This window comes from Gymnodraco acuticeps, unplaced genomic scaffold (genome assembly GCF_902827175.1).
Source record: "Gymnodraco acuticeps unplaced genomic scaffold, fGymAcu1.1, whole genome shotgun sequence".
Taxonomy (NCBI): Eukaryota; Metazoa; Chordata; class Actinopteri; order Perciformes; family Bathydraconidae; genus Gymnodraco; species Gymnodraco acuticeps.
In genome coordinates this window covers 54,821-126,909 of record NW_022990240.1, presented here as the reverse complement: position 1 = coordinate 126,909, position 72,089 = coordinate 54,821, and the positions used below count along the sequence as shown (strand labels likewise).

Here is a 72,089-nt window from a genome sequence, read left to right as displayed (position 1 = left end):
TATATCTGCATCTGTTTCTCCTGATGGAAGAGTTTTGTTGTATTGTGTTTGCACCTGTCGGCAGAGATGTTCACAAGTCTTTGGTCACGAGTCCAAGTCAAGTCTCAAGTCTCTAAAAAATAAAAGTCTCATGTCTCTTCTGGTTGTAATAAGCCTTCTATTGTCTGCTGCTATCCAGTCTGTGAAGAATACTGCACAGCTATATCTAAGACATTCAAAGCATTGACTGTATTATTATCACTCCTATATCTATGAGCATACAGTATCAGTACTGATTAGTTGTTTGTTATATGATCACTTTAAACAGGCTATTGCAATATGAGGACAAACATCACACTTTAGCTACATGCAAACAACTTATAAGCAAAACACTTCAGAATCAGAAATCAGTATCACAAATACTTTATTAATCCCCCGCAGGGAAACTGTGTTAAAAGTACTTCAAAGTAAACGTTTGTTCTGTGCCATTTGCAACTAAAAAACTATTGCTGCAATATTATCTGAAATATACTGAACTGGTGATATTAAAACATGACCTGTTCCAAAAGAGATATCTACCATTAACACCATTTACCAGCCAGATGCTGGTAAATCATGCAAGTGGCTGGTACTGTATGTTGCACGCACCAGCCACAAATAACAATGGCAATCTATTGAGTGGCTGGTAACATTTCAACATTCACTAGGCTAGCCATTTGGCCAGTTTGACCTCTGCAACCGTATTGTTTAATTACACTGGGTCTCTAATGACATCTTTTAAGTCTACTATAAATAAACATATTCCTCTATCCTCTCACTCAAACCCAGTGTAATGGTAACCTGATAAACCTGTAACATTAACGTTACGTGGTCAACAATAAACCTGTAACCTGCCTATAAACCGACAGATGTATTTATGTATGTAACTATGTAATTTTTCTACGTTTAACGTTAGCCAGTAGATGGTGGCAGCGGAACGTAATGATTAACGTTACCGACCTTTTTTTATGTCATGTCAAGAGTTGGATGTCAACGCCACTCAACGCAAACAAGTGTGACAAGCAAACATTCACTCATCTTTTCAAATATTCAGTTACAAAGCTAGTAGCAAGCTAAGTTAACATTACATAGCTGATGCTGAGCTAAACATGTTTGCTAACCGTCCATATGCGTTAATGTGACTGACCTCTCCGGGTGAGTTTTCAAGTGCCTGATGACATTTGACGTTGTTGCACCAGCTTCCTTGATTTTAATATTGCAGACTTTGCAGTGTGCGCTCCTTCTGTTGGTGCCGCCGGCGTTTTGTTCGAAGTTTTTTATAGTTGAACCTAATTACAAGCGGTACAGCTGCAGGTGTGCCGCCGGTCGCCATGGTGTTACCATGATGTTAATGTTAAAGGTGGGGTAGGTAAGTTTGAGAAACCGGCTGAGATACACTTTTTGTTATATTCCATGGAATGCTCTTAACATCCCGATAGCCGGCCCGGCTAAAGTAACTGGATGGCCTACCTGCCTGTCAGCCTCCCATCGGGGCACAAACTTATCTCGTGCCCTCATTGGTCATGTTCGTGTGTGTTGGAGGAGGGGCTCTGTGAGGAAGTGGCAGATTTTCTCCGGTTGTGTATTTTCAAATTCTAGCGCACTCGAGCCGGTTTCTCAAACTTACCTACCCCACCTTTAATACGCCAAAAATAGAAAACACAATGATTGTTCACGAGTCCCAAAACACGAGTCCAAGTCGAGTCCGAAGTCTTTTGAGCAGGAGTCCAAGTCAAGTCTGAAGTCTCTGTGTGTGCGACTTAAGTGCGACTCGAGTCCCCATCTCTGCCCGTCGGCCTCCGTACTTATTGACCCAAAGTACCTACAGCAGAATCTGAGAACCTTTTCTAAGCATGTTTCCATGAAAAGGATCCCCGATTAAATCAAAACCCCCAGGACCGAGAGCTTAGTGTGGTCACATATATGTTCAAGATACATTTCCATGACCTTTTTAGATGTTTTCATAAATAACACATTCTGTAGACGGCTGGCTCCAGGCCATGTTTGGTGTGAAGCGGGTGGTGCCAGAGGTTATTGCATCAACATCTCTCCCCGTGAACATATATGATGAACACAGAATCATAAGATGTCCCTCCCTCCCATTCCTCTCCCTGCTTTGCTCTCTGGGAAAGGTTGAACCTGTCGTGTTTTCTTGCTGGGAAATATTATACATTATTTTATAAAATATGTATAAGAGCATACCACCTTAATTAAATCTGTGATAGGGTCTCCACCTCACATTGAGATCAAGATAATAATCCACTTCTTCTCTCCCCCCCCCCCAGATAAATGTTTCTCCAACCAGGACCAGCCCCAAGTGTGTCTCCTCCTCCTCTTCCTCCTCAGAGGCGGAGCCCAACTCCTCTTCCTCCTCGTCCTCCATCCTCCCCGTCAGCCAGATGATCGACAAGGTGAAAGGTTACTGCTCCACGCGCTCCGACAACTTCTACAAGAACATCATCATGTCCGACAGCTTCGCCCACAGCACCCGCTTCTAGAGCGCCGACCCAGGGCAGGACCCTTCCTCCCTGGAACGTTCTAGAAAAGCTTGTGACACCATCCTCCCATCAGCTTCTGTTAAAGGTTCCCTCATGAAGCGCCACGGTGGAAGCTGCCGCGCGCTCTTCTGGAACCGCCCACCAGGTTATTTAAGGGTTTCACAACGTTTCGCCCAAAGACTTCTTCTTCTATTCTAGAACTCTTTTCCAGGACGCTTCAAAGACTTCTGACGGTGCGTTCACACGGGACTCGAAGCAAACGTTTTTTCCGTGTGTCGGTTGTTGCTGATTTATTTATGCTTATATGACGTAGTTTTGAGTGTCGTAGTGCTAATGTTAGCGTAGCTTAGCCGTAATGGATCTTACTCCCTCCAGAGTTCCCGCCTCCTCTCTGCCGTGTGATCGGTTAAACACAAACGACGAGGCAGTCAAACTCTCCTCTGTGACGGTGTGGAAGCAACTTAAGAGCCATTACAGAAGCTCCTTCTGACTTCGTGTTCTGGAACATTTCAGTTGTTCTGCCCACTCGGTGTCTCTTTCTCTAAAATATCTACATCATTCCCATCCTCCCCGCTTTCTCCTGGACCTTTGAATCAGAAAAGTAGCAACAACTCACCATGTTTTATTATCTTAACATAAATGTGCCTTTCCATGGAAAAGGCTCCAAACCTGAACCCGCTAAACTCCCCGAGCCGAAGTAAAGATAATCACGGATAATCACGTGATGCTTTGAAACCCCAGAGGCTCCTGGGTAATCAGAGGACGCTGATGTGATTCTACTGTATCATCGACCTGGCTGCCAGACTGTACCCGAGGAAGAGGAAGAGAGGGGAGGAAGGTAGATAAGAATCGTTCTGTTTTTAATACTGTGATGTTTGTTTGAGCTATCCGTGTGTGGGTAGCCACGTGTAAATATTGATGATTATCTATTCCATGTGCCTTAGTCTATAGTGTTACAATGGTTGCTTTTGTTCATGCCTTCACGGGGTCCTGGTGGTCTCCGCCACTGTACATACAAACCAATCCCCCCCCCCTGCTCACCTTGGTGGGAAACATATGGTGACAAAAAGGGACGAGATTATAGGATGTACCAGAACCGTTTATGAGTACTGTAGAGTAGTTCCTCTTCTGAAAGCTACACACCAATTAAACGATTATTCTGAACATATTTACAAACTGTTTTTATGTATATTATCTTTCAAAAACGCCCGAGCACATTTTGAATTAGTGTTGGAGTTATTGAGACGAATGTAGTTCACGTTATTGTTTTATTGTCTCAACGTTTAGCGAACGGAAATATCTCTCTCCAAAAGTCTCCGAATGGCAGATTGGACTCATTATGAGTGGATGGTTGGCGGTTTGAGAAAAGATAATACAAAAACACGATAATGCCAGTTGGCCGGTGAAGCTCGGGGCGTGACAGCCAAAGTTTAGCAATTAAACTCTCATTTATGGTCGCAGCATGGAGAGAAACGCAGCGAGAAGTCCTGAGGTTGGTAACAGCTCTGTGTTGATGGAAAGACTCTCCGTCAGTTCTTAGAAATCAAAGAATAATGCTCATAGTTTGGGATAAAGTCAGCAGGGTTAGGAGCACCACCACCCAAACACAATGGAGGTGGATGGGAGGGATCTTCTGGTGTTTAAATACTCTTCAACAACAATGTCCTGATCGTTTTTGAAAATCTGTATTGTTGGGAAGACGCTTCTTGGGATGAAATAGAGATCTAAACATCTCAGGACAAACAATGTCTTATTTCTTCTTTATGTGTTTTGCCCCTTTAATAAAACGTGGTGTATATAAAGTGTCTTTAGTCCGCTTGACTAAGTTTCATCCACATTTACTCCTCAAATATATTCCCAAAGATTAAAGTCTACATATCAGTTTGGAGTATGTTCCCATTATTCCTTCATTTTGTAAAAATATTGCTGCAGTTTTTACATTTGGTGTGAATCATGCAAAGCCAGACAAGTCAACAAGCAAAGAAGAGTAACTTCAATCATTTTCCATAAATGTTTGAACTTGTGAGGATAATGTTCCTCTTCTGGCGCATGTAGAGCGCGCAGTCATCAGCGAAGACACAGTCACCTGGCAGAAAGTCCTGGAGACCGTACTCAGGTCTTCTGCTGGCCTCAAAGTGGGCCATGTTGCCCATTGGCCTACTTTACATTAGAGACATTAAAAGACTAGAAATAAACAATCCAAAATGTAAACATCTCAAATAGAAATAAAATGGCATTAAAAAAAGTAGAAAATATACATGTTGAAATACAAAGTTACAGTAACAACATATAAAGCAGGATATCATATATACAGAAGTGTGTGAGGAATGGAATATTACATATTAAATTGATTATAAAAGTAACGTGTGATAGTTTGAGTCCAGTTATCCAAGAGAGGCAGAGAGTTGTCTTCCAGCCAGAGACTGAGACTGGACTCACTTCAATGGTTTCACTTTATTGCGTTGTAAGGTCGTGGTTTGTAAAAATTAGATCTTTTTATCTCTGCCTCACGGAAAACCTTTGATTCAGCCTCAATTTGGCAAATGAGATTAATTCCACAAACAGAACAAAAAACAGGCATTATCTGGAATTCATCGTACTATTAAATAAAGGGTATCTGCAGGAATCCTGAAGTCAAATTGAATACCTTTAAGACCTTTTTTAAGACCCTTTCCATACATTTTAAGACCTCATCGCAACTTTGAGTTCTAACCGGTTACCTTGGCGACACTTTACCTCACATTTACTATATTGATTGTAAGATAGGATGCTGCTTTGTTGCTTCTGTACTCTGTGCTCTTTCATTCCAGTCAAACTCCTCAGAAACCAGTAGAAACCAGGATTTGACCAATAAACAAAACTATTGACAAAACTTTGAACTATGAAATATATGAAACGTTGGTGAGCTTCAGCGGGGTAATGCCATATAGGAGCTCCCTCACAAATACCCACGGGTTCAATTGGGCTGGGGCTGTCGGGGCTAAGCCCGGCACATAGGACGATGCTCTGACGTCATCACCCTCACACATTTGTCATATGTTTACAAAAAACCATATATATGTTAAGACTTTTCTCGTTCTTAATATAGACTATATTTAGGGTCGATATGTGTTGACTTTACTTTAAAATAGCAGATCTCTGTGACCGGATATAGTTTGGCTTAGACCCCGGCCCCACGAGGACGCATACAGTCAAACGCAAACGCAAAAAAGTCTTCCGTTCACACGCATTCGATTCATTAACGCGTCCGTTCACACTAGACCGCTGGAAATGCTGGAAACGCTGTAGTACATATGCCAGGCCTGTAAGTTGCGCTGCTGCCGCCACAAAATACACCAAAAGCAGCGAAGAAGACCTCGAAGCATGGTTGTCCTTCTGTTTATTCTCCGCGGTGGACGCATGGATGTATGGACGGCGTGTTCTCCTGCTGTAGATCTCTCAGGTAGTCCACCAGCAGATAACCCCCCCCCCCCCACAGAGCGGAGCAAGGCAACGAAACTTAAAATAAGAAGCAGCATTGTATGGCACGCTATGCATGGGGCCACCTTGAGGGGGTTTCCCGACATGTTGTTTCAGTAAAATAAAGGGTGTTTCATGTTGTCGTTGCTGTGGACCTTCTTAATACCTTGGAAAATGCCGTTTAATACTTTTTAATACTTTTTAATAGCCTTAATTTTCTCTAAATTGATTTATCAACTTTTAATACTTTTTAAGACCCCGCGGACACCCTGTAAATAAAGGGCGGGAAACTAATCATACGGACAATAAACCTTAAACGACCTTTAACATGGAGGGACAGAAGCGGACTCTGCACCGCTCAGAAAATGTACATTTCTGTGCAGTTATTTTGATAAATGATCAAACTAAAGCTGCAACATGTTACCATCCGTGGGATCCTTGAGGAGCTCCCGTTCGTCCTCCTGCTGCGACCATGAAGACAATACATATGAATGGTTTCTATCCATTTAGATCCTTTTGTCCAAAATGTTTGTGAAACAATCCAGAAGTGAAGTTGAGACAGATACTCGTCACTGATGAAATGCAGCGTGGTTTTCAGATGTATTTCAGAAAGGGAAAGACAATGCATTCATTGTTTGTACAATAAAAAAAAAATATATAAATGTTGTCAGTCTTCTTCATGTTCTCTGCGTGCAATACTTTTATTTGTATTATTAATTATTTAGAAATTATCGTACAGTTCTTAGAAATTATTCGTACAGTTCTTAGCAATTGTTGATTGCAAAGTTCTTAAAGGTTATTTTACAGTTCCTGGAAACTATCGTACAGTTCTTTGAAATGATTGAACAGTTCTTATAAACTATATACATGTGTCCTCTGTTTGTTGTCAGACGCCCACAGTGTCTTCTTCCCGTTCTCTGCGTGCAATACTTTTATTTCTGTACGGATTATTAGCCTCAGTTATTCAGTCTCCTCTGAGTGACTCTCAGAGTCCAGAGCACCTCTCTGCAGCCGGCCCACGGTCCTCCCTGCCAACACCTGGAGGAGGATGCATCACATGACCTCAGGAACCTTCATCTGGCACCAGTGGCGGACTGGCCATCGGGACGTTCATCTGGCACTAAGAAACGTTTGAAGAGTGATTAGAAATATAGAAAATGTTGGTACAGTTATTCGAAATGTATTTGTATTATTAATTCTTTAGAAACTATCGTACAGTTCGTTGAAATGATTGAACAGTTTCTTAGACATTATGGGACAGTCTTTAGAAATGGGTACAGTTCTTATAAACTATCGTCAAGTCCTTAGAAATGATTGTTCAGTCGTTAGAAAATTCTTTTAAATTCTTAAGAAAGTCCTAACAAATTATCGTACAGTTCTTAGAAATTATTGACAGGTATTAGAAATTATTCGAACAGTTCTTAGCAACTGTTGATTGTGAAGTTCTTACAGTTTTAAGAAATTATTGAACGGTTCTTAGAAATGGGTACAAGCTGGTATTTCTCCATATTTCAAGGTTTTGTACAATTATTTGTGTGGTGACGTGACCGTGCTGTGGTTCCTTTATAGCCCAACATTAGCCACCTTTAGCTTAGCGGTGGTGACGTGAAGTCATGTGACCGTGCTGTAGTTCCTTTATAGCCCAACATTAGCCACCTTTAGCTTAGCGGTGGTGACGTGAAGTCATGTGACCGTGCTGTAGTTCCTTTATGGCCCAACATTAGCCTCCTTTAGCTTAGCGGTGGTGACGTGAAGTCATGTGACCGTGCTGTAGTTCCTTTATAGCCCAACATTAGCCACCTTTAGCTTAGCGGTGGTGACGTGAAGTCATGTGACCGTGCTGTAGTTCCTTTATTGCCCAACATTAGCCACCTTTAGCTTAGCGGTGGTGACGTGAAGTCATGTGACCGTGCTGTAGTTCCTTTATGGCCCAACATTAGCCACCTTTAGCTTAGCGGTGGTGACGTGAAGTCATGTGACCGTGCTGTAGTTCCTTTATAGCCCAACATTAGCCACCTTTAGCTTAGCGGTGGTGACGTGAAGTCATGTGACCGTGCTGTAGTTCCTTTATGGCCCAACATTAGCCACCTTTAGCTTAGCGGTGGTGACGTGAAGTCATGTGACCGTGCTGTAGTTCCTTTATGGCCCAACATTAGCCACCTTTAGCTTAGCGGTGGTGACGTGAAGTCATGTGACCGTGCTGTAGTTCCTTTATAGCCCAACATTAGCCTCCTTTAGCTTAGCGGTGGTGACGTGAAGTCATGTGACCGTGCTGTAGTACCTTTATAGCCCGCCATTAGCCATCTTTAGCTTAGCGGTGGTGACGTGAAGTCATGTGACCGTGCTGTAGTTCCTTTATAGCCCAACATTAGCCTCCTTTAGCTTAGCGGTGGTGACGTGAAGTCATGTGACCGTGCTGTAGTTCATTTAGAGCCCACCATTAGCCTCCTTTAGCTTAGCGGTGCTAACGTGAAGTCATGTGACCGTGCTGTAGTTCCTTTATAGCCCAACATTAGCCTCCTTTAGCTTAGCGGTGGTGACGTGAAGTCATGTGACCGTGCTGTAGTTCCTTTATGGCCCAACATTAGCCACCTTTAGCTTAGCGGTGGTGACGTGAAGTCATTCGACCGTGCTGTAGTTCCTTTATAGCCCAACATTAGCCTCCTTTAGCTTAGCGGTGGTGACGTGAAGTCATGTGACCGTGCTGTAGTTCCTTTATAGCCCAACATTAGCCTCCTTTAGCTTAGCGGTGGTGACGTGAAGTCATGTGACCGTGCTGTAGTTCATTTAGAGCCCAACATTAGCCTCCTTTAGCTTAGCGGTGGTGACGTGAAGTCATGTGACCGTGCTGTAGTTACATTACATTACATTGCATTTAGCTGACGCTTTTATCCAAAGCGACTTACAATAAGTGCGTTTGACCAACAAAATACAAACTTGAAGAAAACAGAATCATAAAGTACATCAGGCTTCATAGAGCAAAAACATTTCAAGTGCTACTCAACTGGCTTTAGATAAGCCAGCCCTTTATTAGTATATAAGTGCTTTGTTAATAGTTCTATCGCTCGAAGTGAAGTCGAAAGAGATGAGTTTTCAGTCTGCGCCGGAAGGTGTGTAAGCTTTCTGCTGTCCTGATGTCAATGGGGAGCTCATTCCACCATCTTGGAGCCAGGAGAGCAAACCCACGTGTTTCTGCTGATGGGAACTTGGGTCCCCTTCGCAGCGAGGGTGCAGCGAGCCGTTTGGTTGATGCAGAGCGGAGTGCACGTGCTGGGGTGTACAGTTTAACCATGTCCTAGATGTAGGAAGGGCCAGATCCATTCGCAGCATGGTACGCAAGTACCATTGTCTTGAAGTGGATTCTAGCAGTTACCGGAAGCCAGTGGAGCGAGCGGAGGAGCGGCGTGGTGTGGGAGAATTTAGGAAGGTTGAAGACCAGACGAGCCGCTGCATTCTGGGTGAGCTGCAGAGGTCGGATGGCACATGCAGGTAGACCAGCCAGGAGGGAGTTGCAGTAGTCTAGGCGTGAGATGACGAGAGCCTGGACCAGAACCTGCGTGGCTTTCTGGGTCAGCTGGGGACGTATCTTCCTGATGTTGTAAAGCGTGTATCTGCAGCAGCGGGTTGTAGCAGCGATGTTTGCAGTGAAGGACAGGTTGTTATCTAGGGTCACACCCAGATTCCTTGCAGTCTGAGTCGAGGAAACAACAGAGGTGCCGATGTTGATTGTCAGGTCAAGAGTGGGACAATATTTTCCAGGAAGGAAAAGCAGCTCAGTCTTGTCAAGGTTGAGCTTGAGGTGATGAGCAGACATCCACTGAGAGATGTCAGCTAGACAAGCAGAGATGCGTGCGACGACCTGGGTCTCTGAGCGGGGAAAGGACAGAATTAATTGGGTGTCGTCAGCGTAGCAGTGGTAAGAAAAACCATGCGGGCTAATGACTGATCCGAGCGAGTTTGTGTACAGGGAGAAGAGGAGGGGACCAAGAACAGAGCCCTGAGGGACCCCTGTAGTTAATTGACAAGGGTCGGACTCGGACCCTCTCCAAGTAACCCTGTAGGTGCGGTCTTTGAGGTATGAGGTGATGAGGGAAAGTGCAGAGCCTGAAACTCCAAGTTCTTGGTTAGTTCCTTTATAGCCCGATATTAGCCACCTTTAGCTTAGCGGTGGTGACGTGAAGTCATGTGACCGTGCTGTAGTTCCTTTATAGCCCAACATTAGCCACCTTTAGCTTAGCGGTGATGACGTGAAGTCATGTGACCGTGCTGTAGTTCCTTTATAGCCCAACTTTAGCCTCCTTTAGCTTAGCAGTGGTGTCGTGAAGTCATGTGACCGTGCTGTAGTTCCTTTATAGCCCAACATTAGCCTCCTTTAGCTTAGCGGTGGTGTCGTGAAGTCATGTGACCGTGCTGTAGTTCCTTTATAATTTAAATCATCGTAAACGTTTGTTTGCCACTGAGATTATTTTCTGCAATAATCCAAAATCACATGGAGGAATCCCATTGGACCAGGAGATGATGCCTTCAGGGACCAACACAGGAATACCACATCCCTGCATCTCTCTTTGAAACCTATTTATTTCCATCAGTCATCCACCAAACTGTGTTTTGACCAAAAAAGGTGGAAGAATACCAGAATTCTCTCTTTTATCACTAAACAGTTTAGTAAAGTCACAGCTCTTTCACTGTAGGACAATGCCTATAAAAAAAAGCCCTGAAATGACAGAACAGCGTGTTTGCCAGCTTCATGATTTATGGTTTTCTTCAGTGTTCGGTTTGGCCTCGATCAAATGAAACGCCCTCATTTATCATCCAATACACAAATAACAATAAAACACACCAATTATCGTGACTGATGCCTCATGTCTTCACACTTCATGCAGCTGTGGAGTATCACCCTGGATATATGTGTTCCAGACATTAATGTATGGAAGCAGTTATACACAGAAACCAGACAGAAAGTACCCAAGACCAAGTACTGCAGTAAAGTAGTGATACCACAGTGTAAAAGTACTATAGTACTACAAGTGTATTAACTGCACAAGATAACCCAAATAAATTCAAATGTGTATGAACCACGGGAATATCTCAAATATATGCATGGATGAACGGGGAGGGGGGGGGTTACCCTGAGTGTGTTTGGAGTGCACAGGTGTGTAGTGTCCACACATTATGATTGTATGTAAGTAAGTAGGTAAAACAAGTCATGAGTTCTTCAAGAGATGTGAGGGAAACCTGGAAAGAGTTTGTAATGATTCATATAATCATAAAGCCTCTAATGAGGTCAGCTGGACGTCATCTCTACATCTGCTCTCATGCTTTATGGATGGCCTGCATCCACTTTATGAAGCAAGGACAACAAACACATTGGAAGCAAATATTTCCTAGAAAATTGACACTTGTAGTTATTTTAACAAGACCCTGAAGGGCTGGCTTTACCTTCACAGCTTTATTCAATCCCCATAACGGATCATCCGCACCAAACAAAAGGGAAAGAACTAACGAACAGAAATCCCTAATTTGACGCTCTACTGCCGCCATAAAGAGTCCACTTGCTCTGCATCACAACTTGTGTGTTAAAAGGAGGTCCAAATAAATAAAAATACCACCAGGCATCAGGATGGAAGACATTTGTGAATCCATTTCATGATAATAATGTGATATGTTGAAAGTTTCAGCTACTGAAAGGGAAATATTCGTCTATAACGCGCTCCGTACGAAGGATTCTGTAATGGTGTCGCAGAGGTAACAAATAAAGAGAGAAGTAGGAACATTTCCTCATAGACTTATAAACAATCTGAGGTAATAAAGAGAGAGAGAAGTAGGAACATTTCCTCATAGACTTCTCTACAATCTGAGGTAATAAAGAGAGAGAGAAGTAGGAACATTTCCTCATAGACTTCTCTACAATCTGAGGTAATAAAGAGAGAGAGAAGTAGGAACATTTCCTCATAGACTTCTATACAATCTGAGGTAATAAAGAGAGAGAGAAGTAGGAACATTTCCTCATAGACTTCTATACAATCTGAGGTCAATCAATCAATGTTTATTTTTATAGCCCAATATCACAAATGTTACATTTGTCTCAGTGGACTTTACAGTTTGTACAAAATATCAGTATGACAATACGACACCCTCTGTCTTAGACCCTCTGTCCTTAGACCCTCTGTCCTCAGACCCTCTGTCCTTAGACCCTCTGTCCTTAGATCCTCACATCGTACAAGGAAACACTTCCGGAGAAAACCCACAGTTTAAAGGGAACATGGGAGAAACCTCAGGGAGAGCAACAGAGGAGGGATCCCTCTCCCAGGACGGACAGACGTGCAATAGATGCCGTGTGTAAATTGAAAAGATAATACATTTGCAACATAGGTAGTCCAAATGTTTGGAAATGCATGTGTGTATAATAGGAAGATGAATCCACAAGGATATCCATCCAGGACCTATGATCCAGGACCACAGCCACGACTCAAGATCCAGGGCTCGAGATCCAGGACACAGGATCATCCATGACTCCGGATCCCGGCGTATATAGACACCAAAAAGAAAGAGAGAGAGAGAAGTAGGAACATTTCCTCATAGACTTCTATACAATCTGAGGTAATAAAGAGAGAGAGAAGTAGGAACATTTCCTCATAGACTTCTAAACAATCTGAGGTAATAAAGAGAGAGAGAAGTAGGAACATTTCCTCATAGACTTCTCTACAATCTGAGGTAATAAAGAGAGAGAGAGAAGTAGGAACATTTCCTCATAGACTTCAATACAATCTGAGGTAATAAAGAGAGAGAGAAGTAGAAACATTTCCTCATAGACTTCTCTACAATCTGAGGTAATAAAGAGAGAGAGAAGTAGGAACATTTCCTCATAGACTTCTCTACAATCTGAGGTAATAAAGAGAGAGAGAAGTAGGAACATTTCCTCATAGACTTCTCTACAATCTGAGGTAATAAAGAGAGAGAGAAGTAGGAACATTTCCTCATAGACTTCTCTACAATCTGAGGTAATAAAGAGAGAGAGAGAAGTAGGAAACATTTCCTCATAGACTTCTATACAATCTGAGGTAATAAAGAGAGAGAGAAGTAGGAACATTTCCTCATAGACTTCTCTACAATTTGAGGTAATAGAGAGAGACAGAAGTAGGAACATTTCCTCATAGACTTCTATACAATCTGAGGTAATAAAGAGAGAAGTAGGAACATTTCCTCATAGGCTTCTCTACAATCTGAGGTAATAAAGAGAGAGAGAAGTAGGAACATTTCCTCATAGACTTCTCTACAATTTGAGGTAATAGAGAGAGACAGAAGTAGGAACATTTCCTCATAGGCTTCTATACAATCTGAGGTAATAAAGAGAGAGAGAAGTAGGAACATTTCCTCATAGACTTCTCTACAATCTGAGGTAATAAAGAGAGAGAGAAGTAGGAACATTTCCTCATAGACTTCTATACAATCTGAGGTAATAAAGAGAGAGAGAAGTAGGAACATTTCCTCATAGACTTCTCTACAATCTGAGGTAATAAAGAGAGAGAGAGAAGTAGAAACATTTCCTCATAGACTTCTATACAATCTGAGGTAATAAAGAGAGAGAGAAGTAGGAACATTTCCTCATAGACTTCTCTACAATCTGAGGTAATAAAGAGAGAGAGAAGTAGAAACACTTCCTCATAGACTTCTATACAATCTGAGGTAATAAAGAGAGAAGTAGGAACATTTCCTCATAGGCTTCTCTACAATCTGAGGTAATAAAGAGAGAGAGAAGTAGGAACATTTCCTCATAGACTTCTCTACAATCTGAGGTAATAGAGAGAGAGAGAGAGAAGTAGGAACATTTCCTCATAGGCTTCTCTACAATCTGAGGTAATAAAGAGAGAGAGAAGTATGAACATTTCCTCATAGACTTCTCTACAATCTGAGGTAATAAAGAGAGAGAGAAGTATGAACATTTCCTCATAGACTTCTCTACAATCTGAGGTAATAAAGAGAGAGAGAAGTAGGAACATTTCCTCATAGACTTCTCTACAATCCGAGGTAATAAAGAGAGAGAGAAGGAGGAACATTTCCTCATAGACTTCTCTACAATCTGAGGTAATAAAGAGAGAGAGAGAGAAGTAGAAACATTTCCTCATAGACTTCTCTACAATCCGAGGTAATAAAGAGAGAGAGAAGGAGGAACATTTCCTCATAGACTTCTATACAGTCTGAGGTAATAAAGAGAGAGAGAAGGAGGAACATTTCCTCATAGACTTCTCTACAATCTGAGGTAATAAAGAGAGAGAGAGAAGTAGGAACATTTCCTCATAGACTTCTCTACAATCCGAGGTAATAAAGAGAGAGAGAAGGAGGAACATTTCCTCATAGACTTCTATACAATCTGAGGTAATAAAGAGAGAGAGAAGTAGGAACATTTCCTCATAGACTTCTATACAATCTGAGGTAATAAAGAGAGAGAGAAGTAGGAACATTTCCTCATAGACTTCTATACAATCTGAGGTAATAAAGAGAGAGAGAGAAGTAGGAACATTTCCTCATAGACTTCTCTACAATCTGAGGTAATAAAGAGAGAGAGAAGTAGAAACATTTCCTCATAGACTTCTCTACAATCTGAGGTAATAGAGAGAGAGAGAAGTAGGAACATTTCCTCATAGACTTCTATATAATCTGAGGTAATAAAGAGAGAGAGAAGTAGGAACATTTCCTCATAGACTTCTCTACAATCTGAGGTAATAAAGAGAGAGAGAGAAGTAGGAACATTTCCTCATAGACTTCTCTACAATCTGAGGTAATAAAGAGAGAGAGAAGTAGAAACATTTCCTCATAGACTTCTCTACAATCTGAGGTAATAAAGAGAGAGAGAAGTAGGAACATTTCCTCATAGACTTCTCTACAATCTGAGGTAATAAAGAGAGAGAGAAGTATGAACATTTCCTCATAGACTTCTATACAATCTGAGGTAATAAAGAGAGAGAGAAGTAGGAACATTTCCTCATAGACTTCTATACAATCTGAGGTAATAAAGAGAGAGAGAAGTAGAAACATTTCCTCATAGACTTCTCTACAATCTGAGGTAATAAAGAGAGAGAGAAGTAGGAACATTTCCTCATTGACTTCTATACAATCTGAGGTAATAAAGAGAGAGAGAAGTAGGAACATTTCCTCATTGACTTCTATACAATCTGAGGTAATAAAGAGAGAGAGAAGTAGGAACATTTCCTCATAGACTTCTATACAATCTGAGGTAATAAAGAGAGAGAAGTAGGAACATTTCCTCCTGGACTTTTGAAAAGTGTCACATGTTGTGGCTTCTCCCCCTGCTGGATAATGGAGACACTGCAGCTTTTAGAGCTTCTGTGTTCAGGTTGTTTTTGAATGTGGCTTTTACCACAGGGCCAGCTTTAGTAGATGGTAACCCCGGCTCTGCGGTCGGGGCTTCGCTCCCTGAGGGGGACTTCAGTGCTGGTTGTGGTTGGGGTTTTTCGGTGGGTATTTGGCATCCAGAGGGCAGGAGATGCAGCGTCGGCTCCCAGCCTCAGACTGTCAGATGTGGCCTTTCCTCCTGCACAAATTCCACCGGCTCGCCATTGAAATGCAGCAACAACAAAGCAAAGAGAACAGGCAGCAACACTTCCTGGACCGAAGCCACCTCACTGACATTCTGAGGGGTAATTATACGAGCCAGACGACCGCAGATCTGTTTTGAACATGGTGGCGCATGTTTCTGTGAATCTGGGTTTCCAATTATTCCAAATCAGAGATGAGACCTTCATAGGGTTCAGGAGCAGAGGGAGAAGTCTGCAGATGCTCTGCAGAAATCACCGTCGTCCATCATGCAGACAGGACGTTCATCAGGGAGGAGTCACAGGATGTTATCCTCCTGATGCTCTCTGACCAGGAACATCTGCTAAAGGTTCTACCAGAAAGCCAATCACCTCTTTCTCATTTAGAAAAAGTAGAAATACTACGGCTCAGTTACAAGGAGCAGGTCATATCAACATCTCGTCTCTACTCCACAGATTTACTCTTTTTTTGTTTACATTACATGTCATTTGTTAGACGACTTAGCAATACTCTCATATTCATCTTCATAATAGTCCACTTACAGGTTAAACTCAGCTCTATTTCCTTTTTAAAAACACGTATTATAAGTCTTTATTGAACGAGGACCATGCTTACTAAATATTATTATGTAAGAAATGTTTGCCAGGTTTAGTTATTAGCAAACGTCCATCTTCCAGTAACACATATAATGATTTTTGAAAATGAACAAGAACATAGCAAAAAGGTGTGTCTTTGTTGTTCCTGGTTCCACTTCACAGTGACGGAGTAGCAAGCTGATTGGCTGATGCAGAGCGAAGTGCTGGAGTGGTTTGACCTTATCTTGGATGAGTGATGGACCAGATCCCTATCAAATCAAATCAAGTTTTATTTATAGCACATTTATAAACGGTTGTTGGTCGAGCCAAAGTGCTGAACATATAATAAAAATAGCCTACAGTAGAGACACTTTACAGCAAATACAACAACACAGATTGTTCAGAATATCAGTATGAGAAAAACGACACCCTCTGTCCTTAGACCCTCTGTCCTTAGACCCTCTGTCCTTAGACCCTCTGTCCTTTGACCCTCTGTCCTTAGACCCTCTGTCCTTAGACCCTCTGTCCTTTGACCCTCTGTCCTTAGACCCTCACATCGTACAAGGAGAAACTTCCAGAGAAAACCCACAGTTTAAAGGGAACATGGGAGAAACCTCAGGGAGAGCAACAGAGGAGGGATCCCTCTCCCAGGACGGACAGATGTGCAATAGATGCCGTGTGTAAATTGAAAAGATAATACATTTGACAGCATATAGACCGAATGTTAGGAAATGCATGTGTCTGTAATAAGAAGATGAATCCACGAGGATGTCAGCTACAATCCTGTGGAAGCCATCAGGGAAGCAGCATGGCGAGACCCAAGGCAGGACCGCAGAGACAGGTTCAGCCACGACCCGAAGTCCACGACTTAATCCAGAACTCAGGATAGAGGATCCAAGACACAGGACTACAGCAAGAGGATCAGCCTCGTCTCCGGATCCCGGCGTAGATATAGATACAAAACAAGAAGAAAGATTTGGCTGGGTTAATCGGAACAAGAGAATACACAGACACAGACAGAGAGGGGAAAGGTCATTGGATACAAGTTATTCTTGATAACCCTCTAGAAAGATCTCATGAACTTCCCCACTCAATCTATCAAGACCCGAGCAGTTCTATAGATATAGATAAGAAACAGAGAGAGGGAGCACAACAACCTATCTCTTCATCAGATGCACTCCCCCGCTTATCTAAGCGACTCTGTACCCCGTTACCCTCTACAAGGCCATAGACCAGCAGAGGGGACCGTTACCCTCTACAAGGCCATAGACCAGCAGAGGGGACCGTTACCCTCTACAAGGCCATAGACCAGCAGAGGGACCGTTACCCTCTACAAGGCCATAGACCAGCAGAGGGGACCATTACCCTTTACAAGGCCATAGACCAGCAGAGAGACCGTTACTCTCTACAAGGCCATAGACCAGCAGAGAGACCGTTACCCTCTACAAGGCCATAGACCAGCAGAGGGGACCATTACACTTTACAAGGCCATAGACCAGCAGAGAGACCGTTACCCTCTACAAGGCCATAGACCAGCAGAGGGGACCATTACCCTCTACAAGGCCATAGACCAGCAGAGGGGACCATTACCCTCTACAAGGCCATAGACCAGCAGAGGGGACCGTTACCCTCTACAAGGCCATAGACCAGCAGAGGGGACCGTTACCCTCTACAAGGCCATAGACCAGCAGAGGGGACCGTTACCCTCTACAAGGCCATAGAACAGCAGAGGGGACCGTTACCCTCTACAAGGCCATAGACCAGCAGAGGGACCGTTACCCTCTACAAGGCCATAGACCAGCAGAGGGGACCGTTACCCTCTACAAGGCCATAGACCAGCAGAGGGGACCGTTACCCTCTACAAGGCCATAGACCAGCAGAGGGGACCGTTACCCTCTACAAGGCCATAGACCAGCAGAGGGGACCGTTACCCTCTACAAGGCCATAGACCAGCAGAGGGGGCCGTTACCCTCTACAAGGCCATAGACCAGCAGAGAGGGACCGTTACCCTCTACAAGGCCATAGACCAGCAGAGGGGACCGTTACCCTCTACAAGGCCATAGACCAGCAGAGGGGACCGTTACCCTCTACAAGGCCATAGACCAGCAGAGGGGACCGTACCCTCTACAAGGCCATAGACCAGCAGAGGGGACCGTTACCCTCTACAAGGCCATAGACCAGCAGAGGGGACCGTTACCCTCTACAAGGCCATAGACCAGCAGAGGGGACCGTTACCCTCTACAAGGCCATAGACCAGCAGAGGGGACCGTTACCCTCTACAAGGCCATAGACCAGCAGAGGGGACCGTTACCCTCTACAAGGCCATAGACCAGCAGAGGGGACCGTTACCCTCTACAAGGCCATAGACCAGCAGAGGGGACCGTTACCCTCTACAAGGCCATAGACCAGCAGAGGGACCGTTACCCTCTACAAGGCCATAGACCAGCAGAGGGGACCGTTACCCTCTACAAGGCCATAGACCAGCAGAGGGGACCGTTACCCTCTACAAGGCCATAGACCAGCAGAGGGGACCGTTACCCTCTACAAGGCCATAGACCAGCAGAGGGGGCCCGTTACCCTCTACAAGGCCATAGACCAGCAGAGGGGACCGTTACCCTCTACAAGGCCATAGACCAGCAGAGGGGACCGTTACCCTCTACAAGGCCATAGACCAGCAGAGGGGACCGTTACCCTCTACAAGGCCATAGACCAGCAGAGGGGACCGTTACCCTCTACAAGGCCATAGACCAGCAGAGGGGACCGTTACCCTCTACAAGGCCATAGACCAGCAGAGGGGACCGTTACCCTCTACAAGGCCATAGACCAGCAGAGGGGACCGTTACCCTCTACAAGGCCATAGACCAGCAGAGGGGACCGTTACCCTCTACAAGGCCATAGACCAGCAGAGGGGACCGTTACCCTCTACAAGGCCATAGACCAGCAGAGGGGACCGTTACCCTCTACAAGGCCATAGACCAGCAGAGGGGACCGTTACCCTCTACAAGGCCATAGACCAGCAGAGGGGACCGTTACCCTCTACAAGGCCATAGACCAGCAGAGGGGACCGTTACCCTCTACAAGGCCATAGACCAGCAGAGGGGACCGTTACCCTCTACAAGGCCATAGACCAGCAGAGGGGACCGTTACCCTCTACAGGCCATAGACCAGCAGAGGGGACTGTTACCCTCTACAAGGCCATAGACCAGCAGAGGGGACCGTTACCCTCTACAAGGCCATAGACCAGCAGAGGGGACCATTACCCTCTACAAGGCCATAGACCAGCAGAGGGGACCGTTACCCTCTACAAGGCCATAGACCAGCAGAGGGGACCGTTACCCTCTACAAGGCCATAGACCAGCTAGAGGGAACCGTTACCCTCTACAAGGCCATAGACCAGCAGAGGGAACCGTTACCCTCTACAAGGCCATAGACCAGCAGAGGGAACCGTTACCCTCTACAAGGCCATAGACCAGCAGAGGGAACCGTTACCCTCTACAAGGCCATAGACCAGCAGAGAGACCGTTACCCTCTACAAGGCCATAGACCAGCAGAGGGGACCATTACCCTCTACAAGGCCATAGACCAGCAGAGGGACCGTTACCCTCTACAAGGCCATAGACCAGCAGAGGGGACCGTTACCCTCTACAAGGCCATAGACCAGCAGAGGGGAAATGGGGGGTGGGTAAGGGTAAGGGTCTAAAGGGAAACATATGAAATATAAGGTACTATATTTTAAGTAATCCTATCTACTATTCCTATATTCGAATAATGTATAAACTATTTTAAAAATACTTTATGAAATCCTATGTTATGTTATAAATATTAAAATAAAGAACTAAATGAATAAATAAATAACTAAATAAATGAATAAATAGATAATTAAACAAAAGCCAAAGAGAAAAAGTGAGTTTTAAGAGTAGATTTTTAAAAAACAGGGTCCGGGCCGACCTCACATGGAGGGGCAGAATGTTCCAGAGCCTAGGGCCAGCCGCTGCGAAAGCTCGATGCCCTCGGGTTTTGAGCCTGGTTTTAGGCACTATCAACAACAGCTGATCAGCCGACCTTAACTCTGCCTAGGGTGTAGCGATGGAGGAGTTCGGCTACATAGGAGGAGCCCATTTAGGGCTTTGAAAACAAATTAAAGGAGTTTAGAATCTATTCTGAACCGAACTGGAAGCCAGTGCAGTGAAGCCAGAATTGGGGTGATGTGGTCACGCTTTTTATGGCCAGTGAGAAGACGTGCAGCTGCGTTCTGAACTAGCTGCAGGTGTCTAATTGAGGCCTGGTCCATACCCACATACAGAGCGTTGCAGTAATCCAGTCTCGAGGTAACAAAGGCGTTAATAACCCTTTCTAGGTCTTTAAAAGATAAGAACGACTTGGTCTTAGCCAATAGTCGTATTTTGAAAAAGCAGGTCTTGACTACGGTGCTGACCTGCTTATCAAATTTAAAGGCGCTGTTGAAGGTCACTCCAAGGTTCATGACAGAGGGGAGGATGTTTTTATTGAGGGAGCCCAGAATATCAACCGGGGAGACTGTTGGTTGGGGTCCAAAAAAGATGACCTCGGTCTTGCTCTCATTGAGGGTAAGGACGTTTTGGCTCAGCCAGGATTTAATCTCCATTAAGCAGTCCTTCAACTGCTGTAGTGAGTTGGCATTTTGATTGAGAGGCAGGTACATCTGTACATCATCAGCGTAACAATGGAAGGGGATATTATGTTTTGTGAGAATTGAACCTAGGGGCAGTATGTACAATAGAAAAAGGATGGGGCCCAGAATCGAGCCTTGGGGAACCCCACAGGTAAGAGGGGCTTTGGCAGAGGAGAAGGCATCTAGCTGCACTGAGAAGCTACGGTCCGTCAAATAAGAACTGAACCGTGCAAGGGCAGAGCCTGTGATGCCTGCGGACTGTTCAAGCCGTGACAACAGGATACTATGGTCCACAGTGTCAAAGGCAGCTGTCAGGTCTACCAGCACCAAGACAGCTAAGCTGCCTGAATCAGCGGCTAAGAGCAGATCATTAAAAACTCTTAAAAGGGCTGTTTCAGTGCTATGCATGGGTTTAAAGCCAGACTGAAACTTTTCATGGATGCCATGCGTGGTTAAAAACGACTGCAGCTGGGCGTAGACTACTTGCTCCAAGGCTTTAGATAAAAAGGGTAGCTGGGAGATGGGCCTGAAATTTGCGAGAATGGAGGGATCGAGATTTTTCTTTTTAAGTAGTGGCTTAACCACGGCATGTTTGAAGGCAGCTGGGACACATCCTGAGCTAAGAGAGGTGTTTATAAGCAATAAAATACTTGCTTCAACTGATACGAAAACGTCTCTGAGGAAGCGAGAGGGAATGCTGTCTGAGATGCAGTTTGTCGGCCGCAGGTGCTTGACTACTTCCGAGAGAGAAGAGAGGGATACAGGCTCAAAGTGGTCGAGGACAGCAGGGCACAGAAAGGGAGCAGGGTCTGAGGTAGCACTAGTATAGGCTAGCCTTAGAGCAGATACTTTTTCAATAAAAAATGTAAGAAATGTATCGCAGAGAGTAGTTGATGGCACAATTGGAGAAGCATCACAAGGATTAATGATCGAATTGAGGACATTAAAAAGAACTTGAGGTTTATGGCTGTTTTTGGAGATGAACAGAGAAATATACTCTGTGTTGGCTTTGACTGCCGTCTGATAATCGGAGAGGCAAGCACGAAGAATCTCTAAGGAGACATGAAGTTGATCCTTTTTCCATTTTCTCTCTGCACGCCTACAAGCGCGTCTAAAAGCGTGAGTACAATCATTGAGCCACGGCTCTGAGAGAACTTTGTTGCGTCTAAGCGTCTAGGGAGCAACGGAATCCAGTATTAGTGTGCATGTCGAATCAAACAAAGAGATAAGCTCATCCGCAATAAAAGCACAGTTCACCTCTAATTTACAGATCGGATAAGTATTGAAAGCATCTGAAAACTGTGAGGCAGTCAAGGGGTTAATTGAACGCAGACAACGCGCAGGAGCACGTGATTCGACTCCTGCAGAAGGGATCGAGGTTGTAAACAGAACCGGTAAATGGTCTGAGATACGTGTTCCTGATTTCATCCACAGAGACTGAGAGTCCAAACGATAATACTAAGTCTAAGGTGTGTCCTTTTTCATCACCTTTAAAGCTCAGTAGACCAGCACCAGTGTCTTGAAATGTATTCTGGCAGCCAGTGGAGGAGAGGTGTAGTGAGGGAGAACTGGGAGGGGGTTGAAGACCAGTCGGGCTGCAGCTTTCTGAATTAGGTGTAATCATAATAATAATACATGACACTTAGCACTTTTCTAGAAACTAAGATTCCTTGAAGAAGGGATATTTAGATACATCAGATCTTGTAATTAGCAGCAGAACTCATGTTGAACTATATTTGACCAGAATCAGGACATGTTGTGTTACAGAATAAGCTGCTAATGCTCAAAGGTTTTCTGTTTTCTGATGTTCGTTGGAGATTTTCTAATAAATATGTGGTTTCTTTCCAACTTGAATTGACTGAATGTATCTTATTAACACATGAATACTACTGTGTAATATATGTTTACATTTATATTTAAGAAGTACAATATAAGACAAGCACAAGTTTACTTTGTGGGCCGCATGCCATTATACTTTTTGAATGAGCTGAGGGCCGATTCAAAATGGTCCGCGAGCCGCATTTGGCCCCCGGGCCGTAGTTTGGACTCCCCTGGTGTAGGGTTTAGTGTTCCCATAAGGATTTAGGTTATCATTTGGTGGACTCTGATGGTTGTGGTCTCAGTCTATTGTTCACATGAACCCCCAGGTGCCTGTACTCCATGTTCACTCCTCTGGACGTCAGGGAGGTGGAGTTTCAATGTCCCGCATGTTGGATAGAGGAGCTGAAGAAAGACATGAAGGCAGACGGGAACAGACGGTGTGTTTTTGTGAGGAGATGTGAATGATGATGTGAGATCATTTCACATTCTCCCCCCCCCCTCTCAGAGGAATGTTGATCCGGCCTTTGACTGCTGCTCAGTAAATATCCAGGTGGGTTTACAGAATTAGGCGGATTTCAATCTAGACCTTTAGTTCTTTCAGCCTTTCTACCTGCTCATCAATTCCACCTCCCTTCATCTTGTTATGACCGAGATGGAGGGAAGTTCTGAACCCTGCAGTCAAACCTCAGAGTCTCCCTGAATCACTTCCCAACGCTCCTGCTCTCTTTCCGGATGCTCTGCATGTCATGCTTCATATTCGACTCGGGCTGTTCAATTCAAAACTCAATTCAGATTCAAAGGTTCTATCATCATAAGCTCATAAGCTAAGAAGTCTGTATACAAGTCAACAGAATATGACTTGAAATAATATACATTAAAACAAAATTAAATACGGTTTATTGCGGTGATAACTATTTATATAAATAAGTAGATTGCAAGATGACAAACAGATGAATGTTTATCTTCACAGAGCTCACGTGTCGGTGATAAATATTTATATATCTGTAGGCTTCACTTCAAACACAGTGCATGCAGATTGTTCAATTCCTAATCTATAGTGAACAGCACGTCCAACATGACATGGTGCATCTTGTATCCATCCCATTGGACCAGGAGATGCTGCCTTCAGGGTCCAACACAGAACCAGGGAGATGCTGCCTTCAGGGTCTAACACAGAACCAGGGAGATACTGCCTTCAGGGTCCAACACAGAACCAGGGAGATGCTGCCTTCAGGGTCTAACACAGAACCAGGGAGATACTGCCTTCAGGGTCTAACACAGAACCAGGGAGATACTGCCTTCAGGGTCTAACACAGAACCAGGGAGATGCTGCCTTCAGGGTCTAACACAGAACCAGGGAGATACTGCCTTCAGGGTCTAACACAGAACCAGGGAGATGCTGCCTTCAGGGTCTAACACAGAACCAGGGAGATACTGCCTTCAGGGTCTAACACAGAACCAGGGAGATACTGCCTTCAGGGTCTAACACAGAACCAGGGAGATACTGCCTTCAGGGTCTAACACAGAACCAGGGAGATACTGCCTTCAGGGTCTAACACAGAACCAGGGGAGATACTGCCTTCAGGGTCTAACACAGAACCAGGGAGATACTGCCTTCAGGGTCCAACACAGAACCAGGGAGATGCTACCTTCAGGGTCCAACACAGAACCAGGGAGATGCTGCCTTCACGGTCTAACACAGAACCAGGGAGATGCTGCCTTCAGGGTCTAACACAGAACCAGGGAGATGCTGTCTTCAGGGTCTAACACAGAACCAGGGAGATGCTGCCTTCAGGGTCCAACACAGAACCAGGGAGATGCTGCCTTCAGGGTCCAACACAGAACCAGGGAGATGCTGCCTTCAGGGTCTAACACAGAACCAGGGAGATGCTGCCTTCAGGGTCCAACACAGAACCAGGGAGATGCTGCCTTCAGGGTCTAACACAGAACCAGGGAGATGCTGCCTTCAGGGTCTAACACAGAACCAGGGAGATGCTGCCTTCAGGGTCCAACACAGAACCAGGGAGATGCTGCCTTCAGGGTCTAACACAGAACCAGGGAGATGCTGCCTTCAGGGTCTAACACAGAATACCACATCCCTGCAGATAGTGTCCCATGGTCTCCCAGCTGTGTGCGTCACTCTTTAGCAGTGGCGGCCGGCCCATAGGGGCGCTAGGGGCGCCGCCCCACCTCTTCCCACATTCAAAAAAAAATATTTAAAAAAAAAATATTAAAAAAAAATATATATTTTATATTTCTATTTTTAATGAACAAGGTAAATATCAAACAATTGGTATCAGTAAAATGTATAATCTACAATAAAATCTCGTTTAAAATTGTGTTACGATGTCTAAAGTTACTGATAAGTCACATGTTTCCTGCCTGGCCTTGCCCGTGGCATTAGTTTATCATTACCGGGCGGAGCCCCCGAGACAAACAGCAGCAACCAGCACGTTGCAAAAGTCTCAATAGTAAACTGTGCCGCCGAAACATAATTTCAGCCAATCAGCGCTGTCAAATATTTTGGTCACGAGGGCGCTCACGTTGGCGCCCACGTTGCTTACGTGCGTTGACGTGAGTTGTTTTTTAGACTCGTGAGTGACCAAGGTGACGCAGTATTTAGAATGGTGTGCAGGTGGAGTCGCCGGACCTCGGTCCGCACCCAATTCCGTGCAAGAGCTAATCTCCAATCCTTTCCAAAGGAGAAGTTTGGGAGATAAATTGATACTTAAAGACCTTGGACCGGACCAACCCGATTTGTATATATCACAGCAAGCTCGTGAAAAAGACAAAACTTATCAACGAGGCTAGCTGGATGCAAACGATGCAAACAGGTAAATGCTATCTTTTGTTTCCCATGCTTGCTCTTCAAACAGTCGGGGACAGATACGATCTGTTCAGGAACTAGACAGAAGTTAAATAAGTACAAACCACAGACTGTCTGTGTCATGGAGAATACAGTCGCTGGTTTATTTATGTCTGTATAGGCCGTTGTTGTGAGTGTGGACGGTCGGAGCATATATAACGTTAGCTTAGCCAAGCTCCATTTAGAAAACAAGCATTCTAAAAGGTGTTTCTCTGCCGTCTGTCTGCAGACTTGTCAAAGCATTAATTCATGGTTCTTACTAACCGGTATCAGTATGTTGTTACGTCGGCATCATTTCGAAACGTGTATTACAATTTAATCACGGTAAAATATGTTCATTTTGTTGTAGTTGTAGCTCCCGAGCCAGCGCGTCTTGTTTGAATGATGCGAGTAAACACAGCTGGCAGCCGCGGTGAAACTCGAGTCTGTCACGGGTCAGGGTACATTCCTATAAGTAACCTGCAGCAGGAACTCTGATTGTCCCGGAGACGGTGGCAGTGAATGAGATGTTTTTTAATCTCCGGGTTTGACTGGAGGAGATAATGATGAGGAGATAATTGAGGGTTCAAAGCAGGGGTGTCCAAACTACGGCCCGGGGGCCAAATGCGGCCTGCGGACCATTTTGAATCGGCCTCCACTCACTCAATGTATTGTTCAGATGAACCCCCAGGCACGAGCACACATAGACATCAAAGTGGGCTTGAGCCCCTGCCCTTTGTCTTCCTCCAGAGAAAGTGCCCTTTCCCCCCCCCTTTTTTAAAAAATTAAATAAATGAATATATATCTACTGCTGTTTGCGCACAGTTTCTCTTTCCAAAAATATATTGATTGAATACAATATTAAAATATCAGGTCGGGAGATTAGACTGTGAAGTTCCAATGCTCTCCCCTCCCTCCATCGGCAGTCCCTTGACAGACAGTAGCAGCACCTCCCGCTTTACTGTCCCATGTTATGCCGGCTTTTCTTGGCTTATTTTGAAGGTGAGTGGAGATGAACAAATTACTAAACTGCCAGTGCCTCAAGTTTATAGCTAATTAGCCAAAAGACAAAAACAAATATAGTTAACTAAGGTAGGCTACTAGCTAATGGATACGTTAGCTCAAGGTTTAGCTAAGGCAATTTATCATACAGGCTAATGTACTGTAGGCCTACTTAAGGGGGGACAGAGGCCGTTTCTCAATGTCGAGTACACCTGCTGCAGAGCCACCATTTCAAGTATACTACGTCACTGAGTGGCGCTGAATGCTGGGCATTTAAACGGTCCTTCAGCGCCACTCGGTGACGTAGTATACTTGAAATGGTGGCTCTGCAGCAGGTTTACTCGACATTGAGAAACGGCCAGACACTAAAGGTGAATACAGTAAAATGTGTATCTAATAGCGTCCTCACAATGATATGAATGAGGCGTTAACTAGGCCTCATTCAAATGTGCTCATTTGCAGTTTCCAAGGCATTGCAGGTGAAAAGGATCAAACTAAAAACACACCACCTCACTGACGTCAAGTCGCTGTTTCCCTGAAACATTATGTTTACAGATTAGCTTTAAATCTAGAGATGAATTACAGATTAGCTTTAAATCTAGAGATGAATTACAGATTAGCTTTAAATCTAGAGATGAATTACAGATTAGCTTTAAATCTAGAGATGAATTCAGACATGGCAGTAACACGAACACCATTTGTTTGTTTTTGGGAAGTGTTCTTTCCTTTAGATCAGGGGGAAGCTTTTTCCCCTCGAGGGCCAAATGATTGACCTCTGCTTAAAGATACTGAAATCACAGCCCATTTATTTCACCTTTCTTTCATTCTGTGCAAAGAAAAAGCAACCTCTGAATCCAGATCTCACCATGACTCGCGCATGCACGTGCACGGTGTGGCATGCATGCACGTGCACGGTGTGGAGTGACCACCCAAACAGAAAGATATGGACACAAGATGTGTGCACATTTATTTAGTTTCCTATCCATGTGAACATGATTTAAGTGGGGGGGGGGGGGGGACCTAACCTCCTCTAGGGGGGTCCTACCCTCCTCTAGGGGGGACCTAACCTCCTCTAGGGGGGACCTAACCTCCTCTAGGGGGGTCCGGGGGGCATGCTCCCCCGGAAAGATTTGTTTTTAAATGTTGAAGTTAAAAGCATCAATCTGGTGCACTTTGAGAGCAACATTAGAGATCTATGGAAACATCTCTCAACACCAGATGAAACAGAACTGGAAGCAGATTTACTTTTTCTTTATGGATATTTTACAAATCACTCTCCTTTCAAACTCTATTCTTCTTTATTAATAACTACTTTTTTTACTGTCATATAGTATTTTATACCTGTTTACTTTATTCTCTTGTTTTTGTATAACTATAATGATCATATAAAGATGTGCCTTTACCTCACTGGTTTTAGAAAAAGCTTCTTATATTCGTTAGCATAGCTAGCTAACCAGATGCTAATAACAACACAGTTATTGACTGTATGATCAGTGTGACAGAGGAACAGATCACTGGCTTTCAACTAAAGACACAGACACGCAGAAACTGCAGCACGAAGGCTCCTTATGGGTACTGACATTTGTGGAAGTGCCGGAGCCGCGTTCCGGTGCTCTCCGTCAGAACTGCACTCCTGTCAGACGAGACCTATACCACGTGATGACACGTTAGGCTCGTGTTGTGTTCAAGGACCCTGACCTTGGCCAGGAAAAACAGGCACTCACTTGTTTAATTTTTTTGCGGTCTAGATTTCTTTAATTTTTTTCTTTTTTGCGTGTGTTTAGAAATTACCTCGAGGGCCGTATCCGGCCCGGGGGCCGGAGGTTCCCCACCCCTGCTTTAGAGTGAAAGAAAACATGGAAGCAAAATAGACCAAAAAAAGATATTTTTGCTGTAATGTCCTTAAACAGTAACTTCATCATTGTGATTGTTGGTTGCTCATTTAATAACTATTATTGTACTAGTTGGTTGTCTGCTCTTGTGCGAGTGATTACTAAAGAAGACCATTGTCTCTGTGTTATCTGATTATTTTTGTAGAATTCTGTTGAGTATTAAATAATAGTGTGAGGGTGAGCGTTTTAAAATAAATTGGTCAGTAAATCAGAGATGTGCAACTATATTTAACTTTTAAAACGTGTTTTTATAAATGATTATGGGAAGTGCTGTGTGAGTCACTCATTAGTCTCCCCTGGTCTCCAGCTGTGTGAGTCACTCTTTAGTGTCCCCTGGTCTCCAGCTGTGTGCGTCACTCTTTAGTGTCCCCTGGTCTCCAGCTGTGTGCGTCACTCTTTAGTGTCCCCTGGTCTCCCAGCTGTGTGCCTCACTCTTTAGTGTCCCCTGGTCTCCAGCTGTGTGAGTCACTCATTAGTCTCCCCTGGTCTCCCAGCTGTGTGCGTCACTCTTTAGTGTCCCCTGGTCTCCAGCTGTGTGCGTCACTCTTTAGTGTCCCCTGGTCTCCAGCTGTGTGCGTCACTCTTTAGTGTCCCCTGGTCTCCCAGCTGTGTGCGGCTCTCTTTAGTGTCCCCTGGTCTCCCAGTTGTGTGCGTCACTCTTTAGCGTCCCCTAGTCTCCCAGTTGTGTGCGTCACTCTTTAGCGTCCCCTGGTCTCCCAGTTGTGTGCGTCACTCTTTAGCGTCCCCTGGTCTCCCAGTTGTGTGCGTCACTCTTTAGTGTCCCCTGGTCTCCAGCTGTGTGCGTCACTCTTTAGTGTCCCCTGGTCTCCCAGCTGTGTGCGTCTCTCTTTAGTGCCCCCTGGTCTCCCAGTTGTGTGCGTCACTCTTTAGTGTCCCCTGGTCTCCAGTTGTGAGTCACTCTTTAGTGTCCCCTGGTCTCCTAGCTGTGTGCGTCACTCTTTAGTGTCCCCTGGTCTCCCAGTTGTGTGCGTCACTCTTTAGTGTCCCCTGGTCTCCCAGCTGTGTGTGTCACTCTTTAGCGTCCCCTGGTCTCCCAGTTGTGTGCGTCACTCTTTAGCGTCCCCTGGTCTCCCAGTTGTGTGCGTCACTCTTTAGTGTCCCCTGGTCTCCAGCTGTGTGCGTCACTCTTTAGTGTCCCCTGGTCTCCAGCTGTGTGTGTCACTCTTTAGTGTCCCCTGATCTCCAGCTGTGTGCGTCACTCTTTAGTGTCCCCTGGTCTCCAGCTGTGTGCGTCACTCCTTAGTGTCCCCTGGACTCCAGCTGTGTGTGTCTCTCTTTAGTGTCCCCTGGTCTCCAGCTGTGTGCGTCACTCTTTAGTGTCCCCTGGTCTCCAGCTGTGTGCATCACTCCTTAGTGTCCCCTGGTCTCCAGCTGTGTGCATCACTCCTTAGTGTCCCCTGGTCTCCAGCTGTGTGTGTCTCTCTTTAGTGTCCCCTGGTCTCCAGCTGTGTGCGTCACTCTTTAGTGTCCCCTGGTCTCCAGCTGTGTGTGTCTCTCTTTAGTATCCCCTGGTCTCCCAGCTGTGTGCGTCACTCTTTAGTGTCCCCTGGTCTCCAGCTGTGTGTGTCTCTCTTTAGTATCCCCTGGTCTCCCAGCTGTGTGCGTCACTCTTTAGTGTCCCCTGGTCTCCAGCTGTGTGCCTCACTCTTTAGTGTCCCCTGGTCTCCAGCTGTGTGCGTCACTCCTTAGTGTCCCCTGGTCTCCAGCTGTGTGTGTGTCTCTCTTTAGTGTCCCCTGGTCTCCAGCTGTGTGCGTCACTCTTTAGTGTCCCCTGGTCTCCAGCTGTGTGCGTCACTCCTTAGTGTCCCCTGGTCTCCAGCTGTGTGTGTCTCTCTTTAGTGTCCCCTGGTCTCCAGCTGTGTGCGTCACTCCTTAGTGTCCCCTGGTCTCCAGCTGTGTGTGTCTCTCTTTAGTGTCCCCTGGTCTCCAGCTGTGTGCGTCACTCTTTAGTGTCCCCTGGTCTCCAGCTGTGTGCGTCACTCTTTAGTGTCCCCTGGTCTCCAGCTGTGTGCGTGTCCCCTGGTCTTCAAGCTGTGTGTGTCACTCTTTAGTGTCCCCTGGTAGCTGTTGTGTTTTGATTCCCCCTTTTAAGTTATTTAACTTATTAAGTTATTTATTTTTTATTTCTCTCTTCTCACTTGTAATTTTAAATCATGAAAATTCTCCTTTTCCCTTTCCGTCCCTTCTTCTCTCTCTCTGCCCTTATTGCCTCTTCCCATTGCCCTCCCTTTCTCCCTCCTCTCCCCCATTATCTCACCTCCTCCTCTGTCATTTCCTGTTTCTCTGGGCTATGGGAGAGACAGGCTGTTGTTTTCAGTTTCATCCTCCTCTCTAATTATCTCGCCTGAAGACCTGATGAGAAGTTGGCTAAATGACACACACACACACACACACACACACACACATACACATACACATACACACACACACACACACAATTACTTATTTGCACCCACTGAAGAAAATTAAATGTGTGTGTCTACAGAAAAGTAACTCAATGAAGATGTTACCGGTTATATTTTGACTTCTCTTTTATAGACGTTGGTTGTTTCCTGTCAACATTGTTTAATTACAATTCAAGTATCTCTCAAGGTAATCCGTGAATATGAATACTGAAGTCAACATCCAAAGTTTCGCCGTGTGTTTCTCAACACAAAGGACCAGAAAAGTCAGGTCATGGTTAGCCTAGCTTAGCATAAAGACTGGAGTTAGATGGAGCAGCTAGCTTGGCTCTGTCGTTAAAGCTTCCTGATTCTCAGGTTGTACTTTATATTCGTCAACATGCAGGAAATGCTTTGTGACATTAAGATTATTTTGATTGCAGTAAAACCATCTTAAGGTGTCTCTGGCTCTCGGCCTTAACCCTGACCGTGACATAAAGCACAGTTTGCTCTACTTTTGAAGCGTCCGGATCCTAGTGTTTTCTTTCTACTATTGCATTACATTCGTCTTCTTACAAGCTCAGGTTTGTTTTTTGCAGCTTATTAAAACGTGTTTATTTACCCTGGTGGTCGTGAATCCATCAGCTGTAAGGCCTCTCTGTGTTCTGCTAGGAGACGATAGTGACTAGGAGGCATCTATACAATATAAAGTGAATGGAGGGCTATAAATTGTCTCTACCATCAAAGTAAATCGGCGCTTCTCGGTGACCTGCTCCTTGGAAATAGAGTTAAAATAGAAATCCCCACCTTGATTTAAAACCTGTGAGAACTTAAAGAAGGTAAAGTGTTCCATATATAAATGACTTCCTGTCATGGTGGTAGACTCACTTCCTCATGTCAATACACCAAGCTCATTTGAGAACATTTCACGAGGGCTGGTGGAGCAATTTTGGGGAAACCCAGCCAGAAGGCTCACCATCGTTTCTGCCTCCCAGATGTTTGGATTGTCCTCGTTAATCTCATTATGGATCTGGTTAACCACATCGGCCTCTCCTTGGTGAGACTGACAGAAAGGCAGCGAGACCGCTTCCCCTAAACTGGGCCCGGGAACGGATACGAAAACAACTGGGGTCCACCTTTTATACAGTACGTGTTTGTCATTCTCCGCTCGGTGTACAGTAGTTAGCGCCAGATGACCTCAGAATAATCTCAACAACAAAAGAATCGCAAGAAACTCAGCAGCTCCATCCAAAAGAAATCTGTGAAAGTCTGGCAGAGCAGCGGGAAACATAAAGCAGCACACGTTAGGGGCTAGAATGATAGATGGACAGAAATATGATTCACCTTTAATTCCCCTTCCTCCGTCTCAGTTAGGGTCGACTGAGCGAACACTATTCAGACGTCAGCTCCTCACACAACAAATGCTCGTGTTATTCAGCCAGCGGTTATCCAGGACTCCAGGGAAACATGTTTAAATATTACAAACACAAGACTATGAGACTGTGTTTAGAAATATGACTGACCTACCCTTGGATGCTGTTATAGCGTTATATCATAATAATACAACCCTGTTATCAAATCTTAAAGCTCACAAATCCCTGATTAAATCAACATTTGCAAGAAACTACAGACTAAAATAAATCAACTTCATCTCAACATTTGCTTTTTATTAACAGCCTGATCGATCAACACCTAGGTAGGTAGGTAGGTAGGTAGGTAGGTAGGTAGGTAGGTAGGTAGGTAGGTTTTTTTATACATCAAGGAGAGTTCAGGTTATTTTCTCATAGACTTCTACACGATTTAGAATTTGTAAACAAACAGTAAATGTATGTATGCCTAAAAGTCAGGTCATGGTTAGCCTAGCTTAGCATAAAGACTGGAGTTAGATGGGAGCAGCTAGCTTGGCTCTGTCATTAAAGCTTCCTGATTCTCAGGTTGTTAGTTTATATTCGTCAACATGCAGGAAATGGTCTGTTAGTAATGAAGCTGATTCATGCGTCCCCTCACTGACCTGACATTAAGATGAGGGAAACTATCTAAAGGTGTCTTTGTTGCTTAATCCTGACCGTGAAATAAAGCAGTTTATTGTGTCATAGTTGCTGTGTGTAGATATTTTAGGATGCCTGTGAAAACACGCCTCTGTCTGGGAAGAGGGTTGGCTCTGGTCCAACAGCCAACCTCAATCCTCAAGGAGAATTCGGGGCCTTTACTCGTAGACTCCTACACAATTGCTCACCACAATAAGAGTCATCCCTTTCCCCAAAATAGACAAAGGACATTTTAAGCAGCAGGCAAGCACATGTTGGGACGCTTCTCCAAATGATTCTTTACACATTCAGACCAGTTGCATCCAGGGCATGGCTTGTCAGATGTGGACAGTATTGGAGCGGGTAAGGAGGTTATTGAGGATGCTGAAACCATTTCTCACATTTTCAAGATCGAAAAAGTCAGTTTTCACCAGAAAGTGTCTGTCCTCTCTGTGGACTGATTCTGACTGTGTTGCAACCATTGGATCCAGAGAGCACCTGATGAGCCTTATTACCTCTACAGTGGACAATTCATATTAAAATAAATAAGCAACTATCCAATCCAGATGATCCCTAAATCTTCCAAATCGACCCAAATGAATCTGAATCATTCCACAGAGAGAACAGATATGGACTCAGTACTCTGATAGAGTCAGGAGTCTGATGAAGATTGATTGTTATTTGGAAAATAGTTGTCAGGTAATAATGCTCATCTAGGGCTCTCTATATCCAATGGTTGCAACACTATGCTCATGGCAGTCAGCATCACTGCAGAGAGAACAGAAAAGGCCTCTTTCTGGTTCAAACTGACATTTTGGATCCTGGAAATGTCAGAAATGGATTCAGCATCCTCAACTCAACTGATGCTAACTGTGCTAATGTCCCAACAGCTGCAGGTTAGCATCCAGGAGTCTCTCTGAGCTGCAGACCCTACTCTACTCTTCTATCAGAACACTTTGGGGTCTCCACATGTCTCTCTGAGCTGCAGACCCTACTCTACTCTTCTATCAGAACACTTTGGGGTCTCCACATGTCTCTCTGAGCTGCAGACCCTACTCTACTCTTCTATCAGAACACTTTGGGGTCTCCCCATGTCTCTGAACTGCAGACCCTACTCTACTCTTCTATCAGAACACTTTGGGGTCTCCCCATGTCTCTGAACTGCAGACCCTACTCTACTCTTCTATCAGAACACTTTGGGGTCTCCCCATGTCTCTGAGCTGCAGACCCTACTCTACTCTTCTATCAGAACACTTTGGGGTCTCCACATGTCTCTGAACTGCAGACCCTACTCTACACTCCTATCAGAACACTTTGGGGTCTCCCCATGTCTCTGAGCTGCAGACCCTACTCTACACTCCTATCAGAACACTTTGAGGTCTCCACATGTCCGGGTTCACTAAGCTGCTAACTAGACTTTGAAGTAAATTGAGTTGGACCCAGCCTCCCCTGTGTGTCCTCCTCCTCCTCCTCCTCCTCCTCCTCCTCCTCCTCCTCCTCCTCCTCCTCCTCCTCCTCCTCCTCCTCCTCCTCCTCCTGCTGCAGTGTTACTTCAGCTCTGCACCTAGGTGGGAACAGTTCCTCTGGACCTTCTTTCTGTTTCTTTCCAGGTGTTTGATTTCAGCACGAAGGCTTTTTTTTTCTCGGAAGACGGGACGCTGCTGTGAGGAACCTTACGTGAAGGACGATAAGGAGGAAGCAAGCAGGATGGACTTACACACGTACTTTTGGATTCTCACCACCACTCTGATGTTGGTGCATCAACATCAAGGTATCTGTCTCTGATCAGAACGAGGGCTGAGGAGCGTGCTGCTGCCGCTTGGGCGTGCTACAATTCTCCTTTGAATTGCATTAAGTGTTAGTGAGGCAGAAAGACCATTAAGACGTGTTTACACTTAACTCTCTCTGTGAAACCTGAGCAGACATTAAGGTTCAAAGGTTCAAAGGCGTTATCCTCGTCTGCTCAGCAGCCACAGAGTAGAAATGGCACTGACATCCTTCTGACCTGAGCTCCTCCCACAGCGCAACATATATCATAAAATACTAAATAAAAAAGAGTGCAAGAAGTCGATAAACATGTAAATAGAATATGATGTGTACAAGAACAGAATATGAAATTAAATAACGTCCATTAAGACCAAATTAAATACGGTTTATTGCGGTGATAACTATTTATATAAATAAGCAAATTGCAAGATGACGAACATTATTAGCTCCATCTGATATTTGAAACCGTTGCTCTGGTTCTTGGTGGCTTGGTACTAATGAACAATAGTTCAACTGAAACATCAGAATGACTGGACCCCCATTAACCCCCTCCTCCCCATTGAACCATTGCATTTATTCCACATCTGCACGACGCATAACGGGCTCCTGGATATTAATAAAGCTGTCTTTGAAGAACACTTGTTGTCCACCAGGTACAGCTCTACGTGCTTTCACAACACACAGAGAAACAGAGAAGAAGAGACTCACTCAAGGTGTGATCATAACAATACAGTACCCTGATATCAAATAATGAATAATGATCCCTCGGTAAAATACAGAAAGACCTGAGACAACATTAATACATAAAACAAGTAAATAAATAATAATATTACAAAATAAATAAATTAAAAGATCAATTAAGTGGGAAGTCGCTGATATACAAATATGAGTAGAAGTACTCAGGTCTTGTACTTGAGTGAAAGTAGAAGTACTCAGATCTTGTACTTGAGTGAAAGTAGAAGTACTCAGATCTTGTACTTGAGTCTAAGTAGAAGTACTCAGGTCTGGTACTTCAGTAAAAGTAGAAGTACTCAGATCTTGTACTTGAGTGAAAGTAGAAGTACTCAGATCTTGTACTTGAGTAAAAGTAGAAGTACTCAGGTCTGGTACTTGAGTAAAAGTAGAAGTACTCAGATCTTGTTCTGGAGTAAAAGTAGAAGTACTCAGATCTTGTACTTGAGTGAAAGTAGAAGTACTCAGGTCTTGTACTTGAGTGAAAGTAGAAGTACTCAGGTCTTGTACTTGAGTAAAAGTAGAAGTACTCAGGTCTTGTACTTGAGTGAAAGTAGAAGTACTCAGATCTTGTACTTGAGTGAAAGTAGAAGTACTCAGATCTTGTACTTGAGTCTAAGTAGAAGTACTCAGGTCTGGTACTTCAGTAAAAGTAGAAGTACTCAGATCTTGTACTTGAGTGAAAGTAGAAGTACTCAGATCTTGTACTTGAGTAAAAGTAGAAGTACTCAGGTCTGGTACTTGAGTAAAAGTAGAAGTACTCAGATCTTGTTCTGGAGTAAAAGTAGAAGTACTCAGATCTTGTACTTGAGTGAAAGTAGAAGTACTCAGATCTTGTACTTGAGTAAAAGTAGAAGTACTCAGGTCTGGTACTTCAGTAAAAGTAGAAGTACTCAGATCTTGTTCTGGAGTAAAAGTAGAAGTACTCAGATCTTGTTCTTGAGTAAAAGTAGAAGTACTCAGATCTTGAGTAAAAGTAGAAGTACTCAGATCTTGAGTAAAAGTAGAAGTACTCAGATCTTGTTCTTGAGTAAAAGTAGAAGTACTCAGATCTTGTACTTGAGTAAAAGTAGAAGTACTCAGATCTTGTACTTGAGTAAAAGTAGAAGTACTCAGATCTTGTTCTTGAGTGAAAGTAGAAGTACTCAGATCTTGTTCTTGAGTAAAAGTAGAAGTACTCAGGTCTTGTTCTTGAGTAAAAGTAGAAGTACTCAGGTCTTGTTCTTGAGTGAAAGTAGAAGTACTCAGATCTTGTTCTTGAGTAAAAGTAGAAGTACTCAGATCTTGTTCTTGAGTAAAAGTAGAAGTACTCAGATATTGTTCTTGAGTAAAAGTAGAAGTACTCAGGTCTTGTTCTTGAGTAAAAGTAGAAGTACTCAGATCTTGTACTTGAGTAAAAGCAGAAGTACTCAGATCTTGTACTTGAGTAAAAGTAGTAGTACTCAGATCTTGTACTTGAGTAAAAGTAGAAGTACTCAGATCTTGTACTTGAGTAAAAGTAGAAGTACTCAGATCTTGTACTAAAGTAAAAGTAGAAGTACTCAGATCTTGTTCTTGAGTAAAAGTAGAAGTACTCAGATCTTGAGTAAAAGTAGAAGTACTCAGGTCTTGAGTAAAAGTAGAAGTACTCAGATCTTGAGTAAAAGTAGAAGTACTCAGGTCTTGAGTAAAAGTAGAAGTACTCAGGTCTTGAGTAAAAGTAGAAGTACTCAGGTCTTGAGTAAAAGTAGAAGTACTCAGGTCTTGAGTAAAAGTAGAAGTACTCAGGTCTTGAGTAAAAGTAGAAGTACTCAGGTCTTGTACCTAATCCTGATAGTAATCTCTGTTTCACAAACAGTAATCTGATTACTTGTTTCTTCAATGTAAATATAACTGATTAAATGATTATGTAATCTGTTCCATGTTGCTCTTGCTTCGTGTGTTCCTTAGATCCCAGTTCATTGAGTGGTTCTGTGTAATTGTAGCATACCAGTGCATCCAATTAAACCGGCTGAACACGCCTACGGGCTTCCCCCCGTGTTTAACGTCAAAACGCTATGAATTGTGGGTTATTGTGTGCTCAAAATGTCAGCGAGAGAGACCTGCAGCATGTGAAGATCGAGGGTCATCTAAGTCCTGCCAACACGTCAGTCTCGTTGCCAGCACCTGGACACGTTGAGACCCAGAGTGTTCTGATAGAAGAGTAGAGTAGGGTCTGCAGCTCAGAGACACGTTGAGACCCAGAGTGTTCTGATAGAAGAGTAGAGTAGGGTCTGCAGCTCAGAGACACGTTGAGACCCAGAGTGTTCTGATAGGAGTGTAGAGTAGGGTCTGCAGCTCAGAGACACGTTGAGACCCAGAGTGTTCTGATAGGAGAGTAGAGTAGGGTCTGCAGCTCAGAGAGACATGTGGAGACCCAGAGTGTTCTGATAGGAGAGTAGAGTAGGGTCTGCAGCTCAGAGACACGTTGAGACCCAGAGTGTTCTGATAGGAGTGTAGAGTAGGGTCTGCAGCTCAGAGACACGTTGAGACCCAGAGTGTTCTGATAGAAGAGTAGAGTAGGGTCTGCAGCTCAGAGACATGGGGAGACCCCAAAGTGTTTTGATAGAAGAGTAGAGTAGGGTCTGCAGCTCAGAGACACGTTGAGACCCAGAGTGTTCTGATAGGAGAGTAGAGTAGGGTCTGCAGCTCAGAGACACGTTGAGACCCAGAGTGTTCTGATAGGAGTGTAGAGTAGGGTCTGCAGCTCAGAGACACGTTGAGACCCAAAGTGTTCTGATAGGAGTGTAGAGTAGGGTCTGCAGCTCAGAGACATGTGGAGAGCCCAAAGTGTTCTGATAGGAGAGTAGAGTAGGGTCTGCAACTCAGAGAGACATGTGGAGACCCCAAAGTGTTCTGATAGGAGAGTAGAGTAGGGTCTGCAGCTCAGAGACACGTTGAGACCCAGAGTGTTCTGATAGAAGAGTAGAGTAGGGTCTGCAGCTCAGAGACACGTTGAGACCCAGAGTGTTCTGATAGGAGTGTAGAGTAGGGTCTGCAGCTCAGAGACACGTTGAGACCCAGAGTGTTCTGATAGGAGAGTAGAGTAGGGTCTGCAGCTCAGAGACACGTTGAGACCCAGAGTGTTCTGATAGGAGAGTAGAGTAGGGTCTGCAGCTCAGAGACACGTTGAGACCCAAAGTGTTCTGATAGAAGTGTAGAGTAGGGTCTGCAGCTCAGAGACATGTGGAGAGCCCAAAGTGTTCTGATAGGAGAGTAGAGTAGGGTCTGCAGCTCAGAGAGACATGTGGAGACCCCAAAGTGTTCTGATAGGAGAGTAGAGTAGGGTCTGCAGCTCAGAGACACGTTGAGACCCAAAGTGTTCTGATAGAAGTGTAGAGTAGGGTCTGCAGCTCAGAGACATGTGGAGACCCAGAGTGTTCTGATAGAAGAGTAGAGTAGGGTCTGCAGCTCAGAGACATGTGGAGACCCCAAAGTGTTCTGATAGGAGAGTAGAGTAGGGTCTGCAGCTCAGAGACATGTGGAGACCCCAAAGTGTTCTGATAGGAGAGTAGAGTAGGGTCTGCAGCTCAGAGACATGTGGAGACCCCAAAGTGTTCTTATAGGAGAGTAGAGTAGGGTCTGCAGCTCAGAGAGACATGTGGAGACCCCAAAGTGTTCTGATAGGAGAGTAGAGTAGGGTCTGCAGCTCAGAGACATGTGGAGACCCCAAAGTGTTCTGATAGGAGAGTAGAGTAGGGTCTGCAGTTCAGAGACATGTGGAGACCCCAAAGTGTTCTGATAGGAGAGTAGAGTAGGGTCTGCAGTTCAGAGACATGTGGAGACCCCAAAGTGTTCTGATAGGAGAGTAGAGTAGGGTCTGCAGCTCAGAGACATGTGGAGACCCCAAAGTGTTCTGATAGGAGTGTAGAGTAGGGTCTGCAGCTCAGAGAGACATGTGGAGACCCAGAGTGTTCTGATAGGAGTGTAGAGTAGGGTCTGCAGCTCAGAGAGACATGTGGAGACCCCAAAGTGTTCTGATAGGAGTGTAGAGTAGGGTCTGCAGCTCAGAGAGACATGTGGAGACCCAAAGTGTTCTGATAGAAGTGTAGAGTAGGGTCTGCAGCTCAGAGAGACTGCTGGATGCTAACCTGCAGATGTTGGGACACAGTTAGTATACGTTGAGTTAATTAGCATTGATCATATAGCTCTGGAGTGGTTTTGTGGGTTATTGAGGATGCTGAGTCCATGTCAGTTGGAACCAGAAGGAGGACATTTCTCTCTGTGGCTGATTTAGATTACCATAGAGAGCACAAGAGGAACATTATTATTACCTGACAATTATTTTCAGTATGTGCAATCCAAAGGATCAAGAGTCCATACGACTTTAAAATGCACCCACAATGCATCAGAATCCACAGAGAGAACAGATACCCTTTCTGGTTCAAACTGCCTCCTCACTAACCCCCAGAACTGGAAACTGAGCAATCTGGTGCCACTAAATGTTTTTAAAGCTCGGTTGGATGCGACTCAATGGGAAGCTGTTGGTCCCTGCTCATGTGGAACTACTTGAGCAGGTCTCCCTTGAAAAAGAGATCAATGATCTCAATGGGATTCACCTGGGTAAATAAAGGTTTGAAATGAAAAACCACTCCAGAACTGTCCAAATCTGACAAGCCATTATTGTCTGCATGTGGTAATTAATGCTACTTATGGTAAATGTGCAAATGTACCAACATCTGCACATTTTGCATCAATCAATCAATCAATCAATCAATCAATCAATCAACCAATCAATCAATCAATCAATCAATCAATCAATGTTTATTTATAGCCCAATATCACAAATGTTACATTTGTCTCAGTGGACTTCACAGTTTGTACAGAATATCAGTATGACAATACGACACCCTCTGTCCTTAGACCCTCTGTCCTTAGACCCTCTGTCCTTTGACCCTTTGTCCTTAGACCCTCTGTCCTTTGACCTTCTGTCCTTAGACCCTCTGTCCTTAGACCCTCTGTCCTTAGACCCTCTGTCCTTAGACCCTCTGTCCTTAGACCCTCTGTCCTCAGACCCTCTGTCCTCAGACCCTCTGTCCTCAGACCCTCTGTCCTTAGACCCTCTGTCCTTAGACCCTCTGTCCTCAGACCCTCTGTCCTTAGACCCTCTGTCCTCAGACCCTCTGTCCTCAGACCCTCTGTCCTTAGACCCTCTGTCATTAGACCCTCTATCCTCAGACCCTCTGTCCTCAGACCCTCTGTCCTCAGACCCTCTGTCCTTAGACCCTCTGTCCTCAGACCCTCTGTCCTCAGACCCTCTGTCCTCAGACCCTCTGTCCTTAGACCTTCTGTCCTTAGACCCTCTGTCCTTAGACCCTCTGTCCTCAGACCCTCTGTCCTTAGACCCTCTGTCCTCAGACCCTCTGTCCTTAGACCCTCTGTCCTTAGACCCTCTGTCCTTAGACCCTCTGTCCTAAGATCCTCTGTCCTCAGACCCTCTGTCCTTAGACCCTCTGTCCTTAGACCCTCTGTCCTTAGACCCTCTGTCCTTAGACCCTCTGTCCTAAGATCCTCTGTCCTTAGACCCTCTGTCCTTAGACCCTCTGTCCTCAGACCCTCTGTCCTCAGACCCTCTGTCCTCAGACCCTCTGTCCTCAGACCCTCTGTCCTTAGACCCTCTGTCCTTAGACCCTCTGTCCTTACACCCTCTGTCCTTAGACCCTCTGTCCTTAGACCCTCTGTCCTCAGACCCTCTGTCCTCAGACCCTCTGTCCTTAGACCCTCTGTCCTTAGACCCTCTGTACTTAGACCCTCTGTCCTTTGACCATCTGTCCTCAGACCCTCTGTCCTTTGACCCTCTGTCCTCAGACCCTCTGTCCTCAGACCCTCTGTCCTTAGACCCTCTGTCCTCAGACCCTCTGTCCTTAGACTCTCTGTCCTTTGACCCTCTGTCCTTAGACCCTCTGTCCTTAGAGCCTCTGTCCTTTGACCCTCTGTCCTTAGACCCTCTGTCCTTTGACCCTTTGTCCTTAGACCCTCTGTCCTTTGACCTTCTGTCCTTAGACCCTCTGTCCTTTGACCCTCTGTCCTTAGACCCTCTGTCCTCAGACCCTCTGTCCTTAGACTCTCTGTCCTTAGACTCTCTGTCCTTAGACTCTCTGTCCTTTGACTCTCTGTCCTTAGACCCTCTGTCCTTAGACCCTCTGTCCTTAGACCCTCTGTCCTTAGACCCTCTGTCCTTTGACCATCTGTCCTCAGACCCTCTGTCCTTTGACCCTCTGTCCTCAGACCCTCTGTCCTCAGACCCTCTGTCCTCAGACCCTTTGTCCTTAGACTCTCTGTCCTTAGACTCTCTGTCCTTTGACTCTCTGTCCTTAGACCCTCTGTCCTTAGACCCTCTGTCCTTAGACCCTCTGTCCTCAGACCCTCTGTCCTTAGACTCTCTGTCCTTTGACCCTCTGTCCTTAGACCCTCTGTCCTTTGACCCTCTGTCCTTAGACCCTCTGTCCTTAGACCCTCTGTCCTTAGACCCTCTGTCCTTAGACCCTCTGTCCTTTGACCCTCTATCCTTAGACCCTCTGTTCTTAGACCCTCTGTCCTTAGACCCACTGTCCTTTGACCCTCTGTCCTTTGACCCTCTGTCCTTAGACCCTCTGTCCTTAGACCCTCTGTCCTTAGACCCTCACATTGTACAAGGAAACACTTCCAGAGAAAACCCACAGTTTAAAGGGAACATGGGAGAAACCTCAGGAATCCAGCAGTCTCTCTGTGCTGGAGACCCTACTCTACACTTCTAACTGTATGTGGGGTACTCCACATCTCCAGGGTCACAATACATCCTCAAACCTAGCGCCTGAAGGTTTGGTGAGTGTTGACGTTGGGACGGGGCCCGATGTCTTAAGCGATGTATGTTCCCCTCGCTCCTCCAGCTTCGCAGTGAAATATCTGGCCAAATATTTGATGGATTGTGATGAAAGCTGGGCGAGGTATTAATGTTCCCCTCAGAAAGTGTTGTAATATCTTTGGTGATCCTCTTGACTGTTCATCAGGTCACAGCATCTCAATGTATCTGGGTCTACGACCAAGTAGCTGCAAACAGCATGGCTGTTGGACCTTTTGTTTAAACTGGAGAGAGCGATGTCACCTCCATCAAAGTCGAGAGGAATATATTTACAGGGACCTCCGAGCCCACGTCTGTCAGCGTCTTGTCTCTTCAGTTTTATTATAGCTGTTACTTCATACACTTCAATTTAAAATCCCCCTCCATTTCCCGTGCTCCATTCCCATCTTCCTCTCTCTTCCCCTTCCTCTTCCTCCACTGCCTCCCTCCTGCTGTTTGTCGTGTCAGAGCCAAACATCTGAGGGCGATTAGGGTTTCGCTGCAGAAACAACGCTTTTCAATCGCAATCCGACACCAGGGTCTGTTTCTCTGAGCCCTGCGGACACTAAATAAAACCCAATAGCCCGTTAAACTGCGACGAAAGGCACACTAATTACTACAGACACTGGCTGAGCTACTGAAATGGGAAATATGTGCTTGATGACGTCATTTTTTGTAATCGCTAATAGATATAGATAGAAAGGTACTTTATGGAGCCCAAATAGACCTCTGTTATACAATGAGCTGAGTGCTGTATTTTAGAGGAATACATTCATTTTAATCGAGCTAACGCTGTTCCCTCGGGCATGGGCGTCATTTCCACTGGGGACAGGGGGGACTTTCAAAATCCCATTTGTGTCCCTCCACTTTTTAATGTGTTTATTTTAGATTTTTTCCGCAAGCGGTCATCGTCACGTGTGTGTGTGTGTGTGTGTGTGTGTGTGTGTGGTGTGTGGTGTGTGTGGTGTGGTGTGTGTGTGTGTGTTGTGTGTGGGTGTGTGTGTGTGTTGTGTGTGGTGTGTGTGTGTGTGTTGTGTGTGTGTGTGTGTGTGTGTTGTGTGTGTGGGTGTGTGTGTGTGTGTGTGTGGTGTGTGTGATGTGTGGTGTGTGTGTGTGTGTGTTGTGTGTGTGTGTGTGTGTGTGTGTGTGTGTTGTGTTGTGTGTGGTGTGTGTGTGTGTGTGTGTGTGTGTTTGTGTGTGTGTGTGTGTGTGGGTGTGTGTGTGTGTGTGTGTTGTGTGTGGTGTGTGTGTGTGTGTGTGTGTGTGTGTGGTGTGTGTGTGTGTGTGTGTAGTGTTGTGTGTGTGTGTGTGTGTGTGTGTGTGTGTGTGTGTGTAGCGCATCTTGTGAGAAACAGATAGAAAGAGAGAGAGAGACATAGAGTTACAGGGTTCTTGTTAGCATCTGGTGCTAGCTCGGAGCTAACGGAGATTAGAAGCTGTTTGAACAATAAGGAGAGCTCTCTCCTGTGGGACTGAGAGAGGTAACGTCAGCTCAGGGACCTAAAGGACTCTGAGCGATTAGGTTGTAAACGTTAGTCTAAGTTATCTCAGTGGGTCTCAAACGGTTTGGTCATCTATGTAAACAAATATTTCCATCTATGTAATATGAGTTGTATATAAAATAAGTGAATAAATCCTTCCACTGTGTGCAATAGGTCAGTACAAAATAAAAACACAGTTTGAAAGGGGAGTGATTAGTCAAATATGCATCAATAAAAAGAAAGAATGCAGACTAGGTAGATGAAGACAGGAGAGACATTGCTTGTGAGCATACTCTAATGGTTTATTGATTATTGAAATATATCCAGTTCTGTTTCATATGAGTGTTGAGAGCTGTATCCATACATCTCTCCATGTTGCCCTCAAAGTGCACCAGATGTATGCATGCCCCCGGACCCCCCAAGAGGATGTGAGGTCATCACAAATAAAACAGGTTCACATGGATAGGATATAAGTGTGCACACTCATTGTTAGAGCCAGTATTTAGACGTCTGTAGTCAACTCACTATAAGGGACTACACCGTGGCGCCTGCACTGACGCCACAGTGATGGAGGGCAACCTGTTGAGACGCCGTCGAGGAACAGCTTTTAACCGCACACGTACAAGTACATACAAACCGTACAAGTACCCTTTAAGTTATGAAGTTATAAGCATTATCAAGAAAGAAAGAATACCTAAGTTGTTTGTTATTTTATTTGAGTTTTGCCTATTTCTTTTGAATATCGTAAAGGCCTATTTTCTTTGTTGCATGTGCAAAAGTTTGTTATTTTATTTTGAGCAAACACATCATCATCTAAACCATCGGAGGCCGAGCCCCTCTTCACACTGTGAGAAAAAGCAATGTATTTCTGTTGGTAGTTTCGTGCCTGCGTCTTTCTGTCCGGTCGGGTCTTAGAAGAAGCTGTGTGGTTCATAGAAACATCTTCTGACTCAATATCAAGCCACGATTATTGTTTTTATGTTAAATTGTATGATGTCAGACTTTTGTTGCCGTCCCTGAGGAACAGAAACGGCTCAGAGCCTCAGAAAACTGACACCTGTATCTTTTAAATCTTTTTTTCCTTCTAATTTGTTATTATTTACATTGCTTTTAAAATCGTTCTGTGTGACAAGAAAAAAATGTTAAAATGGTGAAAACGAATCAATGGATTACATTCCGTGACTATAACACGAAATGCTGTGAGACCGAGTTGGGATATTAAGTTATCAGAGAAACGAGCCGAGCTAACGTTAGCGGCAGCCCAACAGCATGCCGGAGAAGCTTTATATCAGACAAGAGGCGCTGAAGCAGTCCTAACCGGGAGAAGCTAACTTATTCTATTCTTCTGAATGTTATGTTTCTGATTCTGAAGATCAGATATTATCGAGCTTTAAGAGATTATTTCTATCTTCTTTATTTAAGAAGTTTCCTAGTTGGAAAACCAACTATCTTCTTATTTACTCGTGCCTGTTTGTGTAACTCTATTCCTTTGTGTCCCCCAAACTCTTCCCGTTGTGAAGCGGCCTTAGGTTCCATGACAGGCGCTATATAAATCTAAATATAAAGTTGTTATTATTATTATTGTAGACGATACCAAACTCAGTCTTTCCCAATCACGGATTCTGAGAGTTGCAGAAAACTACATATTGTGCTTTTAACCAGACATTTGGCATCCTAAGAACGCAAACATTTCCCAAAGTGAGATCAATAAAGAACCTCTTATCTTATCTTAAGGTTAGTCCTCTCCGTACAGCAGCTCTGAAACAGCAGGACGTTGTTGGTCAGAGCCGGTTCTCACACTACAGCAGGTCCGCTGGTGGTTTTCTGCCTGTAGAGGCTCACCGGCGGTGAAGAGGGGAACATGTCTTACTCCCTTCAGCCTCGCAGGATTTTCCCAGTCTCTCCTGGGATTCAAGCTGCAGACATTTTGGCTTTAAACAGTTTTGATTTTAGGCTGCGGACCATTTAATTTGCTTTCATCTTGGCCCCAGCACCTTTATTACCTCCCAAGAAACTTGAGTCCACCAAGACTATCAACACATGCTGGCGAGTTCAAATCCCAGACGTTGTTCTGCCCACACATTGGGTCAACAGAGAGAGAGTTACTGTGTCAGGGTGGCTTCTACCTGCACAGGAATCCTGCCAATCCAAGCAGCCAGCTGGCAGATTAAGCGCCTGATCCGCCTGTTTATTGTCAAATATTGTCAAACCCTGAGGAGCCGGGCGGACTCTCATAACAGGGCGAGAAATTAAACTTTTGCTTGGCAGTCTCAAAACGATGAAGGAGCCAGGACAGGACTTTTGCCTCCTCCAACATTTAGCTTGTCTGGAGCCACAGATGCAAACGGACTCACTTTACAAAGTGTGGCCACACACATGCATCTAAAGACCAGAAAACACTCGATAGATCAGAGGCTGCTTGGAGTGTTGAACGGGTGCCAGAAGTGGACATGGGAAAAGTTATTGTCTATAAAGTATAACTCATGGCCCTTATATGTAAACCTTAAACTCGCTTTCTAGTGTCACAACTGCTCGCATCAGAAGAGAGATTGAGTTTTGACCTAGAGTAAATAGGAAATATCATGGCAGAGGTTCCACCAATGGGCTGTGTTTATAAAAGCTGATTCGAATATTGGTGCGAAATCTAGATTTTTGAGTGAGATATTGGCTCCAGCTAGAGTTTCCCCAAATTCCTCTCAATCATTTGTATTTACGTTGGCGCGCAGTGGACATGAAATAACGGGATTTGGCCCCTTGTGGATCAGAAGGAGGAACGATGTGAGGTTGCCATGAGAGTGGACAAACGGACCACAAACCTCGAGTTAAGTGTGTTGTGTCTCTCACTCTCTTGTTTTTATAAATGCGGTTGCAGCTGCTGGAAACCACTGACATGGAAACTGTTGTTCCCCTCGCCCCGGGACATATTGTGGTCTGTTGGTGGCAAACAATGGTCTTGTGGTCTGAGTGTTGTTTTCCAGAAGCAGCGTGGTCTGCCTTCAGTTTAACGAGGACTCACAAGCTGCACAGACCTGAACCCCGACTGTGTCTTAACAAGTCGGAGCCTTGATCTGCACAATGAACCGTGCAGGGGACATGAGTTGTAAACCTGAAATGCAACCCTGTAAATCGCCTCTTGTGACCTCACCAGCCCTGCAGACATCCTCCAGATCAGCTGGTTCCTGTTTGGGACGGGGCTGATGAAGCATCAGAGGTCTGTGGTGTTTCATGCTGCAGCACTAAGTCAGCACTTTACCAGGAGCAATGTTTCAGCTGTTGAAGAAACATGTGGCTTTCTGTAAGCTGCATCCATCCCATTACACATCACACATGACCTCCCAGCCTTAAAGCGGGGGTAGGTGGTGTATTTTTGGAGACTGTGGCAAATAACAGGTCATTTCAGAGAGAGCCATCCTATTGGCTATCCTACACATGCAGGTCGTGATTCAACGGTGAAATATCCTGCAGGAGAAAATGCTATTTCAGCAACCACTGCCTACACATCAAGGCAAACCCATAAAAGGAAGATGGATTAATATAAAACGTTTAAATTAGAACGTTTCATATATTTCTTATATTATAAATATCACTGCTTCTTTTGCACTCCTGGTTAGATGCATGTCTTTGTCTCAGTACTTGAGCAAAAGAAGAATCTATTCAAACCTAGATTGATATAAAGAGTTGCTAACACTTTAGCTTTCTGCTAACCAGTTATCCCTCTGCCAAAACGAGAAGCGCCCTAATCGGATTCTACCGATCTCCGAGCTGTTTTTTGTTGTTGTAATTCTGCTTTAATATCAGCAGTAGAGGACAGACAAGATTATGAACTGTCCATCATGAACCTGGATCATGTCTCTGAGGACAGGACGACAGGTGTTATCAGTTCATCTTCTCTCTGACTCACCTGATGGCTGCTGGGCGATGGCCCACCTGTCGGTTCAAAGACCTGGACGGATATAGCGCATCAGTGTCGAGAACACTCTTTCCCACATCTGTGAGTCGTGGAGAATTCACCCAGGATGTTTTTGATGCTTGAGTCATGCTTGAGTCATGTTTGAGTCATGCTTGAGTCATGCTTGAGTCATGTTTGAGTCGTTTGAGTCATGCTTGAGTCATGTTTGAGTCTTGTTTGAGTCATGCTTGAGTCATGTTTGAGTCATGTTTGAGTCATGCTTGAGTCATGCTTGAGTCATGTTTGAGTCATGCTTGAGTCATGTTTGAGTCTTGTTTGAGTCATGCTTGTGTCATGTTTGAGTCATGTTTGAGTCATGTTTGAGTCATGCTTGAGTCATGCTTGAGTCATGCTTGAGTCATGCTTGAGTCATGTTTGAGTCATGTTTGAGTCATGTTTGAGTCATGCTTGAGTCATGTTTGAGTCATGCTTGAGTCATGTTTGAGTCATGCTTGAGTCATGGTTGAGTCATGGTTGAGTCATGTTTGAGTCATGGTTGAGTCATGGTTGAGTCATGTTTGAGTCATGCTTGAGTCATGGTTGAGTCTTGTTTGAGTCATGGTTGAGTCATGTTTGAGTCATGGTTGAGTCATGTTTGAGTCTTGTTTGAGTCATGTTTGAGTCATGTTTGAGTCGTTTGAGTCATGGTTGAGTCATGTTTGAGTCATGTTTGAGTCATGTTTGAGTCATGTTTGAGTCATGGTTGAGTCATGCTTGAGTCATGCTTGAGTCATGGTTGAGTCATGTTTGAGTCATGGTTGAGTCATGGTTGAGTCATGTTTGAGTCATGGTTGAGTCATGGTTGAGTCATGGTTGAGTCATGGTTGAGTCATGGTTGAGTCATGGTTGAGTCATGCTTGAGTCATGTTTGAGTCATGCTTGAGTCATGCTTGAGTCATGTTTGAGTCATGCTTGAGTCATGGTTGAGTCATGTTTGAGTCATGTTTGAGTCATGCTTGAGTCATGCTTGAGTCATGTTTGAGTCATGGTTGAGTCATGTTTGAGTCATGGTTGAGTCGTTTGAGTCATGGTTGAGTCATGTTTGAGTCATGCTTGAGTCATGTTTGAGTCATGCTTGAGTCATGCTTGTGTCATGTTTGTGTCATGTTTGAGTCATGCTTGAGTCATGCTTGAGTCATGCTTGTGTCATGCTTGTGTCATGTTTGAGTCATGTTTGAGTCATGTTTGAGTCATGTTTGTGTCATGTTTGAGTCATGCTTGAGTCATGTTTGAGTCATGTTTGAGTCATGTTTGAGTCATGCTTGAGTCATGCTTGAGTCATGCTTGAGTCATGTTTGAGTCATGTTTGTGTCATGTTTGTGTCATGTTTGAGTCATGTTTGAGTCATGCTTGAGTCATGCTTGAGTCATGTTTGAGTCATGTTTGAGTCATGTTTGAGTCATGTTTGAGTCATGCTTGAGTCATGTTTGAGTCATGTTTGAGTCATGTTTGAGTCATGCTTGAGTCATGTTTGAGTCATGTTTGAGTCATGTTTGAGTCATGCTTGAGTCATGCTTGAGTCATGCTTGAGTCATGTTTGTGTCATGTTTGAGTCATGTTTGAGTCATGTTTGAGTCATGTTTGAGTCATGCTTGAGTCATGCTTGAGTCATGTTTGAGTCATGTTTGAGTCATGTTTGAGTCATGCTTGAGTCATGCTTGAGTCATGTTTGTGTCATGTTTGTGTCATGCTTGAGTCATGCTTGTGTCATGTTTGAGTCATGTTTGTGTCATGTTTGTGTCATGCTTGTGTCATGCTTGAGTCATGTTTGAGTCATGCTTGTGTCATGTTTGTGTCATGTTTGTGTCATGTTTGTGTCATGTTTGTGTCATGTTTGTGTCATGTTTGTGTCATGTTTGTGTCATGTTTGTGTCATGTTTGTGTCATGTTTGTGTCATGCTTGAGTCATGTTTGTGTCATGTTTGTGTCATGCTTGTGTCATGTTTGTGTCATGTTTGTGTCATGTTTGTGTCATGTTTGTGTCATGTTTGAGTCATGCTTGAGTCATGCTTGAGTCATGTTTGTGTCATGTTTGTGTCATGTTTGTGTCATGCTTGAGTCATGCTTGAGTCATGCTTGAGTCATGTTTGAGTCATGTTTGAGTCATGCTTGAGTCATGCTTGAGTCATGCTTGAGTCTTGTTTGCCGTCATACTATTATCTTTGTATTTTGAGCAAAATACATCATAGACATGTTTTTATATATTTGTATATATCCGAGACCCATAATATATGCCTAAAAATAGCATGATAGGAGAACTTTAAAGTTAGGGTTAAATCTGTGAACCCCAGCTGGCTCTACACTATCTGTCGGCTGCTACCAGAGCGCTAACTGATGCCGTGTTTTCAGGAGGAAATGTGATGACCGTGGCTGAGTGGCGTGACATCCCCGTGTTAAATGGATTCAAACCTGCAGCTTTCTTTTCAGCATCAGCACAAAACACCTCAGTTCGGTTTGGCAGCGTCCAGAGATACCTGAGCAGCCGGTCGGGAGGTCGTGTTTGCTCTCACCGGAGAAAAGGAGGCTGTGTCGAATCACTTATTGAGTTTGAATTGAAACTCTAAAAATATGTAACATTCCCCAGGCGTCTTAATCCGTGTGTTTGTTTAATAAACAGCAAGTTGTTGAGGTTTCTGGGATGTTGAGGTCGAGGAGCCGGGTCAAGCCAGCAGCTGGTAATTATCAGCGTTTTAAGGATATTTAAGCTGAGCAGGAGTTTAGGGGCTCCTTCCAGAGATGTAATGAGATACCTTATACCTCTATGACCCTCCATGAAATCATTGGATAATACAACTCTACATGTAATCCTTATAAAATAATTTGAGACTTTTATTGAATGTTATATTGCAAATAAAGTCTGTTTCTTACCAAATCTGTCTCTGCGACCTAAAAAACATGTTAGCATACATTTAGCCAGCGTTATTAAAGGACTTCTGAGAAACTAAATGCACGACACAAGGGATACATATGCTGGGAGTTTATTTATGCATGATAGCATTTAGTTAGCTTAATATTAGCCATCTAACTGCAAACACCAGAGAAGCACCGACATCAGTAACAGTGATCACTTCTTCTCTCACTTCATACAGATGTATTCTATTATTTTATTAATTACGAAAGGAATACAGCAAACAGATGCTATATGTTGACTGCTGCAGCTGAGGCTATAGACGCCATCCTCCAAGGATGGTCCCAGAATGCACTGCCGTTACCATTACAAGACATTGGGGACTCTGTAAAATGTTGGTGAAGCGTACCTCAAAATATTTACATTTTCTGTATTTTACTTCTCTTGTCTAAATGTAAGCCTTAGACTGCAGATCATGTGTTTCGTTGTGTGTGTCTATGCAGATCATTTTGCATATATTTCAACCCAGTCTCACGGCATTTCGTGTTATAGTCACGAAATTAATCTATTGATTCGTTTTCACCAACACGATTTCCCCATTTTTTTTCGTGTCACACAGAACGATTTTAAAAGCAATGTATTTCTATTGGTAGTCTGTTTCGTGCCTGCACCAAATAATAACAAATAAGAAGGAACAAAATATTTTAAAAATACAGGTGTCGGTATTCTGAGGCTCTGAGCCATTTATTTTCCTCACGGACGGCAAATAAAGTCAGACATTATACAATTTAAAATCAAAGCAATAATCGTGGCTTGATATTGAGTAAGAACATGTTTTTATGAACCCCACAGCTTCCGGTCTTCCAAGACCCGAACGGACAAAAAGACGCAGGCACGAAACACATTACCAGTAGAAATACATTGCTTTTTAAATCGTTCTGTGTGACACGAAGAAAATGGGGAAATCGTGATGGTGAACACGAATCAATAGATTACATTAATTTCGTGACTATAACACGAAATGCCGTGAGACTGGGTTGAATATGTATGACGGTATCCTCGATGACCTCTTGTGGTTGCAGTGATTTGATTATAAAACTATTTTGTTGACTGTTTTAGGCCGTCACTAACTGCGTACTCCTAACTGCGTACTCCTAACTGCGCACTCCTAACTGCGTACTCCTAACTGCGTACTCCTAACTGCGTACTCCTAGCTGCGCACTCCTAACTGCGTACTCCTAACTGCGTACTCCTAACTGCGCACTCCTAACTGCGTACTCCTAACTGCGCACTCCTAACTGCGTACTCCTAACTGCGTACTCCTAACTGCGTACTCCTAGCTGCGCACTCCTAACTGCGTACTCCTAACTGCGCACTCCTAACTGCGTACTCCTAGCTGCGCACTCCTAACTGCGTACTCCTAACTGCGTACTCCTAGCTGCGCACTCCTAACTGCGTACTCCTAACTGCGCACTCCTAACTGCGTACTCCTAACTGCGTACTCCTAACTGCGTACTCCTAACTGCGTACTCCTAGCTGCGTACTCCTAACTGCGCACTCCTAACTGCGTACTCCTAACTGCGTACTCCTAGCTGCGCACTCCTAACTGCGCACTCCTAACTGCGCACTCCTAACTGCGCACTCCTAACTGCGTACTCCTAACTGCGTACTCCTAACTGCGTACTCCTAGCTGCGCACTCCTAACTGCGTACTCCTAACTGCGCACTCCTAACTGCGTACTCCTAACTGCGTACTCCTAACTGCGTACTCCTAACTGTGTACTCCTAACTGCGCACTCCTAACTGTGTACTCCTAACGGCGCACTCCTAACTGCGCACTCCTAACTGCGCACTCCTAACTGCGCACTCCTAACTGCGCACTCCTAACGGCGCACTCCTAACTGCGCACTCCTAACTGCGCACTCCTAACTGCGCACTCCTAACTGCGCACTCCTAACTGCGCACTCCTAACTGCGCACTCCTAACTGCGCACTCCTAACTTCGCACTCCTAACTTCGCACTCCTAACTTCGCACTCCTAACTGCGCACTCCTAACTGCGCACTCCTAACTGCGCACTCCTAACTTCGCACTCCTAACTGCGTACTCCTAACTGCGTACTCCTAACTGCGCACTCCTAACTGCGCACTCCTAACTGCGCACTCCTAACTGCGCACTCCTAACTGCGCACTCCTAACTGCGCACTCCTAACTGCGCACTCCTAACTGCGCACTCCTAACTGCGCACTCCTAACTTCGCACTCCTAACTGCGCACTCCTAACTGCGCACTCCTAACTGCGCACTCCTAACTGCGCACTCCTAACTGCGCACTCCTAACTGCGCACTCCTAACTGCGCACTCCTAACTGCGCACTCCTAACTGCGCACTCCTAACTGCGCACTCCTAACTGCGCACTCCTAACTGCGCACTCCTAACTGCGCACTCCTAACTGCGTACTCCTAACTGCGTACTCCTAACTGCGTACTCCTAACTGCGCACTCCTAACTTCGCACTCCTAACTGCGCACTCCTAACTCTTCTAAAACAGCCGATCAACTACTGCTTTACTAGCCATATGCATTTTCTCAAATACAGTAGATGCTAGGCTTAAAACACCTACATTGCAAGCCACATTTTGGCCTTTCTTGTGGCTCAAATACTGAAATCAAGAGAAAGCTGGCTCTCTTTTGTACCTGTATCCTCTGCAGAGTAATTCCATACCCCATATGTTATGATCCAGCAAAGTAAGGCAGGATTTGATTAAACTCCTCCTGAGAGCCTCACCTGAAGTGAACCTTTCTAGTTTGTTTCTTCTCTTGAGTTTTGTTCTTTACTTTGTGCCTTGCCAATTAGATTACCATCATCATTATCAGAACAACCTCTCGTCAGATCTTTTAATATGAAATACAAAATGAGAAAATGCGAGGAATGTCCCTGAGAAGTCTGGCATGAAGCCTGCTGGGTTTGAACCCCGCTGAACAGTAGCTCCATTATCCCAGAGATTCAGAGCGGATCGTGTCTGTGCTTCACTGGTTGTCTGGCACTGCATCACACAGGTGAGGTGCACGCTGAGGACACACCTGCACCTGCACCCTCCTCACAGCTGTGTCCGATCCCCGGGGGTCACATATCACCCAGACAGAACCATAGCTTTGATTTACCGGCCGCACTCAGGGTCCAGACACGAGGCGGAAAAGCAATTGATGGACGTTTAAACGGATCACTTTGGGAGTACTGTTGGAAACCCAGACCCCAATCACAGCTGGTTTTAACACGAAGCAATATAAAGGGATTGGATCACGTGAACATCCACACTAACAGGTGCAAAGATCAGTTATTTTAGATGAATCAGCCCATTATATTAAAGATGAATGGCTTGGTTCTATAACAAATCAGAAAAAGATAGTTTCTCTTGAAATCCAGGACAAAGGTCTTGGTTCGTGTTCCAGAAACATTCCCTTTTTAATGCAATATTAAAGACGTCTGTGCCGCATATTTCCTCTTCCTTTTAGCAGTTTGTACTCTTGATGTTCTCTTGAGTAAGACATCTCTCTGTTGTTGGAACCTTACCGAACATGTTTGTCTTATTTCAACAAAGTGGCCACATGACTCCTTCTGATGTGACTGCAGATCTGCTGTGAGCTAGCTAGCTAACACTAACAGCTATGAGACGACTAACTCTGAGACAGACACTTTATAATCCCCCAAACAAGACAACGCAACTCTTATTTTTTCTGTCTTCTTTTATTCGCAAGCATTGATTTTACGTCTTATTTTTTGGAATCAGCTTTTTCTTTTGGTCAATTATTTTAATGAATCAACTTATTTTTTTCATTGTCCATTTGTCATCAACTTTAATCTGTCCTGTTGCCAACATTTCTCTCTGTCATCGTATTTGTTCTCCTTTTAAAACCAAATGTTCTCCAAATGTTTTGGTCAACTTGACCAATCACCAGAGGTAACATAGCTGCTATCATTTCAGACGGAGTCATGTGATCACATTGATAAAATAAGCCCATAACAATTTTTAGGTAAGTTTCCATCAACAGAGACAGTTGTGTGGTTTCCGTTGTTATGCTCTGCAGACCATTTACATGCACTAACACCTATAACACACTGCAGGAGAGGGAACACCACAGAAAGCAGAATAATGCCTCTTTCAAATATTCAAAAACGTTTCATTGCGAGCACACGAGGTAAGGATTGAATAGAAATACCAAACGGAGAAGTCAGTAAGATGATTCATATCTACATCTTCATGGAAGCTGCAGCTGGGAGCTTTGTCTCATTTCCAACCAGACACAAACTTTACTTAAAGATTTACGGGGACATATTCAGACGGGAGGACAGCGGGGAGTTTCGTGCAGAACAAAGGACAGAGACAGAAATGACTTAATGTACTCTGGGCCACAAGGTCTCCATCAGGACACACACACACACACACACACGATATGTGTCCATGGCGCTCACGCATTGCCACGAGTCCCAGGACTGGCGCCTCGTTCACACCTAACTTTAGACTCTGGAAAAAGGATCTAAATATAGTAAATGATCCCTGGAGTATCCGGTGACTGCGTGTGAACAAATCACACTTCCACGCTGTGCAGGAAACGCATGGTTTCTGTTGCACTGACCGACTGCACTGTGGATCATTGTTTGATGCCAAAAAGAGCAATCATGTGGGATACTTTGACCATGTGTGTGTTGCAAGTTGTCCTCGATTATAAGGAGGCCGACAAACTCTCCCATCAGGAGAAAAGAATGGAAAATGACCAAGCTAGTACCACTACATGTTTTTAAAGCTCGGTTGGATGCTACTCAATCAGATGCTGTTGGTACCTGTACTTGTGGTTAAATATGTAAATTGTAATCGCTGTACATTTTGCTGTATGATGTCCTTTTGTTGTTCTGTTGTTTGTCTTCTTGTGGAACCTACTGCTGCAGGTCTCCCTTGAAAAAGAGATCATTGATCTCAATGGGATTTTACCTGGATAAATAAAGGTTTTGAATTTGAATTTGAAACACGCTGCAGCTTCAGAAGGTCAACCTTAATGTACATTTTTCTGTGTGTTTGTACAAAAACAGAGAGATCGAAATAACTTTCCAACAATCCCGAATACAAAATACAAATATGTATATCCTATATATATATATATATATATATAACCAACAGACACATTTACACATATGCACACATTGAGATAAAACACAACATCAATATATACAAAATAACCGTCACTTCAATGTCTTTGGGAATGTGCATGGTGCATAGCAGCGTGAAAAGAAAGGATGCAGATATAAAAACCCAAATGTTACTCATGAAGAAACAACACATGCAGTCTTTAGAGAACATCCAGCAGCTTGAGGAGACATGGCAGCGTTTAGAGAACATCCAGCAGCTTGAGGAGACATGGCAGCGTTTAGAGAACATCCAGCAGCTTGAGGAGACATGGCAGCGTTTAGAGAACATCCAGCAGCTTGAGGAGACATGGCAGCGTTTAGAGAGCATCCAGCAGCTTGAGGAGACATGGCAGCGTTTAGAGAACATCCAGCAGCTTGAGGAGACATGGCAGCGTTTAGAGAACATCCAGCAGCTTGAGGAGACATGGCAGCGTTTAGAGAACATTCAGCAGCTTGAGGAGACATGGCAGCGTTTAGAGAACATCCAGCAGCTTGAGGAGACATGGCAGCGTTTAGAGAACACCCAGCAGCTTGAGGAGACATGGCAGCGTTTAGAGAACACCCAGCAGCTTGAGGAGACATGGCAGCGTTTAGAGAACATCCAGCAGCTTGAGGAGACATGGCAGCGTTTAGAGAACATTCAGCAGCTTGAGGAGACATGGCAGCGTTTAGAGAACACCCAGCAGCTTGAGGAGACATGGCAGCGTTTAGAGAACATTCAGCAGCTTGAGGAGACATGGCAGCGTTTAGAGAACATCCAGCAGCTTGAGGAGACATGGCAGCGTTTAGAGAACACTCAGCAGCTTGAGGAGACATGGCAGCGTTTAGAGAACACTGAGCAGCTTGAGGAGACATGGCAGCGTTTAGAGAACATCCAGCAGCTTGAGGAGACATGGCAGCGTTTAGAGAACATTCAGCAGCTTGAGGAGACATGGCAGCGTTTAGAGAACATCCAGCAGCTTGAGGAGACATGGCAGCGTTTAGAGAACACTCAGCAGCTTGAGGAGACATGGCAGCGTTTAGAGAACATCCAGCAGCTTGAGGAGACATGGCAGCGTTTAGAGAACATCCAGCAGCTTGAGGAGACATGGCAGCGTTTAGAGAACATCCAGCAGCTTGAGGAGACATGGCAGCGTTTAGAGAACATCCAGCAGCTTGAGGAGACATGGCAGCGTTTAGAGAACATCCAGCAGCTTGAGGAGACATGGCAACGTTTAGAGAACATCCAGCAGCTTGAGGAGACATGGCAGCGCTTAGAGAACATCCAGCAGCTTGAGGAGACATGGCAGCGTTTAGAGAACATCCAGCAGCTTGAGGAGACATGGCAGCGTTTAGAGAACACTCAGCAGCTTGAGGAGACATGGCAGCGTTTAGAGAACACTCAGCAGCTTGAGGAGACATGGCAGCGTTTAGAGAACATCCAGCAGCTTGAGGAGACATGGCAGCGTTTAGAGAACATCCAGCAGCTTGAGGAGACATGGCAACGTTTAGAGAACATCCAGCAGCTTGAGGAGACATGGCAGCGTTTAGAGAACATCCAGCAGCTTGAGGAGACATGGCAGCGTTTAGAGAACATCCAGCAGCTTGAGGAGACATGGCAGCGTTTAGAGAACATCCAGCAGCTTGAGGAGACATGGCAGCGTTTAGAGAACACTCAGCAGCTTGAGGAGACATGGCAGCGTTTAGAGAACATCCAGCAGCTTGAGGAGACATGGCAGCGTTTAGAGAACACCCAGCAGCTTGAGGAGACATGGCAGCGTTTAGAGAACACCCAGCAGCTTGAGGAGACATGGCAGCGTTTAGAGAACACTCAGCAGCTTGAGGAGACATGGCAGCGTTTAGAGAACATCCAGCAGCTTGAGGAGACATGGCAGCGTTTAGAGAACATCCAGCAGCTTGAGGAGACATGGCAGCATTTAGAGAACATCCAGCAGCTTGAGGAGACATGGCAGCGTTTAGAGAACATCCAGCAGCTTGAGGAGACATGGCAGCGTTTAGAGAACACTCAGCAGCTTGAGGAGACATGGCAACGTTTAGAGAACATCCAGCAGCTTGAGGAGACATGGCAGCATTTAGAGAACATCCAGCAGCTTGAGGAGACATGGCAGCGTTTAGAGAACATCCAGAAGCTTGAGGAGACATGGCAGCGTTTAGAGAACATCCAGCAGCTTGAGGAGACATGGCAGCGTTTAGAGAACACCCAGCAGCTTGAGGAGACATGGCAGCGTTTAGAGAACATCCAGCAGCTTGAGGAGACATGGCAGCGTTTAGAGAACATCCAGCAGCTTGAGGAGACATGGCAGCGTTTAGAGAACATCCAGCAGCTTGAGGAGACATGGCAGCGTTTAGAGAACATCCAGCAGCTTGAGGAGACATGGCAGCGTTTAGAGAACACTCAGCAGCTTGAGGAGACATGGCAGCGTTTAGAGAACATCCAGCAGCTTGAGGAGACATGGCAGCGTTTAGAGAACACTCAGCAGCTTGAGGAGACATGGCAGCGTTTAGAGAACATCCAGAAGCTTGACGAGACATGGCAGCGTTTACTAAGAGCTGCAAATACAAAACGGCTAAAGACAGAGCAACTGAAGTCCTTCCCGTCTCCTTTGTTCTGCACTAAACTCCCCCACTGTCCTCCCGTCTGAATATTTTTCCTGTAAATCTTTTTTCCGTTGTTATTCTTTTCAAATAAAGGTTGTGTCTGGTTAGAATGGTCTAATAATACAACTCAAGAGACAAAGCTCCGAGCTGCAGCTTCAATGAAGATTTAGAAATAAATCTTCATTGAATCTCAATAAATCTGGTATTTCTATTCAATCCTTTCCTCATGTTCTCAAAATGAAAAGTTAGAATATTTTAAAGAGGCCCTATTCTGCTTTCTGTAGTGCATGTTAATGGTCTGCAGAGGCTAAAATCCCTACCTGCCTGAAACGCCTCAATTGGACTTTGTTTACTTCCTGACATCCCTATGAAACACTCGCTAGCGCTCCAACACATTGTACGTGATAGGTTAAGGGGCGGGACATCTCTAAACTGGTTGACCAATCACAACAGAGCCTGCCAGCTAACCAATCAGAGCACACTGGGCTCTGGTTTCAGACAGAGGGTGAAAAGAGTCCGTATTTAATCACATTGGTGCTTTGAGCTACATGCTAACCTCAGCATGCTAAAATGCGCACAATGACCGTGCTAACATGCTAATGATTAGCAGGTATAAAGTTGACCATGTTCACCATAGGTTTAGCGTGTTAGCATGCTAGCATTTGCTGATCAAAAATGATAAACACAGAGAACTGCAGGGATTTTGGTCATAGAAAAAAGTGTTGGATGCTTTCTTTCCTTCAATATAAATGTTTGGAAGGAGGGTCCTCTGGTGCAGCTAACCAAACTGCAGTGGGAATAGCATTTTTAAAGAATCCTGAAAATAAATCTGACTTATAGAGCAGTGTCTGACACCTACCTTCTCATATTGTTCTCTGCCGGAACACGACCTAGTAAGCTTCTGCTCTAAACCTATTTCTTACTATTTACTATTTATATTTCGTATAAAGAAAAAGCTAACCTTCTATTTGTGTTGTCTAGCCTCTACATTCGCCGTTACGAGCCCCACGGTGGAGGAGGGCCCCCTGGTGCAGCTCCACCACACAGCCCACCGGAGAGTGAAGCGCTGCTCCTGCGAGAACCAGAAAGACAAGGAGTGTATTTTCTTCTGCCACATCGGTATCGTGTGGGTCAACACGCCGGGGTGAGTGTTTTCACAGTAACGAGACTCTGCAGCTTAAAACAAACCCGAGATAAGAACGCCATCATCAATCCCAGGATTTCCCCGCCGCAGTTTCTGGGAGTCTTCTGAGGGAGGACAGAGAGCGTTCACTCCAACTAAGATACACTTTCACTGCGTGGAAACACAACCTGTCATCAGCCTTCTGGAGGATAGAAATACTGATATACTCCAATCATTTATCGATTATCTGGATATTAAAGTCACTCAATTTAACGCTGCTGATTTTTCCTTTTGCTTAAATCTAAAATAACACGTTAAGCATGAAAAATGTGTTACTTACGTCCAAAATGTCCCCTTAAAGCATGTTCTCGCTTAGTTTGGTGCCAATATATTAATTCAACAAATACTCCCCTTTCACTGAAATATCTACGTGGAACCTCCAACGATGAGAGGAGCCGAGGAAGAAGCCTTGTGTAGTAAAATATTGATACAACATGATTTGTAACGATAACGAGACCGATGTTGGTGCACCGAATGAAACCAAGAGTTAACTTGGACGTATTTTAACTGATGTACCTAACTTACCTTACATAAGAGACTTTTAAAAACCTAAAACCTTTTACTGAATAGCTTAGAAGTAGTTTGTGAATTACACCTTTGAAATATACAGGTAACTGGTACCATCAAACGCTCATGTATGTTGTTCTGAGACTTATTGGGAAACAAGCGTAGAAAGTAAACGAGGTCGACCAAACATACTGTACGTCAACATATTGGTTTTTGCCAATTGGCTTGAACAAAGTACAGAAAATCGCTCACAACGTGAGGAACTAAACTTGTAATAAGTTTCAGGAGCAAAAATAGGCTTGAATCAAACGAGCAAACGCTGAAGAGCAGAGCCCTGGCATGAGGACAAGACGAACTGACACTGAACGCTGGGAGACTGGGGAATTTAAACACTCAACAACAAGACACAGGTGAAAACAATCAGGGGCGGGGCTGACGCTGATGAGGGCGGGAGAACACATAAGGAAAGGGAGTCAAGGGAGCAGAGGCCTGTACTACGAAGTAGGATGTTCTCTTAGCGGCTAACTTCAGGGTAACTCTGGGTTTTCGGTCCTACGAAGCTGGTTCTCTTTTTAGCGGCTAGATCTCCATGGTAACTGATGCTGAGCGGCTAACCTGCTCCGGAGCAGGTTAGGTTGCAGGCTAAGAGATCAACTCAGTGAAAGCACCGCCTGCTGACCAATCAGAGCTCAGTGTGCGGAGTTTAAAGCGATCAAGTCATATTACAGGAGAAAGGAAATACAGAAAAGCTGCCGTTGCAGGAAAGACGGCCGGCAAAAATCAGCGAGTGTGTGAACGTGAACATGAATAGAATATCACCTCCATCTTCAGAGCAATCTGACTATTATAACATTAGCGTTAAGAAAGCTTACTGAAATATCTGCCACAACATCAGTAACCGGATCAGAGTCACATTAAGTACAGTCCATATCACTTCATAATGTATCATCTCCTGATCTGAGTCAGCTGAGCCGTATCTGGCCGTGCAACACTCACAGCGTCACAGACTGGATGCAGAAGCATTATTTGAAGCAACACATTAAGTTGAGGAAACACTGGAGTCAAATGTAATGAAAGTCAGATGGTGTCTTAGACGGGCAGTGATATCATAAAGCTGTTAATGTACGCATTCAAACTCTTGTTCTGTTCCCAGCTGTGTTCACCTTGCAGGTGCAGCTCTGTGGCTTTGATCCTGGATCAAGTGTTTAAGTCATGGATGTTTAAAGTTTAACTTCTTCATATGTCTAATATTATAGTTGACTTTTCATTCAGGAAGTATGACGCTGCGCTGTCAGTGCGCTTCTCCATGTCTGTGATTGGTCGAATGCTCCAGATACCACCCCTCTCATGTGAACACGCACCTAACTAGATAGGACACGGCTGGCTTGAGCGATCCACTTGATAACCCGCGTCGTACGACCGCTTAGCGAGAGCGCGTATGTTTTGGATTAGGCCAACCGGCTAACTCGAACATATCCAGGTTAGGTTGAACCAGCTTCGTAGTACAGGCCTCTGATGTGAGACGTGACAAAAACAAAACAGGAAGTGAAAAACAATACAAAATAAACATGAAACATGACTGATTAACAGATTTGGCGGTGCACAACATAAACATGTTGGTTTTTAACCAGTCATCCTGGTTTCCGGCATCAACATGTTGTTTTTGGCAGTAAACAATTACATTTTTTTCGGACATCAACATGTTGGTTTTTAACATGTTTACTCGTTATCTTAGGCGTCAACATGTTGTTTTGGCAGTAAACAAGCCTTTAAACCATGTAGCTAAAAGTCGTTTTATTGTTGTGTGACCGCTCAACATTTCTAGATGTTTATTCCCATTCAAACGTACAAATCTTAGCTGCTTTAATTAAAAATAACTTCTGATGTTCGGAATATATCAAGCTATAATCCTGAGTTTAATTAAATATATTTTGTCCCGCACGATGAAAGACTTTATAACCGACTAAAGATGAACTCACATTCCATATTAATCACAGGGACCACAGAATTCATCTCTGCCTCATTGCATCTGCACAGACATTTTATTAGTTTCATTTCCTTCTCCAGCTGCTTATATTTTTAGACTCTCTTCACAATTGGTAACAATTAACTTCATTTTAGTTCAGTATGCACAAGCAATGAGTGAGCCGTTACATGTGGAGCAGCTAATGAGAAGGAGCACCTTTCCTAACGAAGGGTAATTCCTGCCATGTTTCCTCTGCTGCTCTTAAATAGACTCTTTAACAGAAACCACAGAGAGCCTGAAATCAAGTCCTTACGTTCCCGTCAAACTCTTGGGTTGAAACGAGTTTTGTTGCAGATTATAAAGTAAAGATATAATGGTATATCTAGTATTTGTCATGTGGTGTAACAAATACAACTCTTAATAAAAAACAAAATGATTAAAATGCCTTTATTTCAGTTATACATTTGGATTGTTGTTGTTTCCAAAGTCTTGGAAGTTATTTGACTAACCTTTGTGAGATTTATGTTTGAATATCCAGTTTCTTTCTACCGACTAGTCACATTTGAAATGAGTTATCTTGAGAGGAAGAAGTGAAACCGACGTCCATTGAAGCTCTGGGTGAGATCGTTAGTCTAAAGTTAGCGTTGTGGTTGAAGGCAATCTTCCTGCCTTCACCATGAAGACGCTTTAAAGGCGCTGGCAGTTCCCACACTTCATCCAAACCACTAACGTCTGTGCAGGACTTCCTGCTAAACTCCTTTCTTTTACATATTGAATTATTTTTTATAGTGTATTTTTGTTTACAACACAGGAAGTGGATGTAGTCACCCATTGGTTTGTGGACACACAAAGCGGAGCTAAGTTGATGATAAGACTTCTTTAAGTTAATTATCTTTCGTAAAGTAAAAACAGACCGTGAAAGGAAACATTAAGTAGAGCAATCTAACAAAGCTAAGTGCAACTGAACGCTAAAGAAGACGGTTTAAGGCGGCCTTATTGTTGGAATTAGCTTTCATGAAGTTACATTTCACTGGAGACATTTTTTTATTGTTGTCAAATAAAAAAAATTACAATGCTGTGGAAGCAACCTGTCAATCACAGGTAGCCCCGCCCTAAAGTATACGCTGCTTTATCGTCTGTTTCACTCTAAATGTGAGCAAATGAACTTCATGCTGTGTTGAAGAAGACTGGAAGCTAGAGATTTAGATCATAAACTCATCAGGAAAATCTGAGGTAATAAAGAGAGAGAGAGAAGTAGGAACATTTCCTCATAGACTTCTATACAATCTGAGGTAATAAAGAGAGAGAGAGAAGTAGGAACATTTCCTCATAGACTTCTCTACAATCTGAGGTAATAAAGAGAGAGAGAAGTAGGAACATTTCCTCATAGACTTCTATACAATCTGAGGTAATAAAGAGAGAGAGAGAAGTAGGAACATTTCCTCATAGACTTCTCTACAATCTGAGGTAATAAAGAGAGAGAGAAGTAGGAACATTTCCTCATAGACTTCTCTACAATCTGAGGTAATAAAGAGAGAGAGAAGGAGGAACATTTCCTCATAGACTTCTCTACAATCTGAGGTAATAAAGAGAGAGAGAGAAGTAGGAACATTTCCTCATAGACTTCTCTACAATCTGAGGTAATAAAGAGAGAGAGAGAAGTAGGAACATTTCCTCATAGGCTTCTCTACAATCTGAGGTAATAAAGAGAGAGAGAAGGAGGAACATTTCCTCATAGGCTTCTATACAATCTGAAGTAATAAAGAGAGAGAGAAGGAGGAACATTTCCTCATAGACTTCTATACAATCTGAAGTAATAAAGAGAGAGAGAAGGAGGAACATTTCCTCATAGGACTTCTCTACAATCTGAGGTAATAAAGAGAGAGAGAAGTAGGAACATTTCCTCATAGACTTCTCTACAATCTGAGGTAATAAAGAGAGAGAGAGAAGTAGGAACATTTCCTCATAGACTTCTATACAATCTGAGGTAATAAAGAGAGAGAGAAGTAGGAACATTTCCTCATAGACTTCTCTACAATCTGAGGTAATAAAGAGAGAGAGAAGTAGGAACATTTCCTCATAGACTTCTATACAATCTGAGGTAATAAAGAGAGAGAGAAGTAGGAACATTTCCTCATAGACTTCTATACAATCTGAGGTAATAAAGAGAGAGAGAAGTAGGAACATTTCCTCATAGACTTCTCTACAATCTGAGGTAATAAAGAGAGAGAGAGAAGTAGGAACATTTCCTCATAGACTTCTATACAATCTGAGGTAATAAAGAGAGAGAGAAGTAGGAACATTTCCTCATAGACTTCTATACAATCTGAGGTAATAAAGAGAGAGAGAAGTAGGAACATTTCCTCATAGACTTCTATACAATCTGAGGTAATAAAGAGAGAGAGAGAAGTAGGAACATTTCCTCATAGACTTCTATACAATCTGAGGTAATAAAGAGAGAGAGAAGTAGGAACATTTCCTCATAGACTTCTCTACAATCTGAGGTAATAAAGAGAGAGAGAGAAGTAGGAACATTTCCTCATAGACTTCTATACAATCTGAGGTAATAAAGAGAGAGAGAAGTAGGAACATTTCCTCATAGACTTCTCTACAATCTGAGGTAATAAAGAGAGAGAGAAGTAGGAACATTTCCTCATAGACTTCTATACAATCTGAGGTAATAAAGAGAGAGAGAAGTAGGAACATTTCCTCATAGACTTCTATACAATCTGAGGTAATAAAGAGAGAGAGAAGTAGGAACATTTCCTCATAGACTTCTATACAATCTGAGGTAATAAAGAGAGAGAGAAGTAGGAACATTTCCTCATAGACTTCTCTACAATCTGAGGTAATAAAGAGAGAGAGAAGTAGGAACATTTCCTCATAGACTTCTATACAATCTGAGGTAATAAAGAGAGAGAGAAGTAGGAACATTTCCTCATAGACTTCTATACAATCTGAGGTAATAAAGAGAGAGAGAAGTAGGAACATTTCCTCATAGACTTCTCTACAATCTGAGGTAATAAAGAGAGAGAGAAGTAGGAACATTTCCTCATAGACTTCTCTACAATCTGAGGTAATAAAGAGAGAGAGAAGTAGGAACATTTCCTCATAGACTTCTATACAATCTGAGGTAATAAAGAGAGAGAGAAGTAGGAACATTTCCTCATAGACTTCTATACAATCTGAGGTAATAAAGAGAGAGAGAAGTAGGAACATTTCCTCATAGACTTCTCTACAATCTGAGGTAATAAAGAGAGAGAGAGAAGTAGGAACATTTCCTCATAGACTTCTCTACAATCTGAGGTAATAAAGAGAGAGAGAGAAGTAGGAACATTTCCTCATAGACTTCTATACAATCTGAGGTAATAAAGAGAGAGAGAAGTAGGAACATTTCCTCATAGACTTCTCTACAATCTGAGGTAATAAAGAGAGAGAGAGAAGTAGGAACATTTCCTCATAGACTTCTCTACAATCTGAGGTAATAAAGAGAGAGAGAGAAGTAGGAACATTTCCTCATAGACTTCTCTACAATCTGAGGTAATAAAGAGAGAGAGAAGTAGGAACATTTCCTCATAGACTTCTCTACAATCTGAGGTAATAAAGAGAGAGAGAGAAGTAGGAACATTTCCTCATAGACTTCTATACAATCTGAGGTAATAAAGAGAGAGAGAAGTAGGAACATTTCCTCATAGACTTCTCTACAATCTGAGGTAATAAGAGAGAGAGAGAAGTAGGAACATTTCCTCATAGACTTCTCTACAATCTGAGGTAATAAAGAGAGAGAGAAGTAGGAACATTTCCTCATAGACTTCTCTACAATCTGAGGTAATAAAGAGAGAGAGAAGTAGGAACATTTCCTCATAGACTTCTCTACAATCTGAGGTAATAAAGAGAGAGAGAAGTAGGAACATTTCCTCATAGACTTCTCTACAATCTGAGGTAATAAAGAGAGAGAGAAGTAGGAACATTTCCTCATAGACTTCTCTACAATCTGAGGTAATAAAGAGAGAGAGAAGTAGGAACATTTCCTCATAGACTTCTATACAATCTGAGGTAATAAAGAGAGAGAGAAGTAGGAACATTTCCTCATAGACTTCTATACAATCTGAGGTAATAAAGAGAGAGAGAAGTAGGAACATTTCCTCATAGACTTCTATACAATCTGAGGTAATAAAGAGAGAGAGAAGTAGGAACATTTCCTCATAGACTTCTCTACAATCTGAGGTAATAGAGAGAGAGAGAAGTAGGAACATTTCCTCATAGACTTCTATACAATCTGAGGTAATAAAGAGAGAGAGAAGTAGGAACATTTCCTCATAGACTTCTATACAATCTGAGGTAATAAAGAGAGAGAGAAGTAGGAACATTTCCTCATAGACTTCTCTACAATCTGAGGTAATAAGAGAGAGAGAGAAGTAGGAACATTTCCTCATAGACTTCTATACAATCTGAGGTAATAAAGAGAGAGAGAAGTAGGAACATTTCCTCATAGACTTCTCTACAATCTGAGGTAATAAAGAGAGAGAGAAGTAGGAACATTTCCTCATAGACTTCTATACAATCTGAGGTAATAAGAGAGAGAGAAGTAGGAACATTTCCTCATAGACTTCTCTACAATCTGAGGTAATAAAGAGAGAGAGAAGTAGGAACATTTCCTCATAGACTTCTCTACAATCTGAGGTAATAAAGAGAGAGAGAGAAGTAGGAACATTTCCTCATAGACTTCTATACAATCTGAGGTAATAAAGAGAGAGAGAAGTAGGAACATTTCCTCATAGACTTCTCTACAATCTGAGGTAATAGAGAGAGAGAGAAGTAGGAACATTTCCTCATAGACTTCTATACAATCTGAGGTAATAAAGAGAGAGAGAAGTAGGAACATTTCCTCATAGACATCTCTACAATCTGAGGTAACGCTTTTATCCAAAGCGACTTACAAAGACCAATCACAGGGACATTCTCCCTGGAGTAACTGAGGGCTAAGTGCCTTACTCTAGTGGTGGTGTTCCAGGCGGGACTTGAACTCACAACCTTCTGATCATCAGCCCACCTCACTATCCATTAGACCACCACTATCGAACATAGTGCTAACATCCAAACAGAAACGTTTCTCAGACCGTTACGAGGAACGGAAAACCATCTTGCGATGGACGACCGCACAGGAAGTCAGGAGATCTGTGTGAATAACTCTGACTAACTCTTAGTGTTCGAAACCGTGACATCTCGCAGGTCACCGAGCGTTTACATATCTGATATCAACGCCACTGGAGTTCAACAGTTGCAGGTCAACAGCTGGATTTGTTCCTCAGAAGGAGAAGCAGGGAGCTTGCTGACAGCCTCACTTAATTCATAACGCGGCGTGAAGCCAGCCGAGGAGTGAACCCCGACACGGAGGTTAACAAAAGAGCGGAGAGGAAATAAATAACCCTGCAGACAAAAGCTGCAGAGCGGGATGCATTCAATCATCCAGCAGTGGAAACAGATGTGAAGAGAGGACGAGACGCTCAGAATCACAACAAAGTAACCCATTGAAACCCCGAGATCTTCTTTGAACCGTTCCACGAAATAACGATGTAGTTTACCAGAGGCCTGTACTACGAAGCTGGTTCAACCTAACCTGGATATGTTTGAGTTAGCCGGTTGGCCTAATCCAAAACATACGCGCTCTCGCTAAGCGGTCCTACGACGCGGGTTATCAAGTGGATCGCTCAAGCCAGCCGTGTCCTATCTAGCTAGGTGTTCACATGAGAGGGGTGGTATCTGGAGCATTCGACCAATCACAGACATGGAGAAGCGCACTGACAGCGCAGCGTCACACTTCCTGAATGAAAAGTGAACTTTAATATTAGACGTATGAAGAAGTTAAAGTTTAAACATCCATGACTCAAACACTTGATCCAGGATCAAAGCCACAGAGCTGCACCTGCAAGGTGAACACAGCTGGGAACAGAACAAGTGTTTGAATGCGTACATTAACAGCTTTATGATATCACTGCCCGTCTAAGACACCATCTGACTTTCATTACATTTGACTCCAGTGTTTCCTCAACTTAATGTGCTGCTTAAAATAATCCTTCTGCATCCAGTCTGTGACGCTGTGAGTGTTGCACGGCCAGATACGGCTCAGCTGACTCAGATTTAAGCAATAGCTCACGACAGGCCGTGGTATATGCTCATTATATCACAGCTAAGGGGCGTGGTTCGGCCCGACGCGAAGCGGAGGGTCGACAACTGCAGGCAGTTTCCTTTTCAGCCCAACGGTATACTGTTTTTCTCAGACGCGGAGGGATACTGATTTGTTGTGAAAAGTAATTTACAATTCTAGCAATTTGATTGGTTCTTAGCCGTGATATACTGAGCGTATACCACGGCTAAGAACCAATCAAATTGCTTGATTTGACTTGTCCGTTTTATAAAAGGAGATATGTGATACATTATGAAGTGATATGGACTGTACTTAATGTGACTCTGATCCGGTTACTGATGTTGTGGCAGATATTTCAGTAAGCTTTCTTAACGCTAATGTTATAATAGTCAGATTGCTCTGAAGATGGAGGTGATATTCTATTCATGTTCACGTTCACACAGTCGCTGATTGTTGCCGGCCGTCTTTCCTGCGACGGCAGTTTTTCTGTATTTCCTTTCTCCTGTAATATGACTTGATCGCTTTAAACTCCGCACACTGAGCTCTGATTGGTCAGCAGGCAGTGCTTTCACTGAGTTGAGCTCTTAGTCTGCAACCTAACCTGGTCCGGAGCAGGTTAGCCGCTCAGCATCAGTTACCATGGAGATCTAGCCCGCTAAAAAGAGAACCAGCTTCGTAGGACCGGAAACCCAGAGTTACCCTGAAGTTAGCCGCTAAGAGAACATCCTACTTCGTAGTACAGACCTCTGGAAACCGAGACACATGCATATATTTATACACAGACTGCAGGATGTCGTATTCTTGTGTTGTGCCCTGAAGGCAGCATCCCCCTGGTCCAATGGGATGTTTCCATTGGGTTAATGCAGAAAATAATCTCATGCATGATCCTTACACTTTAACACATTTTACCATGCACATTGTGGATATTATTATTATTGTTGTTGTTATTATTCTTGTTGTTGTTGTTATCTTATGGTTAACACTGGACACTTCCTGTCTGCAGCCGTGTGGTTCCGTACGGGTTCGGTTCTGTCCGGCTGAGGAGAGATCTGAGCCGCTGCCTCTGCACACACACACAGGACCAGGAGTGTGTGAGCTTCTGCACCGTACACACAGAGTGAGGACACACACACACACACACACACACACATACTTTAAGTGTAAAGCTTTTCCGAAAAAAACACTTCCCTTAAAAAAAAAAAGGCATTATATTTGCTAATTATTTCGATGAAACAATTTTTTGCTCAAGAAATTATTATGTTTTTTGTTTGAAATATTAAAACTTTTCTTTAAAAATATTCAGATTTTTTTTTTCTTTTATTATGACTTGAAATATTTTCTACAGTTTCTCTAAATTGTTGAACTAAAGTCACTTTTTGCTGTTAAAATTACATTTTTCTTTCCAAATATCAGAATTTTTTTTTTTCAACAACATTTTTTATATTTTATAATATATTTTTCCTCCAGATTTTTTTGTCCTTGAAATATAATTATTTTTTTATTCATTAATTTGTTTAAAAAAATTCATATTACAACTTCTTTTTTCCATTAATTATGAATATTTTCCAGGAAATATTAAATTCTCTATGAAATATTGACCTTTTTTTTTTCCTCAAATGTTACGACTTTTTTTCAACTATTAGTGCAGTTTTTACTTCAAATATTAAATATTGTTTTATTAGGTGATATTAATAACTCTGTTTCCTCAGAGGAGAACACGCTGCATTGAAGACGGACCAACGGAGACACAGAGGTGCATTCTGGGAAAAAAGGAGCCGACAGCACTGAAGCATCAGACCTGAGCGACCGAAATATCTGTTTGTACAGTGTGTGTGTGTGTGTGTGTGTGTGTGTGTGTGTGTGTGTGTGTGTGTGGATGTGTGTGTGTGTGTGTGTGTGTGTGGATGTGTGTGTGTGTGTGTGTTGTTTCTATGTAAATGAATTATTAATATCTCTGATGATCTGTAGCACTGAGCGGGGGGGGGGGGCAGACATTTACAACTCTATTAATGATGGTTTAAAGTGTCTGTTTGAATCCTCACATCTGTTGTTGTTTACAGGCCTGTTTTTATTGATTTCACTGTTTTAAATGTAGCTTTATGATCCCAGATTAGAGGGGTATAGACCATACAGAAAACCATCAGAGCCAAAGAGAGAGTTGTTTGAGACCTGGACTCTGAGAGTGTGTGCCACAAACACATTCTGAAGAATACATAATAAAGCAGGATAACTATCTCTGTTGTTGGAAACGTACCTAAAATGTTTCTTATGTTAACAATGTGGTCACATGACTCCTGATGTCACTGCAGGTCTGAATTCCCTATGAAAGGAATCTTTATCAAGTTACACCTGTATTATTAAACTATATCTACTGTATGGATATTAATCTGACTTTAGTGTAAAGCCTCACTTCTTCAGACACCTATTTTAAAGTTTCTCTCACACGCACACACACACACACACACACACACACACATACCATGTATACATCACTTCAGGGGACATTACATTGACTTACATGCATTTCCTGGAGATTTATCCTAACCTTAACCAACACATGCCTAACCCTAACCCTTAACCTAACCAAGTCTTCACCCTAAAATGAATGATTCCCCTTATGGGGACCTCCATTTTGTCCCCATAAGGGAGGCGAGTCCCCACACGTGACTGTGTAAACAGATTTAGGTCCCCACAAGGATAGTAATGCTAGGCCACACACACACACACACACTCTCACACACACACACACACACACACCCACACACACACACACACACAGAAGACACAATGAACTTTGACAAAAAGCTTTTTATCTGAAGTGTTCCCTCACATCATCACACACAGCATTAATTAAAGGTTTATATTATTCCATCATATAATGAGTTATTGGTATATAAATGTCGCTGCGTTGTGAAGCAGAACGCTTGCTTTTATTTCTCTGTAAAAAAGCTTTTTGTACGATTTGCTCGGAGCATTTAAAACGTAAAGCTTCATCTATGTTGATTATTTGATATTTATTTTGTTTTTGTAAACACATTAAAAGATATTCACTGAATACCTGGTCGTGGGATTGCTTTGATTTTATGAGGGGAACATATTTAAATGTTTCAGTCTGATGACGCAGGTTTCTTAATGACATCTGACATGTTGTTCAGTTTGCATGCAAGGTTCTGAAATGAAAGATAAACCAACGCTGTAGAGTTTTCATTTAACGCTATTATAACAAATGAGTTCTGAATTATTAGTTATATCAGGAAGAGTGTGTGTGTGTGCGTGCGTGCGTGCGTGCGTGCGTGCGTGCAGTGGGGATATAAGATGCACTGGACGCTTTTGGTACACAATGTGTCTCGTTACCACGCTGAGATTGGCCTTTAAACAAGCCCTGGCCCGGCGGGTCTACAAACAACGCCAGAACGTCTGCGACCCAAGCCCAACACCGGCCGGAGATGTTCGTGTAGACTTCGAGCAATATGTGCGATTATTGTCAGATTGTGAGTGGACTACTTTCCAGAGAGATGAAAGAGCGTGCAGGGGGACACTGGACACAAAACTGCTCCAGGTAAGATCTAACTTTGCTGTTACTCTCGGAGGCGCAGAGAAGTGGGGCAGGCTGGTGACAATCCTGACCAGCGCTTTTTTCATTAATGGAATATTCTCCGCGACGCAACGAAACTCGCGTCCCTACGGATTCCAGCTTCTGAAATATGTCGCCAGAATCCTGAAGAAATTCCCTCTTTCTGCCGACTGCCCGGTGGACCTTACTGCGACTGCCCGGTGGACCTTACTGCGACTGCCCGGTGGACCTTACTGCGACTGCCCGGTGGACCTTACTGCGACTGCCCGGTGGACCTTACTGCGACTGCCCGGTGGACCTTACAGCGACTGCCCGGTGGACCTTACAGCGACTGCCCGGTGGACCTTACAGCGACTGCCCGGTGGACCTTACAGCTGACTCGCTGACACCTTGGATAGAAATGCAGCTTCGCTTCATCCGTGAGAGAATACAACCAGCGCTGCGGGCCGCCGGGACAGAGACACAACGGCAGCAAAGGAAAGTTTCCAGGAACAAGCTGGCATATCTGTGGCTACACCGCAAATCAAAGGCAATCGATATCATTTTAAATAACAGCTGTTTTCCGGAAACCCCGCC

The 72,089-nt window shown here is 43.9% G+C and overlaps 1 protein-coding gene across 1 annotated transcript; it reads left to right on the top strand.

Moving 5' to 3' along the window:
- Positions 1 to 34,349: 34,349 nt before the first annotated feature.
- On the top strand, positions 34,350 to 69,784 carry LOC117548907 (endothelin-2-like). Its single transcript, XM_034220434.1, has 4 exons — positions 34,350 to 34,516; positions 59,117 to 59,279; positions 68,943 to 69,056; positions 69,649 to 69,784. Exons 1-4 carry the CDS (start codon positions 34,453 to 34,455, stop codon positions 69,725 to 69,727), a joined length of 420 nt encoding a protein of 139 aa, XP_034076325.1. The 5' UTR covers positions 34,350 to 34,452; the 3' UTR covers positions 69,728 to 69,784.
- Positions 69,785 to 72,089: the final 2,305 nt, after the last annotated feature.

What these genes read in the sequence shown, in the direction of transcription:
- LOC117548907 (XM_034220434.1), top strand. Translation starts at nt 34,453, where the DNA reads ATGGACTTACACACGTACTTTTGGATTCTCACCACCACTCTGATGTTG. An exon ending in GTGTGGGTCAACACGCCGGG is followed by an intron (nt 59,280 to 68,942) that starts GTGAGTGTTTTC and finishes TCCTGTCTGCAG; the next exon opens with CCGTGTGGTTCCGTACGGGT. An exon ending in TTCTGCACCGTACACACAGA is followed by an intron (nt 69,057 to 69,648) that starts GTGAGGACACAC and finishes CTGTTTCCTCAG; the next exon opens with AGGAGAACACGCTGCATTGA.